We start from the raw sequence: 72089 nt of genomic DNA, 5'->3' as shown, positions 1-72089 counted from the left end.
AATAGATGTTTTTATGGACCTCTCTTGCTTTTTCCATGATCCAGCAGATGTTGGCAACCTGATCTCTGGTTCCTCTGCTTTTTCTAAAACCAGCTTGAACATCAGGAAGTTCACAGTTCACATATTGCTGAAGCCTGGCTTGGAGAATTTTTAGCATTACTTTACTAGCGTGTGAGATGAGTGCAATTGTGCAGTAGTTTGAGCATTCTTTGGCATTGCCTTTCTTTGGGATTGGAATGAAAACTGACCTTTTCCAGTCCTGTGGCCACTGCTGAGTTTTCCAAATTTGCTGGCATATTGAGTGCAGCACTTTCACAGTATCATCTTTCAGATTTGAAATAGCTCAACTGGAATTCCATCACCTCCACTAGCTATGTTCATAGTGATGTTTCCTAAGGTCCACTTGACTTCAGATTCCAGGATGTCTGGCTCTAGGTGAGTGATCACATCATCGTGATTATCCTGGTCGTGAAGATCTTTTTTGTACAGTTCTTCTGTGTATTCTTGCCACCTCTTTTTAAAATCTTCTGCTTCTGTTAGGTCCATACAATTTCTGTCCTTTATTGAGACCATCTTTGCATGAAATGTTCCCTTGGTGTCTCTAATTTTCTTGAAGAGATCTCTAGTCTTTCCCATTCTGTTTATTTTCCTCTATTTCTTTGCACTGATTGCTGAGGAAGGCTTTCTTATCTCTCCTTGCTATTCTTTGGAACTCTGCATTCAAATGGGAATACCTTTCCTTTTCTCCTTTGCTTTTCTGTTCTCTTTTCACAGCTACTTGTAAGACCTCTGCAGACAGCCATTTTGCTTTTTTGCATTTCTTTTCCTTGGGGATGGTCTTGATCCCTGTCTCCTGTACAATGTCATGAACATCTGTCCATAGTTCATCAGGCAACTCTATCTATCAGATCTAATCCCTTAAATCTATTTCTCACTTCCACTGTATAACCATAAGGGATTTGATTTAGGCAATGCCAAAAAATGCTCAAACTACCACACAATTGCACTCATCTCACATGCTAGTAAAGTAATGCTAAAAATTCTCCAAGCCAGGCTTCAGCAATACGTGAACCGTGAACTTCCTGATGTTCAAGCTGGTTTTAGAAAAGGTAGAGGAACCGGATATCAGATTGCCAACATCTGCTGGATCATGGAAAAAACAACAGAGTTCCATAAAAACATCTATTTCTGCTTTATTGACTATGCCAAAGCCTTTGACTGTGTGGATCACAATAAACTGTGGAAAATTCTGAAAGAGATGGGAATACCAGACCACCTGACCTGCCTCTTGAGAAACCTATATGCAGGTCAGGAAGCAACAGTTAGAACTGGACATGGAACAACAGACTGGTTCCAAATAGCAAAAGGAGTATGTCAAGGCTGTATATTATCACCCTGCTTATTTAACTTATATGCAGAGTACATCATGAGAAATACTGGACTGGAAGAAACACAAGCTGGAATCAAGATTGCCAGGAGAAATATCAATAACCTCAGCTATGCAGATGACACCACTCTTATGGCAGAAAGTGAAGAGGAACTAAAAAGCCTCTTGATGAAAGTGAAAGAGGAGAGTGAAAAAGTTGGCTTAAAGTTAAACGTTCAGAAAACGAAGATCATGGCATCCGGTCCCATCACTTCACGGGAAATAGATGGGGAAACAGTGGAAACAGTGCCAGACTTTATTTTGGGGGGTTCCAAAATCACTGCAGATGGTGACTGCAGCCATGAAATTAAAAGATGCTTACTCCTTGGAAGGAAAGTTATGACCAACTCAGATAGCATATTGAAAAGCAGAGACATTACTTTGCCAACAAAGGTCCATCTAGTCAAGGCTATAGTTTTTCCAGTGGTCATGTATGGATGTGAGAGTTGGACTGTGAAGAAGGCTGAGCACTGAAGAATTGATGCTTTTGAACTGTGGTGTTGGAGAAGACTCTTGAGAGTCCCTTGGACTGCAAGGAGATCCAACCAGTCCATTCTGAAGGAGATCAGCCCTGGGATTTCTTTGGAAGGAATGATGCGAAAGCTGAAACTCCAGTACTTTGGCCACCTCATGCGAAGAGTTGACTCATTGGAAAAGACTCTGATGCTGGGAGGGATTGGGGGCAAGAGGAGAAGGGGACAACATAGGATGAGATGGCTGGATGGCATCACTGACTCAATGGACATGAGTCTGAGTGAACTCCGGGACTTGGTGTTGGACAGGGAGGCCTGGTGTGCTGCGATTCATGGGGTCGCAAAGAGTCGGACACGACTGAGCGACTGAACTGAACTGATACTTGAATGGTCTAGTGGTTTTCCCTACTTTCTTCAATTTAAGTCTGAATTTGGCATAAGGAGTTCATGATCTGAGCCACAGTCAGCTCCTGGTCTTGTTTTTGCTGACTATATAGAGCTTCTCCATCTTTGGCTGCAAAGAATAAAATCAATCTGATTTTGGTGTTGACCATCTGGTGATGTCCATGTGTAGAGTCTTCCCTTGTGTTGTTGGAAGAGGGTATTTGCTATGACCAGTGCGTTCTCTTGGCAAAACTCTAATGGGGTTCCTTAGACCTCTTGAAAACCATGATTGACTCTGATCCAAAGGCTTGAGAGGGCACTCATTTATAACAAGATGCCTGCTTTGGCTCACTATTTACTTGTCTGCATTTTAATATACCTTAAAAATCTGGTGAGGGACTTTTGATTTTAAATATTCCCAACAGAGCTCTACTTGTTAATTTTAGGTATCTTGGATCTCCTAATGAGGTGTGAAGCCCCAGAAGTGGTGAAAAGGAAGGAGTAGAAGAAAATAACAAATGAAGGAAAGAAGAGATAAAGTTGATTTTCATTGTGTCCCTGTTTATTATAGCTGATAATAACTATGAAGCAAGTAACCTTTGTCTGCATAGATAAGATTAAAGCTCCTAAAGTCTGAGAATGGCAGTCTACTATCCTATCAAAATTCACCGGGAAGTAGACCAGGAACAATCAGACTTCAAACCTCAGTGATTATGAATTAGGTCTTTTAAATAAAACAAGAACAAACTCTTGTAGGACATGCAGACATTTCTACAGCAAACTAGAACCCTCAGTCCCTCCACTTAGTCATACAGTATGTCCCTCCCCCTGCCCCTGATTTCTAATGTACAAAAGACAGCAATGACCTAAATCATCACGGAAGAGCAGTATGAACTCGTGGTCACCACGTCCATTTCGTCCCAGTGACTCTCCTCACACTTTCACCCTCATGATTTAAGAGGGGAAAGGTCAAGACCCCACCTCCAGCTTTTGGAATCATATTCTACTACTACAGTGTTTCACACGATGGTGTACTCTTGTGTGAAAATTTTGCTTATACTGTTCTATGGAGTAAATAAGCCTATGAGTTTCTCAAAAAGAAGGTAAGACCTCTTCATTATAATAAAAGCTGCAGCAGCTTTTCTTTATTTTGCAGACATTACCAATTATGGTCGTTGATGGACTTATGCCCAATCATACTGCAACAGAGGGGGATTCAGGAGCCCTTCAAATTCTCTTTTGCTTTGTTATGTTTTTATAAATCATTAAAAAATAGTTTTTCACAGCAGCCAAGTGAGGAATATCCTTTGCCCACTGTGGTCTAGAGAAAAAATAGAAGCTTTCTAATTGAACTATGTGCTAATATGCTACTGACATTCAGCAAGGGCTATCTTTACATATATATGTGTGCTTGTGTGTATATAAATATATGTACACACAATGATATCTTTCTGTTTGTATATATATGCTTTAATTTTATTTTTTCCATTTCATTATGCAGCTTGGATTACTGTGATGTTGAAAGCTTTGCTAGTTCTCCACTCCTCCCCAGTAGTATATTGGACACATACCAACCTGGGGCGCTCATCTTTAAATGTCTTGTCATTTTGCCTATTCATACTGTTCATGGGGTTCTCAAGGCAAGAGTGCTGATGTGGTTTGCCGTTCCTTCTCCAGTGGGCCACATTGTCAGGCCCTAACTAGCAGGGATATGCCTTTCAGCAGCTCGGCATGGCTGGATGACGTGCCCAGTGTCCTGGCTGTCCCACTGCTGGTCCCTGATGAGCATTTAAACCTTCACCGTCATCGGGTGTTGGTCGACATGAAGCCAGGGTTTGAGGCAAAGGCCCTGCTGAAGTGGCTGGGAAGGAGGTCTTGGGGAGGCTGGAGCCAATGTTGGAAGGCGTCCAGGAGCAGAGGACACCCCGGCCTTACCATGGCCACTGGCCACTGCCCAGAAGTCACTGGCTATGCTGGAGCCAGTGATTTTGGTTAAATGAGGTTGAAAGGATGGAGCTCAGATCTGAAACAATTTGTGTCTCTGTAAGGAGACACCAGGGAGTTTTCTCTCTCTACCTTTTCATATACACAGAGGAAAGGCCTTATGGGCACATATCTAGATGGTGGCCATATGCAAGCTAGGAAGAGAGCTCTCACCAGAATCCAGCCATGCTGGCACCCTGATTTCTATCCTTCAGAACTGTGAGAAATAAAGGTTCATTGTTTAAGCTGCTCAGTATGTAGCATTTTGTTATGGCAGCCCAAGCTGACTAAAATCTTACCTTATGTGCATGCAAACCCTCTAGGCTCTAGTGCACAGTGCTTTCAAGATTACTTTGGATCAGTGATTTGAAGAGATTTTTATCTTCTGGAGAGTAGATTCAGCCTCCTCACCTATCAAATGATTTATAGGAGGATCATAAGGAAAATTTTCTTTCTTTATGAGACATATAAACAACTTAAAACTGGATTGAAAATACATTACATTAAATATGATATTTGCCCTATATTTTATCTTACATAAAATAAATTATAAACTATACAAAGAATACTTGCAGGTATGAAAGATATAAAGGTCATAAAATCACTAGTAAACTAATATAACCATTAATGTGCTGATACATATCCTTCTATCAAAATTTTCTTTATGATCCTCCTATAAATCATTTTCATTTTCTTGGGCTCCAAAATCATTTTCTTTGGCTCCAAAATCACTGCAGATGGTAACTTCAGCCATGAAATTAAAAGATGCTTGCTCCTTGGAAGAAAAGCTATGACAAACCTACACAGTGTATTAAAAAGCAGAGACATCATTTTGCCAACAATGGTTCATATAGTCAGAACTATGGTTTTTCCAGTAGTCACGCATGGATGTGTGAGCTGGATGATAAAGAAGGCTGAGTGCCAAATAATTGATGCTTTTGAACTGTGGTTCTGGAGAAGACTCTTGAAAGTCCCTTGGACAGCAAGGAGATCAAACCAGTCAATTCTAAAGGAAATCAACCCTGAATATTCATTGGAAGGACTTATGCTGAAGCTGCAATACTTTGGCCACCTGATGTGAAGAACTGACTCATTGGAAAAGCCCCTGGTGATGGGAAAAATTGAGGGCAGGAGGAGAAGGGGGTGATAGAGGATGGGATGGTTGGATGGCATCACTGGCTCAATGGACATGAGTTTGAGCAAACTCTGAGAGAGAGTGAAGGACAGGGAAGCCTGACGCTGCAGTTATGGGGCCGCAAAGAGTCAGACATGACCTAGTCACTGAAGAACAACAAGAACAATATAGTTTGGGGAAATAGTTTTATAAATAGCCATTTCAAACTTGTGTGGCAATTTATTTTAGCTTTTATTTTCTACACATCAGGCTAATTTGCAAATCTTAGGACTAAAATTATACCATAGTTATTTTGTTTTTATTCTGATAATCCTACTAGAAAAAATAAGCTATGATTCTAACATATTTCTCTTAGTACGTAGATGTCCAGTAGCACTCTGACAAAAAGAGGCAAAATAAGAACAAATAGGAATCAGTACTTAGAAGGGATATGTGTTCTCAGTGCAGTGCAAAGTGCAAGGCTCTCAGTCGCGTTCAGCTCTTTGCGACTCCATGGATTACACAGTCCATGGAATTCTCCAGGCCAGAACACTGGAGTGGGTAGCCTTTCCCTTCTCCAGGGGATCTTCCCAACTCAGGGATCGAACCCAGGTCTCTGGCATTGCAGGCGGATTCTTTTCCAGCTGAGCCACAGGGAAAGCCCAAGAACACTGGAGTGGGTAGCTATCCCTTCTCCAGCAGATCTTCCTGACCCAGGAATCAAACTGGGGTCTCATTCATTGCAGGCAGATTTTTTACCAACTGAGCCATCAGGGAAGCCCCCAAGAGTAATATAAAATACCCTATGGGTGTAAACATTTTTATTTATGCAGAAAATATTCTTTATGAAACATGGAGAAAGACACAAAAACAATTTAAAACTGGATTCAAAATACGTTAAATTACAATATTTTCCCTATATTTTATCATACATAAAATAAATTATAAAGTATACAAAAAATACTTGCAGTTATGAACAATATGAAGGTCAAACAATCACTAGTAAACTAATATAACTCTTAATATGCTGATACACTTCCTTCTATTGTGGTATTTCAATACCAAAACATTTGTTTATAAGGTTAAAAAATTGAGCTTATGTTGTGTGTATCAAGTTTCTATTTTTATGATCCCAAATTATTCTTCAAAAATCACCATTTTAATAGCTGCATAAATGTCTGTCACATAGATGTGTCACGATTATTTACCCATTATATTTCTTTTTGGCCATTTATGTTATTTGCAACTTTCACAATTATAACTCACATGACTAGAAACAAATATTTAGATAAATCTTTGCCTACGTTTCTTTGTTCAGTTACACAGTGCTCTTTGTGTTTTCTTTGTAGAAATTAATAAACTGTTTCTGACATCTGAAAGATTACAAGGTATTATTTCACGCTTTCAGTGGCACCGCAGTTTGAAAATATCTCTTACATAATTTCATGAATATTTCAATAGGAACATGAGGAGTACGAATTAGGAGCAGCTAGCCAAGACCTCCACTGGAAATCAGTCTTCGTAATATCAAACAACCTGTACTTACTGACTTTGTTCTAGTACAATATCATCTTTTTCTCAAAGCATATGCACAAATTTCTACACAGAGAAAGACATTCTTGTATATAACAACAGTTGCAGTTTCTCAGAGTTGGCAGTCTTTTGATTATAGTAACTTTGACAAATGTGACATTGGCAATATTAATGCATTAATGTCATTCATATCAATCATATCCAGCTTGAAGGGTCATTTCCAAAGTTAATCGCTTAAGGCAAAGTCACCAACTATTAAAGCTCCCAAATAGTTATCATTCAGGAAACTGTGGACTCAGCCATGTTTAATCATATTTCAAGTTGTTTTAGAAAATGTTTATACACCTGTTCCAAAATACTCCCAAAATGAATAAATATATTTGCATATGTACTTTATTTCCCAGACAAGAATACTACAGTGGGTGGCCGTCTCCTTCTCTAGGGAATCTTCCCAACCCAGGGATTGAACTTGTGTCTCCTATGTGTCCTGCATTGCAGGCAGATTCTTTACCAACTGAGCCACCATAGAAGCCATTATTACTATTCCAATTATTATTATTATTCCAATTCTGAATGTTAATTTGATTCTCTTTTTAAAAACATATCATTACTATGTCCAAATTTCCAAAGACACCCTTTTTATATGTAACCCAACAATGTAACCCACTATAATTTCTGAAAAAATTGTAAATTTGTAAATAGTAACTGGTAATTGAAACAATTGTATGTAACTTATAACCTAGTAGTGTGATGAAAACATGTTATATGAAAGATGCATTTTAAAAGAAGAACAGAAGGCACCAAAATAAATTATTTTTGGATACTATCTATCATTGCAACTTACATTCTGTGAAATTTAGTTTTAGATGTTATTGATAGGATTTTATAAACTGGTTTTTGCTAAAACTTTTAGATAAGAATTTAAAAGTTAGAAATGTGAATGACAGTTTAAAAAGGGAAGCATAAAAATATGGAAACCAAATTAAATCTACTTCAAAAAATGTTGAAATCCAAGTAATTTGGATCCCAAAAATAATCAGTGGTTCATATCCTGTTCCAAATGAGAAGTCATCTTCTCAGCCAATTGCTGCTGTAACATTCAGTGAGCTCAGTGTCAGACCAGCTCTGTGTATTTTTGCCACAACTTAAATAGGTTTAGCTTTCAAGTATGGATCGAGAGAAAAATTATATGGGGGAAAAAAAAACTTATGAACAACTTCAAAGCATTACAGCTCTTGTTTTATAGCTTAATGATAAAAGGTGCCTGAGGTGAGATCCTGCACTGCTACTTACTGGCTCAGGGACCTTGTGAAAATTACTTATATCCTCTGTGGCTCAGGCTTTTCATATGTAAAATGGTGATAACAATAATCATTCAGGGTTGTTAAGATAATTAAATGTCATAATACACAGGAAGTGTTTAGAAGAGTGGTGGCAGAGAGTGAGGGCTGTAATAGCGTTACATGCAGTCATTATCCTTGGATGGTTTCCCTTTATGTTCCACCTATAATCTATCACCGTGTTCCAATCACATCCAAGAAAACAGCAGAATAAATACATACACACACCTGAAGCTTATATTGTTAATGACAACAGTACAGTTGATGTCAAGTAGGAGACAAAACCGTTGTGAAAAACTCAAGAAATGCCTTAGCATGGAGGAGGAATTTACCATTTTTTATTCAGAATCTCGATTTTACTTCTATTTACCCCATTCAATCTTTTCACCAAGAACTGTCCAGATAATTGCTCATGGGCTTGCTTTCAGAAATATATATGCCAGGGTGCTCTGCTTTTATTTATTAATTAGTGTGGTGTTCATTTGTTCTTTTTTTAAGTTTCTCAAGGGAGAGGTTTACATGACTGTTAGGGGACCTCTCTTCTCTTCTTACAAAAGCGTTTAATAATACTACACATGTTACTCTTAGCAGCTCTTTGGCCGCCTTCCACAAATTTTGAAATGATTTCTTTTTTATTGAGTTTAAAATATTTTAAATTTTTTCCCTCAGACGTTTTATTTGACCTGTGGGATATTTTCAATTATGCTGTTTAATTTCCCAAAACTTAGGGGTTTTTTAAATATAATTTGGTCATTGGTTTCTAGTTTAACTCTGTTTTAATCTGAGAACATAATTTAAATGATTTATATTCTTTGAGGTTTATTTTGTAGGCTGGAAAGAATATATCTTTATGTGTATTTTAAAATGCCAGGTATTTGCTGCTCTTGAATAGAGTGTTCTAGAAACATCAATTAGGCTTACTTGGTAGATGTGTGTGCGCTTAGCCACTCAGTCATATCCAACTCTTTGCGACCCCATGTACTGCAGCCATGTACATGGCAGATAATGTTGGCCAGTTCTTCTATGATATAATTGATGTATATTTTCTGAGAGAGCAGGATTCGAGTCTCTAGCTATCACTTTAGTTTCTCTATTTTTCCTTTCAATTCTATCACGTTTTTCTTCATGTATTTTGAAGCTTTGCTGTTGGGACTGGTATGTCTTGGTGAACTGACCCTTGATGTCATTGTGTCATGATCCGATTATCAGTACTATCTTATAGTCTGAAATCTAGTTTGTCTGATATTAATATAGACACGCTTAACTATGAATTTTGTAGTTGATCCAGATTCTCATGGTTAACTTTGGAGCAATATATTATTGTGACCTTCTTTTATGTCCTATGTGGAAACAGAACCTCTGAGGCTGTTTTTTCTAAAGCAAAGTATCTGAAATTCCATCTTCTGGAGACCCTTCCCAGATTTGGAAAATTATTTGTCTGTAAAGCTTAGTTTCTTTCGATGCTGTGAAAAGTTGTCTTTTGTCCTGGGTGTCCACGGGTCTTTTAGTGGGTAAGGAGGATTTGATTTGGGAACCAGTTCATTTTACACCAGAAGCCTGACAATTAACTTTTAACTTGATTTTCGTTAGAACTTGATTTTGATGACATAGCGTGAAGCATATTGCCATTTCCCATAGGGAATAAATGAGTTACAGAAAACCTGAATGTATTAGAGTCATCTTGACTCTCAGTTGCATATGAGTACAGCCTTAAAAAAATAAAGGTGATCAAACGTGTCTGGCTTTAGATGCTTATAAATAAAATCATTGAAAAATCTATTTAAGTCACAAACAAGACAGCAGAGAACTAGAAATGATAAGATTTATATTTGAGATCTGCTTTCAGAAGTTATTGATAACCTCGGGGAAGACATTTAGTGGCAAAAAAGCCCAAGCTCCTTAGCAATACGAATGGATAACACAAGACGACCCAACTTTACTACTAAGAGACTTACTATGAGGCACAAATTAACACCGAGTGGAGAGCACTGTCAAGCGTTATACAATTATTCATTTTTATTATTAAGTTGATTTCGTTTCTTTGACAAATGCTCTAAAATATCAATTTTATCCAGTTAGGCACTAGATTTTTGAAATTGCAATCATGTATTGAGTTACCTACGGAGAAGGCAATGGCACCCCACTCCAGTACTCCTGCCTGGAAAAGCCCACGGATGGAGGAGCCTGGAAGGCTGCAGTCCATGGGGTCGCAGAGGGTCGGACACGACTGAGCGACTTCACTTTCACTTTTCACTTTCATGCATTGGAGAAGGAAATGGCAACCCACTCCAGTGTTCTTGCCTGGAGAATCCCAGGGACCGGGGAGCCTGGTAGGCTGCCATCTATGGGGTCGCACAGAGTCGGACACGACTGAAGTGACTTAGCAGTAGCAGCAGTAGCATTGAGTTACCTAATACTATCTTACTTACAGTAATGCAAAGTGTTGGCAAACTCTATTTCTGAACCTAGGAATTTAGAAACACATTACTTTTTTTTTTTTTTCTTATGGGGATAGTATCAAAATCTAGTGTTGATAGAGATTTTTCCCAATATCTTCATTTTAATATTTGGTAATCCTCCTGTCTCCCTTAGGATGTTCCTGCTTATAAACTGACACTGATGAGTAGTACTAAGATTGGGGAAAAGCATGGTTAGTTTTCTGGCAGCTTCATGCTGTCAATCCCATCAGTTAATCTCTTTTCTCACCTGCCAGCTTAATGCTGCACAATCCATTGAAAGCTCTGTGTAAGAGTCTCCCACCTACTTTTCTTGTTGTGAGGAAGCTCTCTGAGTTTCTCTGTCACCATACATTCATTAATCTGTTTGAAAGTAACATGACCCGCTGCATGGTTTCCCCCTTTATTAATGCAAATGTTCCAGACGGTATCTTTAAATGTCCAGAATTAAACATTTTCTGTCAGTATCAGAAGATGGAGCTCTGTTCAAAAAATGAGAATGCTACTACAACCCTCGCTTTAATTGCTGCATTATAATCTCCAGACCTGAAAAGCCCTGGAGACCCTGATACATAAAATGCCTTTTCAGCTACACAGATGTGGAATTCATTACAAGTGTGTTGTAAGTTGGGAATATATCTTGAAGTCACTGAAAGAATATCAATGCCCTTGGGATATTTGATAATTTGAACTACTATTATTTAAAGTATAACAATGGTGATACAGTAAGAGAGAGCAAAAAAGTAAGAAAAAAATGTAATCACAATCACGAGGACACACGTTCATAAACACACCTTTAAGAAGGAAAATATAAATGCTGTCTCATGATATAATCATATAAAATAAGTAAGTCATTTATATATCAAACCTTAAGACACCTTTCTCCTCAAAAAACTTTTATCACGAACATAAAATAAGAACTATTGTTTCAAGGTCTCTATTTCTTATATTCATAGCTAAAATCAACGGCAAGTGCACAGTTCAGTTCAGTTCAGTCGCTCAGTCGTGTCTGACTCTTTGCGACCCTGTGGGCTGCAGCACGCCAGGCCTCCCTGTCCATCACCAGCTCCCAGAGCTTGCTCAAACTCATGTCCATTGAGTCGGTGATGCCATCCAACCACCTCGTCCTCTGTCGTCCCTTTCTCCTCCTGCCTTCAATGTTTCCCAGCATCAGGGTCTTTTCCACTGAGTCAGGTCTTCGCATCAGGTGGCCAAAGTACTGGAGCTTCAGCTTCAGCATCAGTCCTTCCAATGAATATTCAGGACTGATTTATTCATTGGCAAGTGCACAACTCGCAACTATCAATAGATTATAGGAGAAAGTTCACACATTTCAACAGTAACAATAGTACAGCAAGTGGTATGGTTTTCTCATCCCACTGAACTACTCAGAAAATAATTTCTAAGGCCAATGCATAGGCACTCTGAATTAGAAGATTTTTTTTTTCTTTCTCTTTTTTTCCGTTAGTCACATGTCAAATACGTGTCCTCTAAATTAACTGCGTGGGTCAGGATTAAAGAAAGAAGAAGGAGCACAGTCCATTTCAGTGAGCATATTAATTGGCCTCCGTGCATTATTTTTTCTTTGATGACTTAATTTAAAACCATTTTTGCCGAGAAATCTTCTGAAAGGGAACATGCGATTTTCAAAGAAAAGTTGTGAGACAAGCTGATCAAAGTGCCCATCAGCTGGAATAACATTTAACTGTGGGTGACCTGAAAATCCTCATAATGGAGCTTAATCACATAAAACGGAAAAACAAAACGAACAGCAAGAATGAGCATGGGGAGACAGCCCTATGCTGCCAATCAAGCAGTGCTTCACCAGTTCAGAGAGAAGACACCGGTCAGTGTGCTGATGTGATATCCAACTCAGTCCTAGGATTGACCTCCTTATCTCCTGCAGAGAAGAAGTTTGAGAACAAAGTATCACCACTGAAACAAGAGTAGAAAAGGTATCATCAAGATTTCCTTCATACTTACGTTTGTGTTGATATTCAAGGGCACAAAAATAAAACACATTACACTGAGTACGATTTATAAGTAGCAAGTGCCAAAAACACACACCATCATTTAAAACGCACAAAACTGGTTATCACACTCATTTAGCTTCACACTACACTATTTCAAAGAGTTATTGTATGATATTCACAATTGCAAGACTTTATTCTAGGTGTTCTGCCCTTTGCTTTGTGTTTCTATACAAGCAGTTTAAAATTAAAGTCATTCTTTATAGAAAATTATTTTGTTTTCTTCTAAATAATACATCCAAGTGGAAATTCCCATCACAATCATGAAAAAAAAAAAAAAAATGCATCCACCAAGAGAGACCTCTACACTCAGCAAAAGAAAGAATATCTTAGTGTGTTCCCTTTGGTATGTCCTGTATCTACTTGGAAGGCATTAAATGGCTTCTTTGAAAAAAGTCTATTGGCTTTTCTGTGTCTCAGTTGCAGAATATTGATAGGAAAAACAGACACAATACATCTTCTTACTCAATATGTCCTACATAATGGATTAGGCAGAAATCACACAGATGCTGTCTGTATGTCCCTACTGCTTTACTCAGTCAGAACATCTTAAGTCTTTTTATAAACCAAACGTATATCTTACATACTATTTGATTTCTATACAAACAATATCATATGGGCAAGTTGACTTCTGTCTAAAAGTTATATTTAAAAAAATAAATAAATAAAAAGATTTTGAACCTTTTCCATAGACTCGAATCCATAGGAATCGAGTGGCTTGTTCAGCCTCCTGAGCAGTGACAGGTTTTCCATCAGGCATTGCTCTGAAAACTGAAGGAGATCATATTAGCACCCTGACTCAAGTGACATAGTCCAGCAGAGAGTCAGTCCCATCACTGATAGGAGATTCAGTGAGCATAGACTGTGATTAAATGTTTCTTACTGTATAACAACCATAATACAATAAAGTTTAAAAAGAGACATACACTTTTAAGTAGTGCTGTGGTGATTGAAAGTTTCAAATTAAAATAGATTTATGATAACTGGGTTGCTAATATAGGCAAAATGATCCTCTCAATATTGTTTAATAAACCTTGTTAAATCAAAAAGTGTTGTAGGATAGGACTTGTCTTAAATAAAGTTGAAGTAATAATTTGGGATTTCCATGCATTTGCAAAAACTATTTGATTTTTTAATAGAATCCAAGAAAATATGATCAAAAGATATAATGTTTAAATGCCCACTCATAACAAGGAAGCGTTATTCCTATTCTTAAAGGTAAAAAGAATAAAATCAAAGAAACACGTATTGATTTGAGGCATCCTTTGGGGGAAAAAAGTGGTCTTCTTGTATGTGGCTGTGAGGCAGAGAGGTGAAGTTTCCAAGCCATGGTGACTTTTTTTAAAGCTGATTTCCTCCTTTATGAAAGAGCCTGTTTCACATTTTATGCTCACAGACTAGAGAAAGCAGGCTTGTGGTAAAGCCATAGAGTGGGAAGTAGTTTACATTCTGTGCTTATGTGGGAATAACAAATCAAAACCAGACACATGTTTGGTTTCAAAAGTATGGTTTTGTTATAGAAGATTTACTTAACGTTTGAAATACTGAAGTGCTATTAGCCTGGGGTTTGGATAGGAATAGAGAAAAGTTAACAGGTTGTATTTTTGCCAAAGTATTGATTTACATTCCACTGAAAGCCTCTTACTTGTTTTATATATTTTTTTCTGTATTCATAGAAACAGAAATCTGTGCTCAGTATAAATATCAAGTTATAGGACAAATGATTAATATAGGGTGTTAAAAGTCTGAATTTCTAAAAGAAGTTGAATTTACTTCAGTTCTGAGATGAAGACACTTCTAAAATATAGGTTCATTCTAGTCATAATTAAAATTAGCTACATCTAGCTTAAAAGTTCATCCATATCCTTTAGACCAACTATTTGACTGTTTGGATCCACATAATCTCAGAACCAATGTTACTGGTTACAAAGTAAAGCCAAACTGAAGAATAACATTATTTGCTTTTGTTTAAAAATAGCAAAAAGTAGCAAGTAAGGCACAATTCATAGAAAATTTTCCCTTCTGTCCCCGATGCTAATACCTGCATTATAGATAAGAATTAGTAAACTGCTTCTCTCTTTTTGCTTAATATTTTATCTTAGTAAGAAACGATTTCCTAAACCAATTAAGTATAGCAATAATTTTTGGATTGATAAGACAAATTTACTATCTGTTCTTTTTGGTGTAAATCCTTCATTATGCCCAATTTTTCGCATATGATAAGCATTTAAGAATCACTTCTCCCTATACCAGTCACCGGATTGTGTAAGGTGAAATGTGTTGAATATGTTTGTTGTATCTTGATTCAGTGAGAAAGGTCACAGTCACATTTTCCCCCTTGTATGAACAATTCCCTGAGGTGCACCAGCTTGGGCCCATATCATTGAGTTGAAAATCTAATTTGGAAATGGTTCTTGTTGATCTCCCATTTACTGTGTTTCTCCAACACATTCATCCATCAGGACTGACTCCTTGTTATATAACTATTTCCCTTTATACGGATGTTTACAGGGAAGTCACCAGATCTGTTCTTTCAATGCTTTATCACCTAGTTTTGAATACCGATGTGACTCAAAGTCTTCTAATTTGCAATTCATCTTTTACTGTCATCGGGCAATACTAATACATTTGACCTAAAGATAACTGAAACATACTGAGTTTTCATTCAACAAATCTTTAAAAGCAAGAGCTATTTTAATCATGTCCTGAGAAACAGGCTTCCCTGGTGGCTCAGAGGTAAAGAATCCACCTGCCAATGCAGGAGACATGGGTTCCATCCCCATATGTCGCAGGACAACTCAGCCCATGGGACCACAACTCCTGAACCTGTGCTCTAGAACCCGGGAGCTGCAACCAGTGAATCCATGTGCCGCAGCTACTGAAGCCTGCATGCCCCAGAGCCTGTGCTCTGCAACCAAAGAACCATCACAATGAGAAGCTGGAGCACCGTGACTAGAGAGTAACTCCACTGGGCATAACTAGGGAAAAGCCATGCAGCAGCATAGACTGGAACTGCCAAAATTAAAATAAATTAAAAAAAAATGTTTTTGAAAAAAAAAGAAAAACAACAAAACACATTAAAAAATTAAAAGTCATAATGTACTAAGAAAGGAAAAGAGAACTAGTTAGACATCAAAGTTTTGTGGGAATCAAAATAGTTTAGAATATTAAAAACATTTGGAAATATAAAGTCTTTCTTGTATACACAGGTATAATGTAGCAGAAACTAAGACAATTCTTAGAGGGTCTTCTCATGCAAAAATCATACAGAGTGAGTTACAGTTAATGAGAGGGAAATATCCTGGGTTTGTTCTCTCAATTCCAAAAAATAGTGTTCTTATGAAAACTTTTAAGGAAATCATTGGCTAGTAAAACAGTTTGGGTAGTAAAACATCTGAAATAGTTAATCTTAATTCAAATATTTCATCAGAAAAAACACTCTTCAGTCATAGAAGTCTATATTTTATCTACTAATTTAAACTCTAAAATGCCCTCAAATGGGATATTGTTGGAATATAAAGAATCTTTTATAATATGTTTTCATTTTTCATTCCGTACGTCTCCTTACTCCTTTATGGTAGATTTTGTAATCTTGCTGCAAACTTAAAAAAAATAATAAAACTATTTCTTGTTTATGGAAAGTTTCAACAAAAATTTGAAAATGGTGATATAAGTTAGAGCCTCATCTGTTCTTTATAAAAATTTTGATGTGATGCTTGATAGAGCTGCTGCTATTAACTTTCTTAAGAATTTCCTGTGAAACTTCACATGAAGCACTATTTGTCTGGGTACAGTGTTGGCTTTGAACACATACTGTAATTTTAAAAAATAGATGCTACGGCCTGAATGTTTTCCTCCCCCTTCCCCCAAGTTCACATGTTGAAACCTAATGCCCAAGGTGGTGGTGTTAGGAGCTGGAACCTCCAGAGTATGATTAGGGCTGAGGGGCTGACCCTCAGAGATGAGATTAATGCTTTGAGGAAAGAGCCGCAAGACAATCCCTTGCCCCTTCTACAATGACAGCACGAATCAGCAGTCTGCAAGCCACAGGGCGCCTTCACCCAAACACTGGTCTCTAGATCTTAAATTCCAGCCACCAGAATGACGAAAAATAAATGTCTATTATTTATGAGCCACCTGGTCTGTGGCTTTTTCTGTTGTTGTCACTGTTATAGTGACTGAATGACAACAACACAGTATTCAAAACGTCCGAGGACAACGAACCAGATGTATATCATTTCAAAAGGTAAAAATGTAGTTTCGTGGAATTGAAGATTAACAAGTTGACTCATGCAAAGTGGACTTTATTAACTTCATGAACTATTTAGATATTTTATACAATGTATATCTAAGATGGTTACATACTTTTCCAAATGGTTTAAACCCAGAATGTATGTCTCAAATTATTTTACCGTTTCTTAAATACTTAACAAAACAGGTGGACTTTGAAATTCTTATATTTGTAGAGTGGATCTAGTCTAAGTGGATGTGTTAGTCACTCAGTTGTATCCCACTCTTTGTGACCCCAGGGACTTGGGCCTGCCAGACTCTTCTATCCACGGCATTTCCCAGGCAAGAATACTGGAGTGGGTTGCCAGTCCCTTCTCCAGGGAATCGAACCCAGTCTCCAGCATTGCAAGTAGATTCTTTACCATCTGAGCCACCAGGGAAGCCAGGGGTCTAGTCTAAACTTTTACTTAACAATCACTTGGTTTGTTGAATAGTTTGGCTTTCTGGAGATAGATGGCAGTCTCTTAAGAGTGGCAGTTTATGCCATCTAGGTTTATGTGAAAGGATAAATTTACAGTATGCTTTTTCAGATTTCATAGGAGATGGCACATATGATAGGAAAGATGGTGCAATTACTCTAAAAATATCAACTTTATTTAATTTTTCATGGAATACTTTTCAGTTCAGTTCAGTTCAATCTCTCAGTCGTGTTCAACCCTTTGCAACCCCATGGACTGCAGCACACCAGGCCTCCCTGTCCATCACCACCTCCCGGACTTTACTCAAACTCATGTCTGTTGAGTCGGTGATGCCATCCAACCATCTCATCCTCTGTCGTCCCCTTCTCCTCCCACCTTCAATCTTTCCCAGCATCAGGGTCTTTTCCAATGAGTCAGGTCTTCGCATCAGGTGGCCAAAGTATTGGAATTTCAGCTTCAAAATCAGTCCTTCCAATGAACATCCAGGACTGATTTCCTTTAGGATGGACTTGTTGAATCTCCTTGCAGTCCAAGGGACTCTCAAGAGTCTTCTCCAGCACCACAGTTCAAAAGCATCAATTCTTCAGCACTCAGTTTTCTTTGGGGAATACTTTTATTATCATGAATACCTAAATCTTGCTGCTATATCTACACAATACTGGATTTCTCTGTAGTTTTAAATGAGTGAAGTGACAGTTTGGTGTTTTGTTTGTTAGTTTTACAATAAGTACTAGAAAGGCAAAAGTAGCGGTAGCTTATTTTCTGATACAAAATTAAGAAGTACAAATAAATGTACATGTAAATCCTTAGGATAGTTTGTGCATTATAGTGATTGATATTGTACATATAATCAAGTTGACCTCTGGCTATAGGGGAAGCATCATTCAGATTTTAACTTATCCTTGTTTTTTCTAAACTCTGAATATTAAGCAATGCCAAGAAATAAGATAATAAACCTTATTATTATTTTAATATATATCTTTTAAGAAGACAAGGGTAAAAAGGCTTGAGAAATTAACAACAGAGGAGAAAGTTTCGTCAGCTATAACCCAAGTTTTAATTAAAACCATGATTGATGGCAAGTGCCATCTTGCAATGTGACCTCTAGAAAGATCTACAGCTGTTGACTCAATTGAGAAGACGGTCTCTACTCTTTTCAAAGTAAAACACAAAGTATATAAATCATGTTTAGAATTATTAATCACATGAATATTACGTTAATAATTTAGAAATCTGAAGACAGGCAAAAATGTAGTCCTGAAAAATGAAGGAGCTTTGGGGACGCCTTATTTGGTAAGCCACCATTTCCAGATTATTAAACTAATCATTTAAAAAGAACTTTTCACTGCATTAATCCCATTTAAATTTAAGACAAACACTGAATAGAGATGAAGCTCTATTAGTCGCACAATGTGAATCAAATGGGACTACCGACAGGGCTGGAGAGAAGATACTACAAGTTCAGAAGACATCATTAGCCAAGAAGCGTTTAGCTAGGAAGGTGTCTGAATTAGAGAATTCCTTACCCACCAAGAGTGGTTTTATATATACTCCCAGATGATTCAACCTTTAGAAGAAAGCAAGTGAATGGATGGGACTCACAAAAAGGAAGAAAAAATGTAAGATGTTCATTATGTTTTGACATCGTTGATGAAGACCACGGGGCAGCTGTGCAGCTTTTCATTTTTTTTTTTTTTTAAGGGATTTAAACAAGGGTCTAGAAAAGCCAGCAAAACCAAGGTCAAACACCCTCTGTCTAGAACTCCCTGATATGAGGCCATTAATGCAAAACGGAAAAGAACTCTAATTCCAAGAAGAAAATGAAAAGACCAAGAATGTTGTGGCAAAAATGTGTTTTCAATAAAAGCTAAAAGCATGTGCATTAAATAGTTTGAAGAAGAGACATTTTTAGTGTCCATCTTTAAGCAAAGGAAATTCTGCTATTTAGACATCACTATGTGTTTTCAGGAAGCGGAGCAAAAGGCAACAAGCTTAAAGAGCATTGAGTGGGATTTACTATAAAAAAGATGAGATTTCCTGCACTAGGAGTTGTTAAATCCAGGAATAAGAGACAGAAGGAAGCTGTACTTTCTTTTGAAGGGGTAGAGAATTAAGGTAGCTTCTCATCTGTCAGGAAAGTTTAAGACAGGGTGAATGGATTAGGTGACCTTTCAAAATTACTTCCATCCCAGGGTTTATGATGTCAGTATAAACCAGCAGCCCCAGCTGGAAACCTGGCCAGGGACCCCCCGGCTCCTGCACGCGTTCGTGCTTCCGCTGAAAGCTCAGCCAGGTAACGTGCTAGAGAAACTGACGGTCACTAGCGCAAGCTTGGAGTCAGAGAGCTTGGGTTCTAAAACTGCTGAGTTTCAGCGTCTTCAGTCACGAAAGGTGGGTAACTGTCGTACTTGCTTCATTAGCCTGTTGAAAGAGTGAGATGGTGAATGAACATAAAGCGGACAGTATGAAGTGGGAACAATAAATATCCATGTTCTCATTAGACCCTATTCTGCCACTGCAGCAACCATTGCGGTACAAAATCATGTGAACGTTCTGCCTTTCTTTCTTGTCTATTTTCCCTTATATCGTCTATTCCTCCCTGCTTCTCTCAAGAGGAAAGCTCTGTGTCTATCAAGAAAAAAATGAACAACGAAATTTCACCAGGCAATACAGACTGCTGCTACATGAGAGGTAGATAAAGTAAACAGCTAAATGAACACTAAAATATTCGAAAATTCCCAAATATTAGTAAGCTATGCTTTCTGGAGTGAAATTTGATGCATCTGTTAAAATACTTTGTAAAGGTTTCTATTATTAGAAAAAAAGTTTTTGTTTTGTTTTATAAAATACAGCTTTTATGCTTCCTCCTGTCTTTATAGTGTTCTCCAAAAGTTATCAGCTATTAGTCCCAATCATTCTTCTAGGAAGGAACTGGCCCTTACCCTTTATTTTTGACATGAATATAGACTTGGCTTGTAAGTATACATATTTAATAATTTTTAAATGTTTAGTATACACATTTAATAATTTTTAAATGTTTACAAGTGTATCTATTCATACATATATAAGTATCATTTGCAGTGGCTATGAAAGTTGTTAGTGGTGAAATAACCATAAATCTGAACTTACTTCTGTTGTATCAGGCTTTTACTATAGCTTAGTACAAAAACCAAACCTTCATTTTCTTCCTCATTTTTCTTTGGGATGAAATCTTTGTGAACCAGTAATATGTTATTAAACTAATCAACAAAATACATGAATATATACATAAAATTATGTATACAAATTATATCGGTACTGTTTTTAAAGTTGCATATATGATGGCTTAGATGGCAGAGAATCTACCTGCAATGCAAGAAACCTGGGTTTGATCCCTGAGTCAGGAAGATCCCCTGAAGAAGGGAATGAATTCCAAGGACAGAGGAGCCTGCTGGGCTACAGTCCATGGGATCGCAGGGTCAGACTCGACTGAGTGACTAACACTTAACAAATACGTTTGTATTTGGCAATTGTTCTGAATAAACTCATGCGATTCCTGTTTACATGTATATTTCTACCAAACAGGCAGCATTTATTTATTTATTGCTCAGTATATAATCTCATAAAGAATACTTTCTTCTTTGCATCTACTATTTTAAAAGTGAGTCAGTCATTTAAATATTTCTGTTTATTTTCGAATGATATTCAAATATCTCCAAAAATATTGTACTAATCATATTGATAAAATATGAATGATGATAAGGAAAAAAATCAGCAAGCAATACCCAAGGCCTGTCTTTTTTTTTTCAATTTGAATACAATACTATTGAATTTATTCATTGCTTCCTTCATTCTAGGCACCATGTTGGGGACACAAAGCCAAATATGATATATGCATTTTCACAGCATGCTGTACTGTTTTCCACATTTGATTATAGATAATTACATCTCTCCCCCCAAACTGTAAGCTGCTGCTGCTGCTGCTGCTAAGTCACTTCAGTAATGTCCGACTCTGTGCGACCCCATAGATGACAGCCCACCAGGATCCCCCGTCCCTGGGATTCTGCAGGCAAGAATACTGGAATGGAGTGCCATTGCCTTCTCCGAAACTGTAAGCTACTGGATGGCAAATGCTCTATTAGCTTTTTGTCTTTGTATTTCTAGTGCCTGACAAACATTCAGCTTTTTGAGTGATGGAGTCAATGAATGGAACTAAGGGACTGAACTAAGAGTTTATCTCCAAGAGAACTGTTCTCTATTTTCATATTAGACACCAAAATAATGGGATAAAAATATTAAATTTCTTATTCGCTACGGGAGTATCAGGCACCTCATTTTCTTCCAGTCACTGACTCTAACCTTTAAAACTAAGGTGAACATATGAGAGGAGGGCAGTTACCACTTGCTTAATATTCACTGACCAGCTAACTCTGTGTCTTTTGGTATTAAGCGACTTTGGAACAATGATCACATCATGCAAGTTGCCCCTGAATTACTTTGCCCTTTCTAGGGTTTTGTGTGTTTCTTTGTTTATTGTATATAAACCCCAAGTAAACACTGATCAACCGCACACACACATCACCCTTGTTCTTTAATAGAGACAGAGATAATTCATCAAGTAAATCTTATAATGTCTCGCTTCTTGTTTATAAGTCCCCTGATTAACCATATCATTATTGCTGTTTTCATAAGGAGACCTAACATGGTGGAGAAAAGAAGACACATGAATACAGCTAACTGATAATAAAAGAACTGATGGAAAAAAAAAAAACACCACACAATTCTGTCAGTCACCTTAAGAAATGTCACCCCCAGGAAAATAAAATTGAGCGTATAGCATGAACCGCATATATCTGCTTACATCCCTTGGGCCAAAAAAAAAAAAGTCTTATTTATGTCTTTCACGGCTCTGGCTTACTGATCTTCTCTGGACCTCTTGACTGTCAATATTTTTGTTTGGGGGGAATACTTTTTCTCTTTCCAAGCTGAAAGAAAAATACAAGCTTGTTTTCTCCTTCCCTCCAGGATGGAAAAGAAGAAAAACTGCACTTAAAAAGAAACTATTTTAAAAAGCGACTGCCATAAAAAAATGGAAGCAGATACATGCCGTGGGAAGAATTCAAATGTGTGCTTATTTCATAAAAAAGTTAGCACTGACTGCCCTCACCAAACTGATCTTGCTATATTCATCATAAAAAAATGAATTCTCTCCAATTAAAAAGATACAGAGAACCCCAATATCTTAACAGATTGTGTTAAATAGAACTATCTCATATATATGTGAGGACCTGAGCCTGATCTTCACAAAGAGATGATAGTGATTTTGATGAGGGCCGCCCTAAGGATACCTGTTGACTGGCTAGGTATTATTTCTCTTCTCTCCATTCCAATCCAAATCAATTAAGGTTATGGAACTGCCAATATGACATCTTCAGCAGTTGTAAATGTAGCACTGTATTACAGATTCAGATTCCACATACCAATTCACTTCTAGTTCACACACACACAAAATGTTGTTTTAAAGTCTCTATTTATTCTAGATTAACATCTTATTTGACTACTGATTGAATGTTTTAATGCTTGCGATCCTATATAATAATAAAAAAAAATATTGAGCGCATTTACTTCACTGCCTACAATTCAACCAGCCAACTCATAAAAATATCATTTTGGATCAAGTTTTTACCTGATTCCAGGTATCAAAAAGTTGGGAAAAATTCCAAATAAATATACATGAATCTGCCATGCAAAATAATAGGTGCATCCATGCTTTCTCTGTTTGAAGGTGGCATGCTCTGCTAATCAACCAGAATTCCCTGTGTTACAAACTCATATAATATCCTTTAGACACCACCAGATTCAAAATGTGTTTTTTCCCACTAGTCTCAAAATGTCACAAAGATAGAAGCTCTGTGATTTGAAACAGAAAAGGTTTTTGAGTGTGCCTCCTTCCTTTATCCACCCTATTATATGGAATAATATATACACATTTACACATTATTACTTATTCTTACAATTAGCTAAAATGTACAGGTAAAGTCAGGGTGTTTGAGCACAATTCCATTTTATGCACCTGTGTATTACTCTGAATTAAAAACAAGTCATACAGTTAAAATTTGAAAACCTGCTATACTAGGAAAGTTTTTTTTTTAATTCTATATGTTTTGTTTTGCTTATATATATATTTTTTAATCTCACAGTGTACTTGCTAACAAAAGTCAAAGCGTTAGTCACTCAGTCATGTCTGACTCTTTGTAATTCCATGGACTGCAGCCCTCCAGGCTCCTTTGTCTACGGAATTCTCCAGGCAAGAATACTGGAGTGGGTTGCTATTCCCTTCTCCAGGGGATCCTCCTTACCCAGGGATCAAACTTGGGTTTCCTTCGCAGGTGGATTCTTTACCACCTGAGCCACTAACAAATGTTAGAGTCTAATTCTCACATTAGAAAACATGTATGAAGAAGAAAACAAAGAAATTACAGTAGCACTTTATTTAATATTTGGTTTTAATGAAGCAAAGACAAATACTCTACACTTAGCTCTCCACATCTATTCAAATATTGATTTAGATATTTTACAAAAAAGTTCAAATCACAGAGGGAAAATTACAGCTGAATAAAGTGGGCAGAAGCTGGTGCCCTATACTTGTCAAAATTATTGTTAGGGTTTAATGGACTGGCAAGATGAATAGCTTTCATGGCAAAAAAAGAACGAACATTTTGGTCAGGAGTTTAATGAGCTCAATGAGATGCTTACATGTCCAAAAAAGCACACAGAACATCTGGCACTGGTGGTTAAAATGATAATCCAAGGGTTGTTCTGAATGCTATGTAAAAAAAAGCCAGCAACCTGCTAACATCTACTTAAAGTGATAATTTCGGAGATATTAGAAGTGGGAAATCAATATTGTCCCCCAATTTGCAGTCCAGATAATACTCATGCTTTCATTTTCTGAAAAATAAAAATTTTATTTCTCCTAAAATTCCCCAGATCAGAAAATCTATTACACACACCCAGAGAGACACACACAAAGTAGACAAAGCAATCTGATATCTCTTAGCCTCTGGTAGCTTACATTTAAATAGCCATTGAAATAATCATCTATTTTAAAAATATCATTAAGCATGAACTTATAAAACAAGAGAACAAAGAGGAAAACAGATGCCATGAATTTACTGGAAATTAGAAAATTCGTTTATAGCACAATTGTAAAATCAACTTGGAAAGTATTCTACATTTTGAGCGCTTAGTTGGAAAACTGAATAAGTTAAGAAGAAATAATGTTTCCTCTTGCCATTAGTACTATCGTTTTTGACTCTCTGAATTGGAAGCTGGGTTTGCATCTCATTAATATGTGCGTGACTGCAAGGAGATCCAATCAGTCCATTCTAAAGGAGATCAGCCCTGGGTGTTCTTTGGAAGGAATGATGCTAAAGCTGAAACTCCAGTACTTTGGCCACCTCATGCGAAGAGTTGACTCATTGGAAAAGACTCTGATGCTGGGAGGAATTGGGGGAAAGAGGAGAAGGGGACGACAGAGGATGAGATGGCTGGATGGCATCACCAACTTGATGGACGTGAGTCTGAGTGAACTCCGGGAGTTGGTGATGGACAGGGAGACCTGGTGTGCTGTAATTCATGGGGTCGCAAAGAGTCGTACACAACTGAGTGACTGAACTGAGCTGAACTGAATCTGTGCGTGTGTGCTCAGTTGCTTCCATCGTGTCGGCTCTTTGTGACCCCAAGGACAGCAGCCCGCACGTCTCCGGTGTCCATGGCATTTCCCCGGAAAGGATAGTGGGGTGGGTTGTCATTTCCTCCTCCAGGGGATCTTCCCGACCCAGGGATGGACCTGCATCTCCTGAGGCTCCTGTTTGGGCAGGTGGAGTCCCCGATTAACCTCCCCATGCAGAATCACTAGGACAGAAGGGTTAATAGATGCTCCTCTGTCTCACTAGACCTATTAGAGCAGTCAACATATCTTTAACGTCGTGTAACTTTCGACTACTTTTTTAATGTCAGTCTTTTCACGTTGCAGTAAGCAGTTGTACTGTTCATCAGCTTGTGAGTATGTGTCCAGAAGACCTGTGTTCTCAGCTTTGGGAGTGGGTTACAGAGGCCATGGTTGAACGTTCCATTGTTTTTCAGAAAAAACATTTTAAAATATTTTACAATAATAATATATCATATACAGCACTATTATAAATATATATCAATATAATGCATTTTTTCTATACAGTGTCTCCATTTTTATAGCCTTAAAAATTGAAGAGCAACTCTGTACTATTGATTTTGTATAGTAAATTATTTAACTTTTAGAAAAATTAAAAGAAAAGTTACTATTGTTTCAGACAGCTTTCTTCATAGAATGTATGGTATATATTAGTAGATAAGGTATATTGATGAGGCAAAATTTTGCTGATGCTGATATCTCGTATTGTACATGCTGGACAATTCAAGGTGAGTAACTTAAAAGACACCATTCTTAGTTGCCAATGTTTGCAAATACAGTGTCAAAATATTTCTAATTCCTTGAAAAATATATTTAGAAATCAATCACAATAAATGCATGACATAAAATACAAAATAATGAACAATATTTACACAGTAACATGTTTTCAAAAAGTTTGTGGGTATGAACACCCATATAGAAAACAATATCAAAAGTCAAAATACATAATAAGATTCTGAAATACCATTGATGATCTTATGGTGAGCAGTTATTTATCTTATTTACATGAAAAATAACTAAAATTTTCTCATAAGAATATGTCTTGTGCTAAATGTTTGTGATAATAAGCCATAACCAAGGTATTACCTTATGTATGTATTTTTATAAATATTTCCCATAGCAACACTCAGTAAAATTGTTTATACATTGGTGTTCATCATATATCCACTGTATATTTCTGGCAAAAGTTGGAATTCTCCTTGTGAAAGTCATACTACTTTTGTCAGGCATAGGGACTTCTTATAACATTGTTTTAAAAATCTTGGCTAAGGTATTTAGTGAAAGTGAAGTCACTCAGGCGTGTCTGACTCTTTGCAACCCTGTGGACTGTAGCCCACCAGGCTCCTCCATCCATGGGATTCTCCAGGCAAGAGTACTGGAGTGGGCTGCCATGCCCTCCTCCAGGGGATCTTCCTGACCCAGGGATTGAACCCAGGTCTCCCTCATTGCGGGCAGACGCTTTAACCTCTGAGCCACAAGGTAGTTAGTAGATAATGTCAAAAATAAAATTATCAAAATTTTATAGAAAACTTGGAAAATTTTACTTTTGTCTTAAATGTGCAAAAAGTGAATGTGGTATACTGTAATACCAATAATCTATGCTCTTTGCTATTAAGCATTTACAAATCTCAGGACTGCATCATTATAATTAAAATAAATTGCCCTAATAAATCCCTAAAGCAATTATCAAACCGTACATCTAAATGCTATTTATGTAGAAAGAACAATAAAGTTTGCATAGCTTGAATGAATAGGAAAATCAAGATATGTTACTACAATAAATAGGAAACTAAACATTCCAGATGTACGCAAGGTAAGCAAATCCACTTTGTATTTCAGAAGTACAGATGAAACAGTCTTTTTACTCATTGCATGAAAATGATTCTGTGTTAAAAGGAACCCCCTCTTTGGTCAAAATTACATTTTGTATATAAAGTAGTGATTAAAATAATTTGAAAGTTCCAGGTTTTCTAGGCTTGGAGGAAATGGTGACTAAAACCAAACAAACCTGCTTTAACTTAAACACTGGTTCTGATTCATGATGATCAAATGTTAATACCACCCCTCACTTCTCAAAAACAAAACAATATTTATAACAATGTCATGGAATGTATGTAATTCCATAGTATCCTCAGGGAGCCAGAAATCAAGAAGCATCCCTGAAAGGTCAAGAGAAGATAGAAGTAGATTATAGAAGGAAGGCTCAGTTCAAACATAAGCAAGGGGACAGTTCTAAAATATGGCAGAGAATGCATATTCTTCTCTGTTTGATCCATGTAGCCAAAGCCCACTATGAGTATATCAATCTACAAAAGTATTTATGTTAAAATGCATCAGTAAAAAAATCTTCATCAGACATACTTGATGGGTAGCAGTAGGAGAAAAGGGAGAGAAAATGGAAATGAATGAAATTCGGCTTTATTAGGGGGGTGCAAATGTTCACTGACACTAACCTTGACTGAAAAAGTAAACATTGAAAAATATAACACTTAATGTGTATTAAAATAGAATAATGAGATTCAACTTTCTGCAAAGCTGAAGTAGTGGGTTAGCAGTTTAGAATCATCATTCTTTAAACATAAATAAGCTATCCTTACATCATATATATCTAACACATATATATTGTATATATATGTGTGTGTGAAAGCAATGGGCATCTCCAGGGCAGTACAAATTTGTGAGGCAAAGACCTATGAGAGTAAGGATGCACACATGTGTACCCAGGATTTGGTACTCTTTTTTTTTTTTTTCCCCCAACAGATATTTAACTATGCATAGCAGGTAGCTGGCAGGTTAATAAGCTGAAAATAATTTTGAACAGACCATATGGCATTAAGTAGATGGTGAGAACTGAACAAAGGCTTATTCAGTCCTTGGGCTTTGGCTGGCAAGCTGAAGTGGTAAATCCTAAGAGTAAGGTCCAACAAGAAATAAACCAGTCATCCCCAAAATAAAAATCCAGCTTCAATTCACCTCAGTCTTTTATCGGATTAAGGTGACCAGGGATTTCTAGTGGTCAATCTCAGCCATGTTCAGAGGAGGATAATTGAGAATCTCAAATAACCTTAAAATTCCAACACACAAGGAAACTAAACTGCGACTGTAAATTGCAAAACAAATCGGAACATATAAAGAAACTACATGGGCATTGGTAATGTATAATTCAGTTATCGACTTTAAAATAACTACACTTTTCTAAAAAAGGTCTGTATAGACAAAGTTGTGGTGTTTTCAGTAGTCATGTATGGATGTGAGTGCTGGACCATAAAGAAGGTTGAGTGTCAACGAATTGAAGCTTTCAAACTGTGGTGTTGGAGAAGACTTTTGAAAATCCCTTGGACTGCAAGGACATCAAACCAGTCAATCCTAAAGGAAGTCAATTCTGAATACACATTGGAAGGACTGATGCTGAAGCTGTAGCTGAAATACTTTAGCCAACCCACTGGAAAAGATCCTGATGATAGGAAAGACTGAAGACAAAAGGAGAAGGGATGGCAAAAGATGAGATGGGTAGATAGCATCATCCACTTAATGGGCATGAGTTTGAGAAAACTCTGGGAGATAGTGAAGTGCAGGGAAGCCTGGCATGCTGTAGTCCACAGGGTCGCAAAGAGTTGGGCATGATTTCGTGACTGAACACCAACAACAGTACAGGTACTTCCCTGGCATTCCAGTGGTTAAGATTCAAAGCTTCCACTGTAAGGGGCGTGAGTTTGACCCCTTCTCAAGGAACTAAGATTCCACATTCTGCAAGTTGAGGCAAAAAAAAAAAAACCTTAAAAATAAACAAATAACTAAACTACATATATTTAAGAAATTAAAAGATTACATTAATCATCAGAATACTACAAAAATAAGGAAAAAGAACAAATGAAAATCTGACAAGTGAAAATATAATTGATGTTAAGAATAATATGCAATTGCTTATAGAATATTAGATGCAGGTAAAAAGAGAATGAGTATCAAAAGGCAAATCAGGAAAAAATAGCCAGAATAAAACATAGAGATTAATGAAGTAAATAATATAACAAATGAAGAGGAACTAAAAAAACCTCTTGATGAAAGTGAAAGAGGAGAGTGAAAAAGTTGGCTTAAATCTCATCATTCAGAAAACTACGATCATGGCATCTGGTCCTATCACTTCATGGGAAATAGATGGGAAAACAGTGGAAACAGTGTCAGACTTTATTTAGGGGGACTCCAAAATCACTGCAGATGGTGATTGCAGCCATGAAATTAAAAGACGCTTACTCCTTAGATCCAACCAGTCCATCCTAAAGGAGATCAGTCCTGGGTGTTCATTGGAAGGACTGATGCTAAAGCTGAAACTCCAGTACTTTGGCCACCTCATGCGAAGAGTTGACTCATTGGAAAAGACCCTGATGCTGGGAGGAATTGGGAGCAGGAGGAGAAGGGGACGACAGAGGATGAGATGGCTGGATGGCATCACTGACTCGATGCAGTTGAGTTTGGGTGAACTCCGGGAGTTGGTGATGGACAGGGAGGCCTGGTGTGCTGCAATTCATGGGATCACAAAGAGTTGGACACGACTGAGCGACTGAACTGAACTGAATATAACAAAAACAGGATACATAAGAGGTGTAAACAGTGTTCCAAAAGATAAGAAAGAAAATGATGCAGAAGCAATGCTTGAAGATAAAATGGAAGGGAAAGTGGCAAAATTTATGGAAGACATCAACACATATATTCAAAATACAAAAATCACAAGAAGAAAACCATACAAACAAAACCATAACTAGGAACTTCACAGTATAACAACTGAAAACCAAAGGCAAAGAAAAGATCATAAAAGTATGCAGAGAGAAAAGAAGTCTTGTCAAAAGAGCAACAAGATTGAACCTGAATTATCAACAGAAATAATAGAAAGCAGAGGATAAGAGAATGGCATGCTTCATGTGCTGAAAGAAAATAATTTCCAATTTGAAATTCCATACCCAATACATTGCCAACTTAGAATTCTATATGCAACAAAAATATCATTCATTTAAAAAATTTTCAGGAGAGTAAAAGCTAAGATACTTTATTAGTAGCATAAGAACACTAAATACATCATTAAAGAACTTTTCTCAAACATAATATGAATGATCTCAGATGGAAATTTGTAAATAGGGAAAGAAATAAAGGGCAACATAAGGTGTCCACCCTCATCACTTTATTTAGCAGAGGTTTGGAAGTCCTAGCCATGGCAATCAGAGAGGAAAGGGAAAGGAATCCATATTGAAAATGAAGTCAAACTGTCACTGTCTTCAGATAACATGGTACAACACATAGAAAATCCTAGAGGCCACCAGAAAACTACTAAAGGTCATCAATGAATTTTTTTTTAAGTTGTAGGGTATGAAATGAATATACAGAAATCTCCTGCATTCCTGTACATTAACAACAAAAGATCAGAAATAGAAATTAAGGAAACAATCTCATTTACCATCACATAAAAAAGAATAAGATATCTAGGAACAAACTTACCTACGGAGGTATACAAACTGTACCCCAAAAATGATAAACACTGAAGAAAGACATCAAAGATGACACAAAGGGGAAGATACACCGTGTTCTTGAATTGGAAGAATCAGTGTTGTCAAAATGACTATATCAGCAAAGGCAAGCTACAGATTCAGTGCAATCTTTATCAAACTACAAATCGCATTTTTCACAGAACTAGAAGAAAAAATATTAAAACCTGTTTTCCAGGAGGCACAGTGGTAAAGGCTCTGCCTGGCAATGCAGGAGACGCAGGAGACGAGGGTTCCATATCTGGGTCAGGAAGATCCCCTGGAGGGGGAAATGGCATCCCACTCCAGTACTCTTGCCAGGGAAATTCCATGGACAATGGAGCCTGGTGAGTTAGACACAACTGAGCGACTGAACATGCACTCAGGCATGGGAACACAAAAGACCACAAAAAAGCTAAATCACTTCTGAGAAGAAAAATGGAGCTGGAGAAATCAGGCTCCCTAACTTCAGATTATACTACAAAGCTACAGTAATAAAAAAAGTATGATGCTGGCACAAAAGCAAAAAAAACATGTCAATAGAGTAGGATAGAAAGCCCAGAAATAAATCCATGAACTGACGGTCAGTTCATGTAAAAAAAAAAATTCAATTATAACTTTCTATAACATCATACATGAAAATAAACTCAAGTGGATTAAAGACCTGAGTGTAAGGCTGAATATTATAAAACTCTTAGATATAAACATAAGCAAAACACTCCTTGACACAAATCACAGCAATATTTCTTTGGATTTATCTCCAGGAATAATGAAAATTAAGACAAAAATAAGCAATGGGACTTAATTAAGCATAACAGCTTATATAAGCAAACATAACAGCTTATATACAGCAAACATAACAGCTTATATATAGTCCCATAAGCAAATGGGACTTAATTAAACATAACAACTTATATGCAGCAAAGGAAACCATAAAAAAATGAATAGACAACCCACAGAATGGAAGAAAATATTTGCAAACAATGTGACTAACAAGCAGTTAATCTCCAAAATTTATAAACAACTCATGCAACTCTATGCCAAAAAATCCAAAAAAAACTCAATCAAAAAATGGATAGAAGATCTAAATAGACATATCTCCATAGAAGACATACAGATGACCAAGAGGCACATGAAGAGGCATTCAGTATTGCTAATTATCAGATAAATGCAAATCAAAACTACAGTAAGGTTTCACCTCACATCAGTGAGAACATCCCTCACTAAAAAGTCTACAAAAAATAAATGCTGGAAAGGGTGTTGAAAAAAATGGAACACTTTCTGACTGTTGGTGGGATTGTTAATTGGTACAAACACTATGGAGAGCAGATGGAGGTGCCTCAAGAAACTAAAAAGGAAGCATCATATGATCCAGCAATCTCACTCCTGGGCATACCTCCAGATGAAAACATCGTTTGAAAGGATACGTGCACCCCAATGCTCACTGCAGCCTTGTTTATAATAGCCAGGCCATGGAAGCAACCTAAATGTCCACTGACAAAAGAACAGATAAAGAAGATGTGGAACAAATATACAACGGGATATAACTAAGCCATGCTGCTGCTGCTAAGTCGCTTCAGTCGTGTCCGACTCTGTGCGACCCCATAGACGGAAGCCCACCAGGCTCCCCCGTCCCTGGGATTCTCCAGGCAAGAACACTGGAGTGGGTTGCCATTTCCCCTCCAATGCATGAAAGTGAAAAGTGAAAGTGAAGTCACCCAGTCGTGTCTGACTCTTAGCGACCCCATGGACTGCAGCCTACCAGGCTCCTCTATCCATGGGATTTTCCAGGCAAGAGTACTGGAGTGGGGTGCCTTTGCCTTCTCCAGTAACTAAGCCATAGAAAGGATGAAATACCTTTTGCACCACATGGATGGACCTGGAATAATCATACTAAGTGAAGTAAGTCAGACAGACAAAGACACATATTATGTATCACTTAATACATGTATATGTAATATGTATTATACATTATGTATCACTTATATGTGGAATCTAAAAAAAAATGATACAAATGAATCAATTTACAAAACAGAAAGACTCACAGACTTCAAAAATAAACTTATGGTTACCAAAGGAGAAAAGTGACAGGAAGGAATAAATTAGAAGGTTGAGATTAACATATACACACTACCATATATAGAATAGATAATCAACCAGGAACCACTATATAGCACAGGGAACCCAACTCAATATTAATTAATAACATATATGAAAAAAAAATCTGAAGAAGAATGAGTTCAGTTCAGTCCCTCAGTTGTGTCTGACTCTTTGGGACCCCATGAACTGCAGCACGCCAGGCCTCCCTGTCCATCATCAACTCCTGGAGTTTACCCAAACCCATGTCCATTGAGTCAGTGATGCCATCCAACCATCTCATCCTCTGCCATCCCCTTCTCCTCCCACCTTCAATCTTTCCCAGCATCAGGGTCTTTTCAAATGAGTCAGTTATTCACATCAGGTGGCCAGAGTATTAGAGTTTCAGCTTCAACGTCAGTCTTTCCAATGAACACTCAGGACTGATTTCCTTTAGGATGGACTGGTTGGATCTCCTTGCAGTCTAAGGGACTCTCAAGAGTCTTCTCCAACACCACAGTTCAAAAGCATCAATTCTTTGGTGCTCAGCTTTCTTCACAGTCCAACTCTCACACCCACACATGACCACAGGAAAATCCATAGCCTTGACTACACCTTTGTTGCCAAATAATGTCTCTGTTTTATAATACGCTCTCTAGGTTGGTCATAACTTTCCTTCCAAGGAGTAAGTGTCTTTTAATTTCATGGCTGCAGTCACCATCTGCAGTGATTTTGGAGCCCAAATAAATAAAGTGAACCACTGTTTCCCCATCTATTTGCTATGAAGTGATGGAACCAGATGCCATGATCTTAGTTTTCTGAATGTTGAGTTTTAAGCCAAATTTTTCACTCTCCTCTTTCACTTTCATCAAGAGGCTCTTTAGTTCTTCTTCACTTCCTGCCAGCAGGGTGGTGTCGTCTGCATGTCTGAGGAGAATGGATGTATGGATATCTGATTCACTTTGCTGTACAGCAGAAACTAACGCAACATTGTGAATCAACTATTCTCCAATGAAAATTAAAAAAAAATTTAAACAGAGAAGCGATATGCTACTAAGAAAAAATATATAAGACTAAGGACTTCATCATAGATGCTGGCAACCCAGTTAAAATGCGTTAAGTTTCTAAGCTATTTGGAAAGAACTTATGATGTGTTCAAAGTCCATGCCATCAATTCTTAAGTCAAATTTTCATAAGGTATCCCATTAAATATTCCATAGTTTTCTTTTTAAAGTTTGAGTGTTTTTTCTTTATTTTCTTTTTTTTTAATTAGAGGCTAATTACTTTACAATATTGTATTGGTTTTGCCATACACCAACATGAATCCGCCACGGGTGTACACGTGTTCCCCATCTGGAACCCCCCTCCCACCTCCCTCCAGTAGAAGGGTTCAAGCAAAACATCTTTATTATTTTTATTTTTATATTTGATTATATTAAGCCTGTAAATTCATTTTGATATTCACCTAGAATATACGTATGCACAGAGTGGCAATATATTTTATATCTATAATCTTTAGCTAGGACTATGAGGCTGGTGTTAAAAACCTGTAGCTTCATAGGTGCAAAGTATGTATATTAATATAAATAAAATAATTTGTGGGTATTCAGTAAGATAGCTAATTCTAGGGGAAATGTAATTGTTTTCAAAAATATTCTCAATCTGTGCTGTGCTTAGTTGCTCAATCGTGTCTGACTCTTTCTGACCCCATGGACTGCAGTCCGCTAAGCTCCTCTGTCCATGGGAATACTCCAGGCAAGAATACTAGAGTGGGTTACCATGCCCTCCTCCAGGGGATCTTCCCAACCCAGGGATCAAACCCAAGTCTCCCACATTGCAGGCAGATTCTTTACCCACTGAGCCACCAGAGAAGCCCAAGAATACTGGAGTGGGTAGCCTATCCCTTCTCCAGGGGACCTTCCCGACCCAGGAATTGAACCAGGGTTTACTGCATTGCAGGCGAATTGTTTACTAGCTGAGCTACCAGGGAAGTCCATTCTTAGTCTACCAGAATAGAGATAATGTTTATCATGAAAAAGCAAAATTTGACTAGCATCTTCAGAAGAATAAAAGCTAATTGATGTATTTTCCTTCCTTTCAAAGTATTTTAGAATAAAGAGTTAAGTCATTTTAATTATAAGAACATTTTAAGAGAAATTTGTTTTTGAATAATTTTCCAGACATTATTATAGGGAAAAATATCTAGCTGCTTTTGACACTTGCTATGACAATCTCAGCCTAAGTACACTAAGAACCAAAATAGTTTTAAATTGGTCACTGCAGATGATAAATTTCCACTGAGTGTGCTTAACAAATAGAAATATAAGAATTGGAATAATATGTTTCGATTGGGACTTACACTAAGCAAAGTCTAATAATGTATGATCATTTCTGGAAAAAAGAATCAATAATGTTTACAAATTAACTACCAGGCCTAGGATACCCTGTTGTCAGATATTCATTTGTCAACTAGAGGAGGACTATTCATGTAATGTCATGGAATGAACAAGAATTCTTTCATATTTATCTCATGGATTTTTTTCTCCTTTTGAAAGCATAAAATGCAAAAAATTCTTGCAACATAAGGGAGCATGCAGTAACTCTCTGAAGGGTTGGTCACGGTGTATAAATGTGGGTTGAAAATGTTTTCCTTCTTCATATATTGTTTTATACAATGAGCAATTCACTATCTTAAAGAAAAAACTTAGAGAAAGAAGTTGGCAAACACAAATATACAAAATGATTATTAGATATTAAGAATGTGTCATCTTTCTACCACAGAAAAAATCTAAGTAGAGTTTTAAGTCATCTGCAAAAGAGCAAACAAAAAATCTAGACTTCCTTCCTGAAGTCAGCATAGAGGCCGTCTAGGTATCTAGGGGTAAAAGGTAGAAGAACAGAAATCTCTCTCTTCCACTTCCCTATGAAAATCGTTCCTGTCTCTGAGGGGAGCCGGTGCAGAAGCCTTCCGCCGCTATTGTGAGTTCCTCCATTGTGCTTCTCTTTTCCATTTTTTTCCTCCAACCCAACAGAATTGAAGTTTACTTACAAACTGCCCCCCCGCCCCCGCCCATATATCTGAGCTTTGACTGACAGCAAGTTTATTCCGTAACTGAACTTGAATGGCACTGAACGCTTCAGATACTCTTTCCTCTTGCCAGGTCTCTTCTTGCAAGAAGACACGAATCTCTGACTTGATTCTGAGGGAAGTGCTTTCTATCCACATGTGACTTTTCAGTCACTGAAATGCATGACAAGTGTTGAATAAATAACACCTACAGATACATTGTGCGCATTTGTTCAATGTATACAAGGCTCTAAAACTTCTAATATCATTATGGTTCTTGAGCATGTTTATGTACAAATGAAGCACACTCAGTCCATCTCAGAGAACTGTTTATTTAACCTCAAAAGCTTGACTGCAGCCAATACAAGCAAGATAATTCACAATACATAGCGAATCTCCATTCTGACACTTCTATTCATTCAATGGTATTCAACTTTCCTTTTTCATTTTACTTTTTGAAGTAGAGTTATAGAAAGGTTTGCACATTTAAAATTACCCACAGACAATAGCTCTAAAATAGTCACAATACAATCAACAGCCAGGAAGTTGAAGCACACTTCCCTATAGTGCAGGTAGGTCAGCAAGTAGAAGATTAACATTTAATGCGACAGATCCGTATCTGTTTACTGTGCTTTAGAGCGATGGTACTTTAAGTTAGGATTTATTTTCTTCAGTACACTTTATGCAGAAATGTCTCTGAAATTTTCGTATTTTAACAAGAAGTGAAAACAGTAACCTGGATTAATGTGAAACTTTCTGCCAACTTTGTGCGTTTCTTAGAGCACACAGCGTTGCAAATATTCACAAAGAACATTTTGTATGCAGCATTTACCAAACTCAAGTGCAGAAGAAATACCTTTTTAAAGGAGAGAGAATACCTTTTCCATTTCAGTAACAACTTTTACCTAAACCATTCTGATAAATTTTGCATAATTACTTCACTCAGTTCTTGGTAAAGATAGTGAATGATGTCTCATTAAACTACGTTAAGTTAAACAGCTCTCACCAGAGGAAACATTTCTACAAATGCAAAGCACTGTAACTCCTCCTGTACACTTCTGTTTGGAGAAGGGAATGGCAACCCGCTCCAGTATTTTTGCCTGGAGAACCTCATGGGCAGAGAAGCCTGGTAGGCTACAGTCCCTGGGGTCACAAAGAGTCAGACATGACTGAGTGACTAAGACAGACACACACACACACACACACACACACACTTCTGTTACATCTAGTAATGGCCTTGGCCATGGAGGGTGGAGAAGAGACTCCAATTCAATTTGAATTCTTTTCAGAGTTAGATGTATCAGCTTTGTATTGATAATTAAGCACTGACCATACATTAAGTTTCTTTAGTAGTATTATATCACAGCTATTATTTTCTTATGTTTTTAATTTTAGCTATTTAAAATTAGTATATATGTATTAAAAATTAGATGTACAAAGGATCTGGGTATGTATTAGTGAATAAAGGTTATGTAGTCCCTGTCACGGAGAAGGCAATGGCACCCCACTCCAGTACTCTTGCCTGGAAAATCCCATGGACGGAGGAGCCTGGAGGGCTGCAGTCCATGGGGTTGCTGAGGGTCGGACACGACTGAGCGACTTCTTTCACTTTTCACTTTGATGCATTGGAGAAGGAGATGGTAACTCACTCCAGTGTTCTTGCCTGGAGAATCCCAGGGACGAGGGAGCCTGGTGGGCTGCTGTCTATGGGGTTGCACAGAGTCGGACATGACTGAAGTGACTTGGAAGCAGCAGCAGCAGTCCCTATCATTCTGGATATAGTGAGGAAGATCAACAATAATTTAACAGAAGATAAATAGATGACTAGCATAAATCAAGGAAGGAGGTTTCAGTGCGAGCATCAGAGATGGGGTGGGAGTGGCCTTCCTGATATTTAAGGAGAAATCAACAAGAAGGAGCCAGCCAGCTGACGAGACATGAGAATGGAGGGAAAGCTGAGGCTTTGTGCTTGAAAACCCTAACACGGGGGACGACCGGCCCCATCTGATGAGCAGGAAAGACGACCTCAGACCCGCGCAGCAGTGGACAAGGGGAAAAGGACTCAAGACCGGTATGAGTGACGAGAAAGGTCTTGGCATGTGGTTCAAAGGCCGTAAAAAGAGCCTGGATTAATGACAGGACGAGCAGGACACGCATCAGTGTTGAGCGGTAGAGAACAGGAATGTTTTCTCTCAATGTAATAGCGATGTGATGAAATATTGACATTGTTTTCAATAAAAGAAAGCTAAATAAAGAAATGCTACTACTGTGAGATCTTCTAATATTTTTAGTAACACTGTACCGACAATAGACTTATTGCCCCATGTCAACTGTCCACACGATAGAGGAGGAGGAAGACAAGAAGAAAGGGAAATAAATAAAACATTATTTTGTTTCTTAAGTCGATCTATTACAGAGCACTAAAGGCAGAGATGATGCCACACTTGGTATGGATCTCATGCTAGTCAAAACAGCTTCTTGCTCCACAGCTTCTATACTGTAAAGGAGCTCTCTAAAATAAATTGCAACTTTCCTAGGAGAGAAAAAAAAGAAAAGTTCTAATGCATGTGCACTGTAGCTTAACATAAAGCACACCATCTGGTGCTTGCTTTTTTATTTGGCAATGATCTATAATGACATATTATAACAGATTTTATCTGTTAATTACTAAGTAGCAAAAGTGATTCTGCTCTGAAATTCAACAGAGCAAAATAAAACAGTTGCAGTGGGGGAAAAACTGTTTCTTAAGAATTGAAAAATTACTTCAGAATTCAAAAGTCTGTTTTGTAAAATATCACTACTACTCACTGGTGTACAAATTTATAGTAGAGGTTTAGAACATTTCTTATTGCCTGCATTTCCATTGTCTACTTCATAGATGTTTTCATGGTGGTGAAGTCCTTACTGTATGTTATGGATAAAAACAGCAAAATATGTATATAGCAAAAAAAATAAATAAATAAAATTTCCTTATGTTTTTAAACTGATGTAAATCCAGTGGCTTAATCAGGGTGCATCTCTATACTTAGGAAATGGACAAAAATTTATTTGACAGTTTATTTTCACCAAAATGTGAAAGAATGTGAAAAATGAAATTAGAAATGAATAACAAGTAACATCAAGATAGATGATCCAAATGGTCACTCCTCACAAACAGCTTTAAAGAATTATCTTGATCAACAAAACCTCCCAGAGCCCTGAAGGTTTGCTGCTGCTTTGGAAATAAAATACAGTTGGAAATATATTTTTCTCACATGAAGCTAGATGGCTGGAAGCACATTTATAGGAACACTAGTCAACATTTTCACTCTTTTAAAAGACATCAGTGACACTGATGGGCACTCTTTCTGCTAGAAGGCGTCATTTGCAGGTTCAAGGCAAAGTAATTTTGTTCCCTTAAACCTTTAAGTTTAAAGGATTGAAAGAGAAATCATAAAGTTATATAGACAAGTGGAAGGAGTTTTCAAAGATTATATGTCCAACCAAGCTTAATTTGACAGTGGATCTAACTTGTATTACAATAGTGGAGTGTAGAACACAATTTTAAAATCTTCTAGAGCTGAAAGAGATAACCACTTTCACTGAATTTTGAATCGAACAGCAGTTTCGGTATAAGATTTTATACCTTGTTCTAGGATTACACAGATACACTTTTAACCTATTTTTAACCTAATTTCACCATAGGCAGTCAGATAGCACTTCTTTTTAATTTATTTGGATCTATTAGCTATTTTCTTCTTAGTCAATAAACTCCCAAATCTCAGCTTAGCCCAAAAGTGCTTAGAATATAAAGAACATTGACTATCCTCTCTGGGAGCTAGGCTTAGTAGCCATGACACAAAGTTTTATTTGGTGCAAAGTAAACCAGGCATCTCAGTTACAGAATAAATGAACAGTTTACTCACATTCAGAATATGACTTATGATAATAAACTAAATAAAGAGTACATTAAGGCTGTATATTGTCACCTGCTTATTCAACTTACATGCAGAGTACATCACAAGAAATGCAGGGCTGGATGAATCACAAGCTGGAATCAAGGTTGCTAGAGAAAATATTAACAGCTTCAGATATGCAGATGATACTAATTAAATGGCAGAAAGTAAAGAGGAACTAAAGAGCCTCTTGATGAGGATGACAGAGGCAAGTGAAAAAGCTCGTTTAAAATTCAACATCGAAAATACTAAGATCATGGCATCTGATCCCATCATTTTAGGGCAAACAGATGGAGAAAAAGTGAAACCAGTGGCAGATTTTATTTTCTTGGGCTCCAAAATCACTGCAGACAGTGACTGCAGCCACAAAATTAAAAGACACTTTCTCCTTGGAAGAAAAGTTATGACAAACCTAGAGAGTATAATAAAAACCAGAGACATCCCTTTGCTGACAAAGGTCCATTGTAGTCAAAGCTGTGGTTTTTCCAGTAGTCATGTATGGATGTGAGAGTGGGAACGTAAAAGAGGCTAAGCACCAAAGAGTTGATGCTTTCAAATTGTTCTGGAGAAGACTCTTGAGAGTCGCTTGGAAAGCAAGAACAAACCAGTCAATCCTAAAGGAAAGTAACCCTGAGTGTTCATTGGAAGGACTGAAGCTGAAACTGAGCTCCTACTTTGGTCACCTGATGCAAAAAGCTGACTCATTGGAAAAAGACCCTGAGGTTGAGAAGGACTGAGGGCAGAAGTAGAAGGGGCTGACAGGGAATGAAATGGTTGGATGGCATCACAACTTGATGCATGACTTTGAGCAAATTCCAGGAGATAGTGAAGGACAGTGAAGCCTGGCATGCTGCAGTCCATGCAGTCTGAAGAACTAGATAGGACTTAGCAACTGAACACCAATAATGAACCAATATAGCACTGTGAATAACTTTTTTCTATAGTGAAATCAGTTGTCAAGATGTAGAGAAACCATCATTGCTTTGGCATCAACTATATAATAAATATAAGACATTAAAAAAATCTGTTGGGTTTCCCTAATTATAAACAGGATCAAGCTATGTCTGGAATTGGTGTACTGGTTCATTTTCATTTCACAATGAGCAATCAATTGTTAAATATTTTAATGACAGGAAACAGACAGTTTATCCTTTCAAAAGATGCTTCCTGACACACATCCCAATATCAATTCTCACATACCCCTTTCAGAAATACAACTACTCTTTCAACTCTGTGTGACCATGACACTAGGCTCCAAGATGTAAGTAGAAACAATAGGTTGACTTTCCTAAACAAATTTGTCTTTCCTTCCGTATCCACCTGCCTCTTCTTGCTGCCTGAAAAACAATGACCACAGAAGCACCGTGATGGAGCCTACATGGAAGCCACACATTAAACTTGGCAGAACGGCTTCACCAAACCCTTATTTTCAGCCAGTGGCCAGGCTGAACATAAACCACATTTTTTTTTCAAGTCGTTGCATTTGTTATACCAATTTCTCTACATTCTTAAAAAAAGAAAAAGAAAATAGAAAAAGTAATTTGCAAAGTCAAATAATCGCAATAATAATTTCTTTAATTTTAAGCTTTCAGTTTTCTAGTAACTCTGAATGAAGGCATTCAAGTTGACTTTCCAGTTAATGTCCAGGACTTCTCCAAACTCCCAGAGTCTATTTTTATACCTGTTCTCCACTGCAAAATTCTTAACTAAACTGTATAAGTAATCATCTGCTAACCTTTAACACTAAATAATAATATATATCAATCAATATGTGAATTATAGCATAATGTGTTAATCATTTATAAAGGTGACATCTTACTGAAATATATTTTATATTTAATAAATCTATTTGGATCCAATAAAATTATTGCATATTGAATTATTCTGATTTTTTACTGCCTTTATATCACAGATGAAAGCAAACAGAATACAAAATTTAATTTGCAAGCCACATGTGTTAAGCCATATAAATGTAAATAAAGCAAAAACAAGTAAAACAATCTGCATATACATTCAATTAATACTGCTTATTATCAACAATCAGTATTAATTATTCCTAACACTAAGTATTAAAAGTAAATTTAAATATGTCTTAGGTGTAAGATGCCATATCCAGAAAATGCATAGCTCTCTTAATAACATGCCTTTGCAAATAAAGCATTTGAAAAATTTTGGTAACATATATTAACATTTTCATTAGGTACTGATATGATCATATTCTTTGCTATTTTTCCTTCTTTTTCCATGCTTATTTTCTCCTTATTACTCAATTTTGTATATGTGTGCTTTTTTGCATGTTGGGCTTTATTAACTTACCAGTTAGTTTAACTTTTTTAAAACAAATAATATCTGATATACAAACTTATTAAACTTTATATTAATAATCTATCACAAATTTGTGTTTATATCATTTCTTAATATTGTTGTTTCCATTTAATTTTTGATATTTATCTTTTTGAACTGAGACAAAATTTATTTTTAATTTAAAAATTTTTTACTGATAAAAGGTCTTAGTATTAGGTATATAGCATAATGATTCAATATTTTATAGAGTATACTTCCATTTAAAGTTATTATAAAATGACAGTTATATTTTCCTGTGCTGTACACTGTATCCTTATTCTCATTTATTTTACAAAAGCTTAATTTGTATCTCTTAATCATATTCCATTACCGTACCCTTCCCCATTTCTCTTCCCTCACTCCTAACCACTACTTCGTTCTCCTTATCAGTGGGTCTATTTTTGTTCTGTCATATATTCATATTTGTTCTTGTTATTTTGTTGCTCAGTCATATCTGAGTCTTTGCAACCTCATGGACTGTAGCTCATCAGACTCCTCTGTTCATGGGATTTCCTAGGCAAGAATACTGGAATGGGTTGTCATTTCCTTCTCCAGGGGATCTTCCCAACTCAGGGATCAAACCCAGATCTCCTGCTTGGCAGGCAGATTCTTTATCACTGAGCCACCTGTATATATTCATATACATTCACATTATTTTTTCAGATTCCACATGTAAGTGATAACAGAGGATTTGTCTTTCTTTGTCTAATTTACTCCACTAAAGCCTAATACACTCAAGATCTAGCCACATGGTTGAAATGACAGAATTTCATTCTTTTTTATGGCTGAGCAATAATCTGAACATCTGCTTTATTAATTACACCAAACCCTTTGACTGTGGATCACAAAAAACTGTGGAAAATTCTTTAAGAGATGGGAATATCAGACCACCTTACCTAACCCCTGAGAAATCTGTATGCAGGTCAAGAAGTAACAGTTAGAACCAGATATGGAACAATGGAATGGATTCCAAATTAGGAAAGGAGTATGTCAAGGCTGTACATTGTCACCTTGATTATTTAAGTCACATGCAGAGTGTGTGTGTGAAAGTTGCTCAGTCATGTCCAACTCTTTGTGACCCCATGGACTATAGAGTCCATGGAATTCTCCAGGCCAGAATATTGGAGTGGGTAGCCTTTCCCTTCTCCAGGGGATCTTCCTAACCCAGGGATTGAACCCAAGTCTCCTGCATTATAGGCGGATTCCTTACCAGCTGAGCCACTAGGGAACTCCTATATGCAGAGTACATCATGCGAAATACCAGGCTAGATGAAGCACAAGCTGGAATCAAGATTGCCAGGAGAAATATCAATAACCTCAGATATGCAGATGACACCACCCTATGGCAGAAAATGAAGACGAACTGAAGAGCCTCTTGATGAAAGTGACAGAGGAGAGTGAAAAATCTGGCTTAAAACTCAAAATTCAAAAAATGAAGACCATGGTATCAAGTCCCATCACTTAATGGCAAACAGGAGGAGAAACATTGGAAACAGTGACAGATTTATTTTCTTGGGCTCCAAAATCACTGTAGATGGTGACTGCAACCATGAAACTAAAAGAGCCTAACTCCTTGGAAGAAAAGCTATGACCAACATAGACAGCATGTTAAAAAGCAGAGATGTTACTATACTGACAAAGATCCATCTAGTCAAAGCTATGGTTTTTCCAATAGTCATGGATGTGAGAACTGGACCATAAAGAAAGCTGAGCATCAGAGAATTGATGCTTTTCAACTGTGGTGTTGGAGAAGACTCTTGAGAGTCCCTTGGACTGCAAGGAGATCCAACCAGTCCATCCTAAAGGAAATCAATCCTGAATATTCATTGGAAGGACTGATGCTGGAGCTGAAGCTCTGATACTTTGGGCACCTGATACGAAGAACTGACTCATTGGAAAAGACCCTGATGCTGGGAAAGATTGAAGGCAGGAGGAGAAGGAGATGACAGAGGATGAGATGGTTGGATGGCATCACCAACTTGATGAACATGAGTTTGAGTAAGCTCTGGACGTTAATGATGGACAGGGAGGCTTGGCGGGCTGCGGTCCATGGGGTCACAGAGTCGGACACAGCTGAGTGACTGAACTGAACTGCATAGGTATACATACCACCTCTTCTTTATGCATTTATCTGTGGTGGGCACTTGGGTTGTCTCCATACCTTGATTATTATAAAGCCTCTTCTTTATGCATTTATCTGTGCTGGGCACTTGGGTTGTCTCCATACCTTGATTATTATAAAGCCTCTTCTTTATGCATTTATCTGTGGTGGGCACTTGGGTTGTCTCCATATCTTGATTATTATAAAGAATGCTGCTATTCACGATGTTTCAAGTTTTCTTTTGTTTGTTTCTGCATTTATAACCAAGAGTGGAATTTCTAGAGGATACGGTAGTTTTAGTTGATTTTTGGTTTTTTAAGGACCCCACATACTGTTTTCCACAGTGGCTGCACTATCTTTGGGATTGCCTTAGTTTGGGATTTATTTTAGAATCTATCTTAGTTTCCTTCTCTCTTCCATGCAGTTTTTTCTTCCGTTTTCCTCTTGCATTTCACAAAGGTTCACACCAATGAGTTTATTTGCTTAGTTCTTTGAAAGTTTTTTCAACTTGTGGGCAATCAGAAATTTAGATCATATTAGGTATGATGAGGGTGTAGGTTTTATGTACTTGTCTTTCTTCTTTTTAAACTATTGTGTTCTAATAAAAAATTAAATTTTGGGGGTGTTGAGATTAATAGCTATCATTGCCTAAGCTACTCCTACTATTTACTAGATTTTGTAGCTGTGTAGGAAAAAAAAAATCTGAAAGCTAGACTTAGAAGCAGGAAGTGTAAAGACAGATTTAATTTCTCTTCTTTGTTAAATTTTTTTCCTCATATCATGAATTCTTTTTTAATAAAGCTCTTACTGTTAAGGAGATGGATATTCTCAAATAGACAGTGGATTGGCTGTACTTTGGTTCTAGATAGGGTTTCATAGTCCAAAAAGATGAAAGAAAAAATAAAAATAAAATGAAAATATCTTAATTGGTATTGTTATAGAAATCAAGTTTCACAAATACACACACACACATATGTGTGTATACATGAAATACATGTCACTATAGCTGTCCAAGTACGCCCCCCATAATTAATTGATTTTTTTGGTATATCTTCCAAAGAACAAAAACAACATTTTTCAGAACTCATTTCTTAGATTAAGTATCAAAACGGCTCATAGTAAGTACCCTACTCATGGTTCCAGTTGTAAACAGCTCCGTTTAGAAGTACATCTATCATCCTCCTCCTTGTATAAATCAGGTACCAGGCAAGAAATATCAGATCAGATCAGATCAGTCGCTCAGTTGTGTCCGACTCTGCGACCCCATGAATTGCAGCACGCCAGGCCTCCCTGTCCATCACCATCTCCCGGAGTTCACTCAGACTCACGTCCATCGAGTCAGTGATGCTATCCAGCCATCTCATCCTCTGTCGTCCCCTTCTCCTCTTGCCCCCAATCCCTCCCAACATCAGAGTCTTTTCCAATGAGTCAACTCTTCGCATGAGGTGGCCAAAGTACTGGAGTTTCAGCTTTAGCATCATTCCTTCCAAAGAAATCCAGGGCTGATCTCCTTCAGAATGGACTGGTTGGATCTCCTTGCAGTCCAAGGGACTCTCAAGGGTCTTCTCCAACACCACAGTTCAAAAGCATCAATTCTTCGGCGCTCAGCCTTCTTCACAGTCCAACTCTCACATCCATACATGACCACAGGAAAAACCATAGCCTTGACTAGACGGACCTTTATATGGTGCATTGAAACTGGGTGTTTGGAAGAGCACTTTAAAGAAAGCATTACTGATTCATAGGGAGGCATTAAAGCGACCTACAGAGGATAGTATGTTACTCTAGGGATAAAAAGAACAATAAGTCTTCACAGTATCTAGCAAATGAGATGGCTTTATAGCATAAACTACCTGGCACAAACCAAGGCTGTCTATTCAGAGAAAGAGCAATAGCGAAACAAAGCAAAACAAAGCAAAACAAGTATCAACTGCCAGGCAGAGTAACAGGAAAATAATCATCCAAAATCCAGTCATCTACCTTTCTTCTCTGTCTCCCATCTCCTGCTGGCTCTTCTGATTAGTCAAACTGAACAGAAAATTGGAAAGAAAATCACCAGAATGATGAAGTTCAGACAATCCACACCCTAGGGATCAGTAGATCTAGAGAGGGGAAGAGATACTGTATATCCATACAAGCTTGTATTATGGAAAAGCTCACTGTGAAGATCATAACAACAAACAAAGTAGAAGCTCTGAGCAGAAGACAGTTTTGCAATAAAAATAAGCAGTGTTTCCCCATGCTGCACCAATGAATATTGCCATCAGATATGTTTTACATCCTCATTCTTTTTCTGTTTTGCACTTCCATCCAGTATTCCTTTAAATTTATGACTGAAGACAGCATACTCATTTGCAAGCTAATAGGACTGGTGATAGGCGATATGTGATTAGAACTGGAAATGAAATGCAATAATAGTATAGCAAAACCGGTTCAAAATCTCCCACTTTATTTTGAACAGACTAACTTCTAAGGCAAAAAAATATACTTTGAATTTTGGTTTGCTAATCATTCAGTGGGGGAAAAAAAAAAACAACTCTCATGCTCTCTCAACAATGGAAAAGTAACCAACCTTCCAGGATAAAAAAAATGTGTTCACTGTCTAACATTTTTACACTGAAGATGATGAGAAGAAGGCATTTTGTGGCATATAATAGCCATATAAATTCTATGTGACCCATTACCATGTGATTTTCAGTTAGAGTTATTTTCAATCCATCAATGATTAAGAGCAGAAGAAAGAAAAATGATATTAAGATTTGGGAAGCTGGTGACAGAAAAAAATTGTTGTTATAACCTAGATTTGGGATACTGTACTCTCGTCATGTGTTCTCAGTCCTAATAATTAGTGTATTTACTATATAGTTATCTTGTTTTACTACCTCTTAATTTATTTTATTTTCATCTCTCAAACATCTTTTTTTATATAAAATTGATTTGGGTCAGAAAAGTATGGACAGTCTGCACTCAGCAAAACATTACAAGCTGATAAGCAGATGTTTGCCACAGCGAGAAGAATCTGACGAACTGTGATGAGAACGTGCTAACTCAGATGACAAGTAAGGCAGAATGCTTTCCATGAAGTGGGATATGGAATATACCTAACAATGCTTATAGAGAAAACGAGAGACAAAGCTGGGACATTTAAAGTAATGTCCCATCTTCAATCTTTCTTTTATTGATAAGATAATTTCCCCTCCATTTCTGTGTTTTTGTGGACAATGCAGCGTGGTCAGAGAGTAATTCTGCTGTGAGCATGATTGCTTCCCTTTCAGATGCTGTTCTATATTACATTCCATTCAGGAAAGAATATGTTCCTCTTCTATATCACTAAATGAACTTTTCATCTGAAGGAAAAATACAGAAGTCATGGATTAGAATAAAGAAGAGAAGTTTAGACTATTATTTGTCTAGTGAATCCATTCCAACAGCATCATGTCATAAATAGTTGTTACATTTTATCAAACAATTGATAAAAGAATTATCCAAGGATAAAAATCTCAGATGTTATTCCATTTAAATAGTACTTCAAATACACAAATGTTCCAAGGCTTTTTTTTTTTTTTTTACTAACAACAGTGTACATTCTTTGTGGTTTGTGTGGGTGAGTGTATGTGTGTATGTGAAGTGCACTACTCATAAAGAATTATGAGTACTTCAACTTTCCTTGGAGATGTTTAGGTGCAAAAAAGCTATTCACCATTTTACCTTTTGCATTTCACTGGAGATTTTTATATTTTTATTGGTTATATAGGGATGCATCTTGACACAACAAAGTTTCTCTAAAATTGTTTTCATGTATCAATAAGTTGGGTAGATAACTAAAGAGGAGAAACTATATTTTATTATATAAAGACAATTTAAATATGTGTGTATGTATATATTTTTTTTCTTTCTCTCTCTCTCTCTCACACACACACATATAGAGAGACATGAGACAGGAGACTGAGCTAATTCATTTTTACTGCTGCTGCTGCTAAGTCGCTTCAGTCGTGTCCAACTCTGTGCGACCCCACAGACAGCAGCCCACCAGGCTCCCCCGTCCCTGGGATTCTCCAGGCAAGAACACTGGAGTGGGTTGCCATTTCCTTCTCCAATGCGTGAAAGTGAAAAGTGAAAGTGAAGTCGCTCAGTCGTGTCCGACTTTTAGCGACCCCATGGACTGCAGCCTGCAGAGGAAAATGAACTTAGGTTTTACTCAAAGCAAAACCAACTATAGCGACATGATAGACGTAGCCCCCGAGAAGCCACTGTGTCTCACAATATATTTAAATTAAACACTGCATCAGAAGCTCCCTGCAGATAGTTTAGACACTAACATCTAATTAAGTGGGGCTTCCCCCGTGGCACAGTAGTAAAGAATCCGTCTGCCCATCCAGGAGACAAAGGAGACACAAGAGATGTGTGTTTCATCCTAGGGAGGAGAAGATCACCAGAAGTAAGAAATGGCAGCCCACTCCAGAATTCTTGCCTGGAGAATCCCATGGACAGAGGAGCATGGCGGGCTACAGTCCACGGGGTCACAGAGTCGGACACGACTGAGCACACAGCATGCATGCACATCTAATAAAGCAAAAATAAATTACTAAAAAATTAAATGAGTTAAATAATTAGTGCTGCAACATATTAGAAGGGTATCTTATTAATGAGATGAACAGTATTCTATTTATTTCAAAATAAAAATTGAGATATGGATAACTGAATAGCAAGGGAAGTTAAAAGTTGTCATAAAATATGAACCTGCATTGCATATTTCTTTTTCTGAAAATGAATTAGACAATATTAATAGTAGATCATGAAAAGAAATAGAAAATGAAAGAATTGTGCTGACTTAAAAAACCAACACTCCAGCAACAAATTCTATCATGAGATTATCACCTTTCAAATGTAAAACAAAGAATGAATTCAGGTACTGGGAATGACATACTTAGCCTTCAAGCAAGGTTTCCATGCCAGTTCTAGTTTAATCCAAGTCATTGCAGCAGCTAAATGTCAAGGGCATGTGACAGCTATTCCAGGATTGATGTGCCATGAGCTGGCTACCTCACTTCACCAGCTCTTTGCAGACAGGTGTTTAACTCATAAAAATCATATTTAAAATGCTGGGCCAAGATCACTTAGATGTAGGATATTCCCTTCTTAGCAACCAAATAATAGCATGCATTTAAATTAAAGAAAATGTAATTGATTAAGGGTTTGTACAGCCTGTATAAATGAAGGGAAAAAAAAAATACAACCAAACTATCTGAACTATGCCCTGAACTATCTGAACTATTTTAATTTTTATTGAAAATAAAATCAAGAATAACATTGCAATTCTGTTCAGGGGCTTCAGCTTATCTCACTTTTACAAACATTCCCCCCCCCCCCAACTACTAACTCAGATTATCTAAACATGGGTGAACTGTGACTTCTGTAAAACATATTGTCTGACTGGATGTTGGATGTTAGAGTTTAAGACTTTGCCAGAATATATGAAATGTATCAGTTACTGGTCCTAATGAGGAATAAGAGCAGAGAAATGTTAGATAATGGTCAAGAGATTTTCTTGACCAAACTGAGATTTTCTAAAGTAGAAATTTCTACTGGATATCTAGAGTAGAATTTCCCTGTGATGTTGGCAGATTAGTATACAACAATGACTTCCAAATGATTTCCAAAAGAAGATAGTTTTACATGGCCTGTCTAAAACAAGCACTTCATCAAATATGGTCCACACATTTTCACTGATTATTTTCTGCATTACCAGTAAGGTCACATTTATTGGACCTATTTTTGGATTAATATGACTAAACATTTTTTCTCATCTCTTGATAGTAATTGCATAAAAAATTATCTATCTTCAGTTTATTGCCATAATGCTACTTGCAGAAGAAACAGTTCACACTGTGTGAATTCTAATATTCTGCAAATGAACTGGAACTTAAAAATTCAGAGGGAGAATCTGAAATTCAGTGGTCTCCTAACCCAGCTTCTGGTAATTACCATTATATTCAGGAAAGAATTCAGAATGTAAAGTTAGGTCAAAGCTATTCTCTGTAACAGTAGCAATGAAATATAATAGAAAGTTGCAAGCATACTACCTTCACATACATGCCGAAGTGTGGAATCCAATATATATTTGCCCTACAGAGACACTGTTCAAATGATGCATTCACCCGCTTGTACTCATCACTGCCATGTGGACCTTCAAACCTTCTCCTGGGCTATATACCACTCCTGAAATTGTGCCTTCTCACCTATTTTTATCTCAACCCCCTTACACAACCTATAATCATAGGTTAATGATCCAGTGGATGGATATCCTAAAACCTGTACTTTAACCCTGGATCTGCTGAGGTGCAATAGGTCAGGTAAAATCTAGAAAACTCAAAGGTTAAATTATTATCAGCATGCAAAAAGTTCCAGTCACAATCTCTATTTTTTTGTTGTTGTTGTTTTTGATTTAGACACAGAAGATGAAAATCAAAAGTAGTTTTTGGAAAGGAAAACTTACACATACAAGCACACTATGAAACTAGAAAAAGAAAACCAATTTTCACCCAAACATTGTGCACTAAAGGGAGAAATCTCAAACGACCCAGGAAAAAGATGAAATTCAGTCCAGTAGAGACTGGTTTTCTATTCTGCAGTAAGTTAGCAAGGCATTCATGTGACTTACACTCCACAGTGTTGGAGATGGCAAGAGCTAAAAGATTTTAGTTAATGAATTTATATGAATTTGGATATTTTATTGAATACTTCAAAAACAAAACAATTAGATACTAAATTAAAATTTAACATTGTAATATGATTATACAATATATTTAGAAAGTATCAGGATGCTTAACCAGAAAACTGTGTTTGTCCCAACAGTTACGTGTATATTCAAATGTAATTTGGATAAAAAATTAGCAGCAGAAGGGTCTATTTTTGGAACATCGTGAAAAAATAAACTAAGAAATATAGTGTTCTAGAAATTCCAGGTGAAGATTTAGCTTTCCTATTTGTGCTGAAACTTATTTTACTTTAGTACTGGACAAATTAAAAAAGAAACAAACAAAAAATCACTTTGGATTAACTTTAAAGAAATTTGACTCCAATCTGTGTAAGAAGTCCTCTGCTTCATTGTGTTTCTCTACTCTCATTCAGAATTACACCAATTAGAAAATTCTGTTAGATGTAGTGAAATTAAATTCAATCTTATTTATTTTTTAGCTATCTAAAGATACATGTTATTTATCTCAATTGCTTGTAAATGACTACACTGATTTCAAGAAGCAAACTTCAGCATCTCCTCGTTTAAGAGAAAAAGCTGAGAATCTTAGACCACATGGATGCTGTTTATCCAACTAACTACAAATATTTATTAAAAACCTATTGTTTGCCAAATAATGTAAGAGCTCTTAACAAATGAAAATTAAAAGGACACTCCACCAACAAACTGTTCAAAGGAGTGGAAATATAAACACACGAAATTGTCATTATAATGTACTAAAATTCATAACACCAGAAAATTATGGGAGAAATTATATTGCTTGGTTGGGAGGTGTTTTTCAACAGGAATGCAACTAGTATTTTGGGTGGAATGATTTACCTGTACTCTTTAGACACTGTTCCTTAAACACTGTAAAATTTAGGCTTCCAGTAGAACTCTGCAATCATTATGACATACATGGTAATAACTCATAAAGCCCCCATTCATGTTTCCAAGCACCTCCCAGTAACAATGGGGAGAACCACTGTTACTAGGTATATCTATGGATGCTGTCAAAGCAATCAATATCAATTCTATGAAAGGCAAGAACCTAGGAACCCATTTAGGTTTATCCAGATTGCCATGTGTTCATGTAAGGCTATACTGCTCATGAACAGCTTACTTAAAAGGCAAATTACTTGTTAAGATACCTGTAATTCACTGTGAAACATTTCAGCAGAGGCAGCATGGTATAATATATATTAATGTTAATGATTTGCACTTAAATCCTAGGTGCAGTCATTTGAATTAATCAAGAATTCACACAACAAATATTTTTAGGTATCCTTCTTATCAGAAAGTCAGTTATCTTTAGTTCCTATCAACACAAGAGGCTTTGCTGAATTACTGGAAGCCTAAACAAATGGATGGTCAGTCATGGAACTAATGGTGGTCAACACAGTGGACAGGCTGAAATATTTTAGAGACCCTTCCCATCCTTGCAAAATAGGAATGATTTCTATGGCAAACTGCTAATCAAGTCATGGCTCGTGCAGACACTGGAGAACTTTGAAAAGGGCAAGATTCCGCTATTTTACTATAAGTTCCCAACTATGCTGTAATGAAAGCTGCCTCAAAGCAAATTCTGTCACACATACCAACACTTATTAAACAATCACTCCTCAGCAAGGAGACACAAACAGTTTATATTCTGTCAGCTATATTACTTTTCAGTCTCTTTTTTTTTTTTATGTTCTCTGATCAACTCTTTTCATGAAAGATTCTCTAGAGTCAAATCAGACAGTATTCCAGAGGAGGAACTCCATTGCATTGCATGGCAAACATCAGGGAGCCAGAAATTCTTCTAAACAGATAGAGGCACAGGCACACACAGGACTCAAGCTTCGGGTACCAGATGTTTCAGGACGCTTACCACCTGGTCCTACGGGGCGGGGGAGTATCCGACGCACATATCTTGAATATCACTAATTATTCCAAGATGCTGTGTTAACAGTTCCACACTCAACATGAGCAGTAATAGGCTACTAAACTTGGACACGACTGAGCGACTGAACGACAAAAAATTTGCAACAATGACAATTTCTAGGATTTTATTTTATTTTAAAAGTCAAAAAATGTTGATATAGATAACAGAGGCTCTGGAAATTCCCTTATAAAAAAATAGTAGCTGATCACTCATGGAATATGGCTCAGGAAAACTGTATCTAGAGATGAAATGGAGACTAAATTTTATAAATATGTATATACACACATGTATATGAATATTATACTTGTATATGTTGAATTATGTTAAAATAAATTATTGAGAACATAGAAACACTTTAGAGTTAATCCCTAATATTCCTGTATCCAGTCATACAGGTGAGCAATTTAGTTGTCTAATGCAAAATAAAAGAATGCTGATTTTAGACTATATTTATCTATGTCTTCAGTGAAACTTTCTTATACATTGGAATCAAACATCTTAAAAAACATAAAACTGAAAATTCACCAAAGTTGCTAAATAGCTTGAATGACTTTTTTGAGTATGCTACCTAATAAATAAATGTGCAGTAGAATGTGGCCTTGGTCTTAATAACATGGAAGTAAGACTGTAGAGAAATAGCCTGCACTTATCTATCTTTAACTAGAAACTAAAAGAACTCTAGATATGCAAAACAAATTCCTTTAATATTAGCTTTCCTATTTTGTTGGTGTAGACTTCCTCAGATTTCCATATCAAAAAAAAAAAATTTTTTTTTTCCCATGTTCTTGGGCTCTACCTCCCTACTCCTTCTCCTAATCCTATAAACAAAACTGAATCTTACTACTGACAAAATACTCTCTAAATCCTGTCCCTATTAAATAATTTGTATTATTCATTTTACCTCCTAACTTTGAAAGAGAATTTTCTATCAGTTGATCTGTATTCTTTGCCTTCTCACAGTCCTTCCTAGGTGTCTTAAACAAACAATTCTACTGAAATTTCTCCCCAGGTTATCCTAGTTATTAGCTTTGATGACCTCCTCTGTGTCTTTATCTAAAAATTTCTCCTCAACTTCCCACACTGTTTACCACTGTAGTCTTGCAATGTTTGTCTTTTTCCCAGTCTTAAACCTTATATAATCTTGCTAACCTCTTCTACAATTCAGGCTAGTGCTTTTCAGTTTATTTTTTAACTTTGGAATGTAAGAACCCAAAACTTATCCTGCCTAATTATTTATTTATGTATTTGTATTGTGGTAACATTGGTTTACAACATCATGTAAGTTTCCTGTGTATAACGTTACATTTCTACTTCTATATACATAATAGCATACTTAACACCAAAAATTTAATTTCCATTTCTCACGTGTTTTTCAATTTTATTTCCCAATTGCTCTTCCATTTCCATCCCTGAAATCTTAGTATCCCCAAGTCTTTTAATCTTATAATAATTTTCTATATTTTATCTTATCTTACCAACAACAAATCGGGCTTTCCTGATAGCTCAATTGGTAAAGAATCCACATGCAATTCAGGAAACCTGAGTTTGATCCCCGGGTTGGGAAGATCCCCTGGAGAAGGGAAAGTCTACCCACTCCAGTGTTCTGGCCTGGAGAATTCCATGGACTGTATAATCCATGGGGTCACGAGGAGTTGGAATGATTGAAGGACTTTCATTTCACTTCACTTCACCAACACATCAGCAAAAATGGTTTTAACTCTCAACACCATGAAAGCTTTTACATTATCTCCTACTTCTTTATTTCCAGACTGGCCATCTCCATTGCCAAGCCTTTAAAACTTAAAACAAACAAACACACACACACAACCACCAGAGTATATGATTTCTTACCTATGTCTGTTTTAAATGTCCAGCCTGCCCAGCAGTTTCCAGGAGTCCCTTGTAGTCTATAGGGGATAAGAAACATCTCTGTAAATATAATACCTTGGGTAACTATGTCTAGAATTCTATGATTGGACGTGATAACTGAATAAAACATTTGAGAATTGAGGCAAGATTGCTAATGAAGATGCATTTTTAGTAGTAACTGATATCTCTTAAATGCCTCCTGAGGTGGATATGTCCTGCTAACTACAAAATTCATTCTATTAAGTAGGCAGTAAAAGGTAAGGTAGTATCAGAAGGAGCCTTCCCTTTTCACTCCATCCCAAGGCAACACTCAAGGTCTTCTCTAATTAAAAGCTGAAAAAAAAATGTATTTAAAGGACATATGCCTGAAAGGCTACCAAATTAGAATTTTCAGTGTTTTCAGATCTTGCTCTGCTCTTTCTTCTGCCACAAACCTTCTCCCCTTTAATTTTCTTTGTCAGAGAATGTCATTACCACTCATCACATCCACCAATACAGAAAACTGCTTTGCCTTCTGCTCTCGTTTTCATCATTCCAGATATAATTGTTCACCAATTTTGTTAACTTTACTTTTTAAAAAATTCTAATTCCTCTGCAATTTAAGGGGTAATTTCTTAATGTAGATACTCATTACTGTAATAAGTTTGAATAATAATAATCACAATGAATAAGAGGGTATAATTCATTGCTCCTCCTTTATATACCATCCCCTGACCATGGAGACTTGTCATATTTTCAGAAATATTATCTTATTTAAAAAGTATGTGGAATACCTCCAGTTAAAATGTGCCAATAGTTAAAAAGTTATTTAACAAATTAAGTTCAAATTTCTTGTTTGTTCTCTGTAGCTCCTAACTCTTTGTGTGCAAATCTCACTCTGATGTCATGTCTCAGCTTAAGTACTTCCTCCAAACTGACATTTTCCCCCATATTAGGAAACAATCTCTCCCTCTTCTTAATGCCTTAGAATTTATTTTTATTTTTCTCATCATGCTTTTCACTTTCAATCTTATGCTATAACTGTTTATGTGCACATCCTATGTACAATATGCAAGTCAAATACGTAAGTCAAAATGGTAAGCGTCTTCAATTTTCTTTGTTGTTCAGCCTCTCAGTCGTGTCCGACTCTTTGCCACCCTATGGACTGCAGCATGCTAGGCTCCCCTCTCCTTCACCATCTCCCAGAATTTGCTCAAATTCATGTCTATTGAGTCCGTGATGCTAATTGTCTTAATGTACTAATAATCTGATGAATTAATAAATCAATGTTTAATTCTATATTTGGAACATACATATATAGGCTTAGAATTATTACAGTGAGAGCAGATTGGTATTGCTCAGAGATACAGAGCAGGTGCATAAGTAGAAAACTGTAGACAGAGACCAGTCGGGAGGCTACTAAAATACTTCTGGCAAAAGGTCATGAACAAATACATGAAAAAGTACGACTCTTATCTCATTGTATTTTACTATTCAGCTGCTTAAAGAGAAATATCCTTATCATAAATTGCCTCATAAATTTAAAGAACTGAAATCATTAAGCGTGGAAAGTTGACTCTAGTAAATTACACAGGTCCTGGCTGTCATTCTAAGATGGGAAGTTCTGAGGAAATGCCATATTTTCTGAAGTTATATATCTTAGTAACTAAATGAAGACTGCAGTGGGAAATCATCACTCTGTCTCAAACTCTGTAACTCTGTATAGCCTGGCTCATCTTTTTTTTTTTTTTTTTTTTGCATTTCACAGTAAGTAAAAAAACTGAAAGACTGGGTTGATGACTGTTATATCACAACCATTAAGAGAAAATAAGGCAAACTGTCCATCAAAGGAGTGACAACAACAAAAAAGAAATTATCGAGTTTCAAAACGTCCAAAACTGATAGCCTTAGTAGCACAGTCATTTTCCAGTGGTCTCCCCTTCAAATTTCATGTTCTAATAAGTAAAAAGGCCAAGCAGATGGCCACTGGTCTGGAAAAAAAAAATCACCCTGGAAGTTTCATAAGTGTGATGTTTCTGAGTTGTATATATTATCTACCCACATTTTTCATATGGATAGTGTAAGATCAAGCCACTCAAGATGGCTGTTCTCTTGCTCTCTATATAACCCAGTGCCTCATCTATATCCTACTCACCTAACTAATCTTGTACATACTTGCTCCAGGCCCCAACTAATGACCGGTCTAATTTCAGCCACTGTGATAGATTGTGTCCCCCTTCTGGTTTCCCAAGAAAATGATGAGCTAACCTGACATCGATTCACATATAATTGTTTACCTTCCCTGCTCCCTGCCCCTGAGCGAAGGCTGCCCCCATGCCCTGCCCACCTTCTGCAGCACGCAGTGGAGGATTGCTCCAAGACCTTGCTTTAGACATGCAGGCTTCCTCAGCCGTTAAACCACTGATGGCTCTGCTGTTGACCCCTAGCCCTCTTCTTGGGCTTGAGGGCCACCTGCATGGTGCAGCCCAACTGATAGGATGTGCATTAAATATTTCTGCTATAATACTGAAGGCAGCTGGCTCTATTGAACTAGATACAGCATACTCAAAATGTTACACAAGAGCATAGAAGCAAATAAAAGCTGCATGAGTATTCAAATAAAATAGTAAACTAGAATTGTAAATTTGCATGGAAATGCTTCCTTCCATGGGCTTCCCAGGTGACTCTGTGGGTAAAGAATTTGTCTACAACGCAGGAGATACGAGAGATGCAGTTACAGTCCCTGGGTCAGGAAGATCCCCCTGTCGGAGGGCATGGCAACCCACTCTAGTATTTGTGCCTGGAGAAATACATGGACAGAGGAGCCAGGAGGGCTACAGTCCATAGTGTCAGAAAGAGTCAGACATGACTGAACCACATAAACACACTTCCTACCATATATAATATATCACTGATCCAGAGCCAAATTTAAAATTCAAGTATCAAAAAAAAAAAAATTCAAGTATCCATTTTTTAAATTATACTGCATTATAGAGTAGCTAATACTAAGAGATATATCAGTTACCTATGCCCACTCTGTATTTCTACTGTTTCACTGGAATCAGGGAAAGAGCAGAACTATAACCAGAATAGAGTGATATCTCTAATTCCTTCTACAAAAACAAAAACAAAACAAAACTCTTATCTTCTGGTTTCAAAGACAGTGCCAGGCTTCCACTAAATGCTAAAACAGTGCTATATCATTATCATATATCTCACTTAAAGATGTTTCTTTTCCATCATCTTAATGTTCATGGTGGTTTCAACCACCATCTCCCAAGAGAGAATCTACCATTTGAACCATTCCCCCACTTTTCCTATTAAAATATAGCTGCAAATGTTTTGCTTTCTTACCTACAGGAGAAATCTCTTAAACAGACGAGAAGCTTAATAAAGTCCTCTCAAAGGCATCAGGTTTCAATCCCTGCTGCTGCTGCTAAGTCGCTTCAGTCACGTCAGACTCTGTGTAACCCCATAGGCTCCTCCGTCCCTGGGATTCTCCAGGCAAGAACACTGGAGTGGCTTGCCATTTCCTTCTCCAATGCGTGAAAGTGAAAAGTGAAAGTGAAGTCGCTCAATCATGTCCGACTCCTAGCCACCCCATGGACTGCAGCCTACCAGGCTCCTCCATCCATGGAATTTGCCAGGCAAGAGTACTGGAGTGGGTTGCCATTGCCTTCAATCCCCGGGATCTGTAAATATTATTTTAAAGAAAAATGTCATTGCAGATATGATTCAATTAAAACTCTGGATATAGGAAGTTATCCTAGTTTACCTGAGTGGGCCTTAAAGACCATAGCAAGTATCCTTATAAGAGAGAAACAGACGGAGGTTCAACACTATGTACAAATGAAGGCAGAGGTCCATGCAGTCAAAGCTATGGTTTTTCCAGTAGTCATGTATGGATGTGAGAGTTGGACTGTAAAGAAAGCTGAACACTGAAGAATTGATGCTTTTGAACTGTGGTGTTGGAGAAGACTTTTGAGAGTCCCTTGGACTGCAAGGAGATCCAACCAGTCCATCCTAAAGAAATCAGTCCTGAATATTCTTTGGAAGAACTGATGCTGAAGCTGAAACTCCAATACTTTGGACACCTGATGGGAAGAACCGACTCATTGGAAAAGACCCTGATGCTGGGAAAGATTGAAGGCAGGAAGAGAAGGGGACAATAGAGGATGAGATGGTTGGATGGTATGACAGCCTGAATTTGAGCAATTTGTACATGAATTTGAGCGATTCTGGGAGTTAGGGATGGACAGGGAAGCCTGGCATGTGGTAGTCCATGATGTCTCAAAGAGTCAGACACGACTGAGCAACCAAACTGAACTGAACAAACGAAGGCAAAATTTAAAGTGACTCAGTTCAGAGAAAGGAACAGCAGTAGTAACCAAAGCTGCAAGAGGCAAGGAATGGAATCTGTTAGAGAGCCTCAAATGGATGCAACCCTTTCTACATCTTAATTTTAAACCTCTGAACTCCAGATATGGAAAATAATAAATTCTTTCTGTTATACACCACCAGGTTGGGATAATTTGTTACAACAGCCCCAGGAAATGAATATAATAATTTAATTAATAAATCCCAGCTAACTGGGTCAGGATATCTTGCCCCTGAAAGAAATGTATCAAAATGATGTACTCCTAGAGAAAAATCTCTAACTTAATGGACTATATTTCATATTGTTGGGAATTTAGCTATGTTACTCACAAGTGTAAGAGAGTTTCTGAGTTGGAAGACAGTGTGAAGTCAGTAGGTATCACCTAAACCTCTTCATACAATCAAGTTTGGAAATAGTCAATCTTATAATAGTATCTTAAAGTATCTTTAACTCTTCAAACAGTTTATCTTTTTTCCCCTGTTATTTTTTTCTTTCAAACTCAAAATAGTGAAAGCACTAAGTTAATAGCCAACTATTGGAGTAAAGATCCTGAAGAGTTTAAGGCACAAGATCACTCCAGCAGCATTTGAACATTACACACCAGCTAAATCCTGCCAGATATTAACTCAGAATACAGGCTGCGTTCTCCAATTAGAAGAGTGATCTATCTTGCAGAATGAAATCTAGTGAATCAGAACTACCTGGATATCATAAGAGCCAAGGTTCACTTTAAACAATTAGATCTAAGGAAGATAAAATGAGAAGACAGAAAACATACTTTGAGAGTATTTTTTTACAGAAAGCATAATTTTTGAAGGCGTAAGATACTTTCTGTGTGTATATTTTGTAAATAAGAGAGAAACCTTTGTTAACTCTTCTTTCTTTCCCTTCTATTCATTCTTCTACCTCCTATGCCTTGAATATGTAGCCTTTTATTCATAATTTTGTGGACCTGTATACTCTCTGAGCAACTTTATTTTTTCCCCTCTTCATTTTCATGAAGATAATAGACCAGAGAGGCAGCAGTCATTTTATGTGTGCTATTACCAGATTAATAATTTAGTAAGAAGAAAATTAGAAACGTTATGTCATAATTTTGGTTGCTATTTTATTAACACTTTTTGGAGTATAGTGTTTACTCAGAAAGGAGGACTGAAATAAGAATATAGCCCATTTATGACCACAAAGAATCTGTGTAGCTACCATCTAAGTCAATGGGAATCTGGGGTTATTATACAGGTTATATCATGACTTTCCTGTGCATGTATTTTGAAATACTGCTTGAGATTTTGCTGGTTGTATGTATACCTTGATAACTTGGGATGGAATTGGTGGGTCATAGAGTACACATATCAATTTTAATAGATAATAACAAATGACTATGCCAATGTGTTTTAAAATTTATACTCCCACACTGTCTTATTTTTTTTTTATTTTACCTATAATGACAAGCACTATTTGCTTATAATGTGCATTTTCATCTGATGGAAAAGTTAAGAAATTTATCATACATTTAATAGCCATTTGGGTATCTTCTTTTATGATGTCACTGTTCAAAATGCAAGGCAGTAACTCTCTCAGGTTGCCTACATTTTCCTATTAAAGGAATTGTTTGTATAGTCTTTGTATAAAATCTCTTGGTGGCATGTATTGAAAATAATCAATCGTTGGTTAGCTATTCCCTTTTACTACTGTCTTTAGATAAACATAATTCTTATATTCAATGTGGCATAATATTAAGCTTTTCCTTTATACTTAGTATTTCTGTGTCACACTTAAGAAAACATTGCTTACCTAAAAATCATGAAGATACTCAGATTATTTTCTAGAAACATTCTTACCTTCTACACTACTCTTTGCTTGGTTTTCGTTTTTATATGATGTAGACAACGCAATGTAACTGCATTCTGCGTGGCGATTGTCTGGGGAATGGCATAAGGAAGGCACTGTTTCTTTGTCTTAGTTGCCATTCAGTTCAGTTTGGTTCAGTCGCTCAGTCCTGTCTGACTCTTTTGACCCCATGGACCGCACATGCCAAGACTTCAGACTATGCTACAAAGTTACAATAATCAAAAGAATATGGTACTGGCACAAAAAATACAAATATAGATCAGTGGAACAGGGCAGAAAGTCCAGTAATAAATCCACCTATTGTCAATTCATCTACAACAAGGGAAACAAGATTATACAATAGAGAAAAGACAGGCTTTTCAATAAATAAACTGGGAACCCTGGAGAGCTGCATTTAAAAAAAAAATGAAATTAGGACACTCTCTAACACCATACACAAAAGTAAACTCAAAATGCATTAAAAACCTAAAAGTAAGGCTAGAAACTATAAAACACTTAGCAGAAAAGATAGGTAGAACACTCTAACATAAATCCCAGCAGTATCTTTTTGGATCCAACTTCTAGAGTAACAGAGATAAAAACAAAAATAAAGAAATGGGACCTATTTAAACTCAAAAGCTTTTTCATAGCACAGGAATCCACAAACAAAATGAAAAGACAACACACAGACTGGGAGAAAATATTTGCAAACAATGAAACCAACAAGGCATTAATCACCCAAATTTACAAACAGCTCATGTGGCTCAAATTTAAAAAAAAATAATAATAAACACCCCAATAAACAAATGGGCAAAATATCTAAATAGACATTTCTCCAAAGATGACATACAGATGGCCAAGGAGCACATGAAAGGATGTTTAACATTGCTAACTACCAGAGAAGTGCAAATCAAAAGTGCAGTGAGCTATCCCTTCACACAGTCAAAATGGTCATCAAAAAGTCTACAGACAGTAAATGCTGGAGAGGGCGTGGAGAAAACAGAACCCTCCTAGACCTGGTGGGAATGGAAATTGGTACAGCCACTATGGAGAACAGCATAAAGATTTTTAAGAAACTAAAACTGGAGCTACCATATGATCCAGCAGCACCCCTTCTGGGCATGTATCCAGAGAAAAACAGTTAGAAAGGACACGTGTGCCCCAGTGTCTTTGAAGCACTATTTACAGTAGCCAGGACACGGAAGCCACCTAAATATCCATCGGCAGAGAAATGGGTAAAGTAGATGCAATGTGTATGTACAATGGAATATCACTCGAGTCATTAAAAAGAATGAAATAATGCCATTTGCTGCAACCCGGATGGACCTGTAGATTATCACACTAAGTGAAGCAAGTCAGACAAATATATGATATCACTTATATGAGGGATCGAAAAAAAAATGATACAAATGAACTTATTTACAAAACAGACACAGACCACACACTTTGAAAACTAATTCATGGTTACCAGGGAAGAAGGGTGGGGGAGACAGATTGAGTCTGGGATTGACACATACACACTGCGAGGTGGTGCAGCGGTAAAGAGTCCACCTGCCAATGCAGGGGATGCGGGAGATGCAGGTTGGATCTCTGGGTTGGGAAGATCCCCTGGAGAAGGAAATGGCAACCCCCTCCAGTATTCTTGCCTTGGAAATTCCATGAACAGAGGAGCCTGGTGAGCTACAGTCCATGGGGGTCACAAAACTTTGGACACAGCTGAGCGACTGAGCATGCATATTGAAAATAGATTACCAACAGGGATCTACTTCAAAGGACAGGGAACTCTGCTCACTGCTCTGTGATAACCTAAATGGGAAAAGAATCTGAGAAGGAGTAGATATATGTATAACTAAATCACTTTGCTATGCACCTGAAACTAAGACAACATTGTTAATCAACTATATCTCAATATAAAATAAAACTTTAAAAAAGGCATTTCCCATTAAAGTCTATGATAATGAAAGCCCTGTATGAGTTGGCTCCAATTGTTGTTGTTTTTTTTTTTTTTTTCCTACTTCAGTTTCACTGGGGGCTTCCCTTTGGCTCAGCAGATGGTAAAGAGTCTGCCTGCAATGCGGGAGGCCCAGGTTCGATCCCTGGGTAGGGAAGATCCCCTGGAGAAGGGAATGGCAACCCGCTCCAGTACTCTTGCCTGGAGAATCCCATGGACAGAGGAGCCTGGTGGGCTACAGTCCATGGGGTCGCAAAGAGTCGGATACGACTGAGCGACTTCACTTTCACTTTTCACTTTCACGCATTGGAGAAGGAAATGACAACCCACTCCAGTGTTCTTGCCTGGAGAATCCCAGGGACGGGGAGCCCGGTGGGCTGCTGTCTATGGGGTCACACAGAGTTGGACACGACTGAAGCGATTTAGCAGCAGCAGCAGCAGCAGTAGACTTTATTTGGTAAGTGGTCTTTAAAAAAGATTTTTAGGACTTTCCTGGTGATGCAGGGGACATGGGTTTGACCCCTGGTCCGGGAAGATCCCACATGCCATAGAGCAACTAAACCTGCGCACCGCAACCAACGAGCCAGCTCACAGCAGGTGTAGCTCTGAAGCCTACACACTGAGCCTGTGCTGCACAATAAGAGGAGCTACCGCAATGGGAAGCCCACACACCGCCACCAAGAGGAGCTTCCGCTCACCTGCTCACCACGACCAGAAAGCTGTGCAAAGCATGGATGAAAATAAATAAATGCATAAATTTTAAAATAAATAAAAAAGATTTTCAAAACTTCATTACCTCAGATCTTTTATCAAGTTGTAATGTATGCTAATCCGTGAGCATGTTTTCTAATTTTGTCCTCCATTATTATCATTATGTAATTTTACTTTCATTGTCCCTCTTCATGATGCCTAACTTTTAATACTTCCCATAAGGGGCATTTTAGATACTGCTTCTTCCTTGAAAAATTGACAGTTTTTTCCTTCTACAAAGTAATGAGCAATTAGTAATTTTTATTGTTCCTTAGTGTGTTGCTTTATAGTAACACACTACATTTATTTATATACATTTTTTTCCCTCTAAAACAACTTACACATTCCTCTAGAGAGATAATTTAATTGTATGTGTATCTAACTTTGATAAATTGTATGATATATACAGAACTGATATTCAATAGGTTACATTTACTTGAAGGATTCAAAGTAAGTTATCACACTAGTGTTCCCTGGGACTTCAATTCAGAACTACCCATGCCAGAGTCCCTTCCTTTATATGTGACCTGTTTTGAAAAGTTATTACGAAATTTTTAAGTTCAATGTGGGTAACTTTAAGGACAATTAGTAAAATTGACGAAAGTTACAAAATAAATACATCATAAAATGTACTTTCTGGCTTCATTATTTAACACAAATATTATTTTTCCTTTTATCTATTTTCAGAGGAGACAGTGAATGCTTGATTATTCAAGAACTGATTATACAGTTTGCAAATTATCCAGGCCATTGACTTCTCCTCCCTTCCGCTGAGTGACTTTTGTCCATTTTCCCTTCATTAGCATTGGGAAATTCAGAGGAACTAAAAAATGTGCAATTCAAGCCATTCAATTTTGCTTCTTGCAGGGGAATAAATAATGAAGGACAAATTTCAATTATTTGTCAAAATAATGCTGGGAATTTTTAATGTTCTATGCCTGCCATTAATACAGTTAATTGACAACTGGCTCTATATTTGGTATTTGAAAATAAATTAGCATTCTTTATTGCCCCTTCAGCAAAATATTGTTCATTATGATGAGTGGCCTGGTGGCTCAGACAGTAAAGTGTCTACCTGCAATGCAGGAGACCTGGGTTCTATCTCTGGGTCTGGAAGATTCCCTGGAGAAGGAAATGTCAACCCACTCCAGTACTCTTGCCTGGAAAATTCCATGGACAGAGGACCCTGGTGGGCTGTAGTTCATGGGATCGCAAAGAGTTGGACACGACTGAGTGACTTCACTTCACTTCATGATGAGTGGCTAGATTTCAAGATTAATCAACATGCGTGTGCCACAAGCTCTATAAATTACTCCCTGACATTCCTAACTAAGTAGAAACTCTACAAGTGAAAGTTGTGTCCAACCACAATACTCCTCCCCAGTTACAGGGTTTTACCTTAACAGGTGAAGAGGCTGTCTTCTCAGGCACAACTCCTAGTAACATAAATATCACTGAAGGCAACATCTCATGTATATGCAAGTTTCATTAAGTATATGATGTGAGTTACATCTTGAATATCCCAAAGAATATGAAGTGAGCACTGGTAGAGAATGAGAAAGTTAATTAGGGCCGATTCAAAGGGCCCCTTAGGTAAGTATTTTAACGTTCAGCCTGTAACACTTTCAATAATATTAATACCTATTGCCAATACCGGAGAAGGCAATGGCACCCCACTTCAGTACTCTTGCCTGCAAAGTCCCATGGATGGAGGAGCCTGGTGGGCTGCAGTCCATGGGGTCGCTAAGAGTCAGGCATGACTGAGCGACTTCACTTTCACTTTTCACTTTCCTGCATTGGAGAAGGAAATGGCAACCCACTCCAGTGTTCTTGCCTGGAGAGTCCTAGGGACGGGGAGCCTCGTGGGCTGCCGTCTATGGGGTCGCACAGAGTCGGACACGACTGAAGTGACTTAGCAGCAGCAGCAGCAGCATTGCCAATACACAATTCACTAGATTAAAAAAATGAAAGAAAAGAGAAAAAATGAAGCTAAAGGGTCTGACACCTAGTGTACAGAGAGACAACTTCAAAGAACTGTTAGTGGCTAAATCAACGGCATAAAAAAATTTGATTGATAGACATTCTATCCACTATCTCTAGGACCCTTCTGATTTTAATAAAAGTAGTTAACCCACAAAAAGTGGCAATTCTAACCAATGTTAATATCAGACATAGTGATTTTACTGAAATGAAGGTGACTAATCAACATGCAAAGACAGAAGTAAGTATGAAGAAATGAGCCATTTTCCAAAATGTAAATACAAAAAAAAAAAAAACTGCAGAAAGAGCCTATCAGCAAATACATTTTAAAATAATGTAAACTATTTAGAAACACTATGGTATAAGTTAGAGGAAAGAGCAAAAATAAATAAATAAAATTTAAAAACCACAAGGATTTTAACCAGAAATAAACCTGGGGTAAAACTTAGAACATTCATACACAGAATACGACTGTGGCATTTTTGCTTGAATGTCTGCTAACACTGCCATGTTATTGTTGGGACCTACACCTGCCTCGGGCAGGAGTGTCTGTCAAGGCTTGTCTTTTTCTGCCAGACAGGTGGCACTTGACTCACTCTGGTGAATCAGAGGACTCTACTTGTGTGACCTAACAGAACCAATCAAAATCCTTTACCTGGAATTGAAAATGCATACATTTTCCCTCTAGGTTTACTGAGAAGTAATCACCATGAAATACTGCAGAAGTCTACAAAGTACAACATGTTGATTTAATATACATATATCACAAAATAATTACCGCCATAACTTAGGTGACACCTCCCTCACGTCTTATAATTTCCACTTCTTTTTGTGGTGAGAATATTTGAGATCTACTCTCTTAGCATCTTTCCGATATATAATACACTATTATTTAGTCACCATGCTGCAGTTTTAGATCTCCAAGCTTATTCATTTTATAACTGGAAGTTTGTGTTCGGACCAGCACATCCCCATTTCCACTATTGCCACCACCACCATCAACCCTGGTAACTAGCATTCTACTCTCTCACTGTTTAGCTTTTTTAGGTTTCACATGTAAGTGATACCGCACAGTATTTGTCTCTCTCTGTCTGACGTGTTATTCAGCATGATGCCCTCCCAGTCTGTGCATGTTGCCATGGGATTTCCTTCTTTCTCATGGCTGAGTAACACTCCATTGTACCATATCCTTAAGCCTGTTGACAGATGGACACTTAGGTTGTCCCCATAATTCACACCTTGGCTATTGTGAATACCATTTCAATGGACACAGGGGTACAGGTAACTCTTTGAGATCCTGTTTTCAATTCCTGTGGGTATATAGCCAGAAATAGGGTTGCTGGATTATATGGCAATTCTATTTTTAAATTGTTGAGAAGCCTCCATACTGTTTTCCTTATTGGTTGCACCAATTTACATTATGATCAATGAATAGAAAGCATTCCCTTTTCTCCATATCCTCACCATTTGTTATCTATTTTTTAGTGTGATAGTCATCCTAACACGTGTGAGATGATATCTCACTGCGACTTTGATTCCTATTTCCCTGATGACTCGTGACGTTGCACACCTTTTCATGTAATCTGCAGGTGTTTGAATATCTGCTCTGGATAGATAGTCTATGCAGTACCTCTGCTGAATGTTAATTGAACTGTTTGCTTGTTTTATGTACTGAGTTGCATGAGTTCTGTATATATGTTGTGTATGAACCCCTTTGCAGACATATTAGTACAACTGGCACATATTTCTCCCGTTCCTTAGGTTGCCTCTTAATTTTCTTGATTGTCTCTCTGCTGTGCCATTTTTTAGATTGACGTCGTCCCACTAATTTTTGCTTTTCTTGCTTTTGCTTTTGGTGTCATATGCAAAAAAATCATTGCCAAGAACAACATTAAGGAGCTTTTTCTCTATATTTTCATCCAGGACTCTACAGTTTCAGGTCTTGTGTTTAAGTCTTTAATCCATTTTAAGTTGACTTTTGTGAGGTCCAGATTCATTCTTCTGCTTATAGTTACCTAGCTTTCTCAACGTCATTTACTGAAGAGAGTATCCTTTCTCCACTGAGTTTTCTTAGCTCTCTTGTGAAAATATTAGAAGACTGTATATTTGTGAGAATTTATTTCTGGGATCTCTTTTCCATTCTGTTGGTCTACTTGTGTTTTTATGGCAGTATCAGTATATACCTGGTAGTATAGCTTGAAATCAGGAAATGTAAAGTCTCCAGATTTATTCTTTCTCAGTATTGCTTCAGATGTTTGGGGTCTTTTTTGGCTCCATTTAAACCTTAGGATTTCATTTTTTTCTATTTCTGTGAAAAGTGCCATTGGAATTTTGATAGAGATTGCATTGAATGTATAGATGGATTTGGGTAATATGAACATTTCAACAATATTAATTATTGCTCATAATCTTAGAGGAAGATCTTTCAATATTTCACCTTTTGAGTATGATGTTAGTTGTAGGCTTGCTATATTGACCTTTTTTCTGTTGCCATGTCTTACTTTGATACCCAATTTTTTCAGTGTTTTTATCATGAAAAAATGTTATGCTTTATCAAATGCTTTTTCTATATCTATTGTGATTATCATATTATAATATTTTATTCTGCTAATATGGTATATCATTTTCATTGACTTGCACATGATGAACCATTTTGCAGCCACTTATGGGACAAGTTTTTGATTACGATGTAAGCTGTTTGTAGCAAGCTAGTGAATTTGGTTTGTTATACTTTGTTGAGAACTTTTAAACATAATTTCATTAAGAATATTGGTCTGCAGTTTTCTTTTTGTGTAGTGTTCATACCTGGCTTTGGTGCCAGGGTAATGTTTGCCTTGCAAAATTAATTATTTTGCAAGTGTTCCTTCCCTTCAAATTCTTAGGAAGAATGTGAGAAAGACTGGCATTAATTCTTAAAAAAAAATAAATAAATAAGTTTGGCAGAATTCACCAGTGAAGCCAGGAGGACAAGGGGAGAGGAAAAGGAACAGAACGCTGCTTCAGGAGTAATTCAGTTGGTGTATGTGCGCTCAGTCGCGTCCGGCTCTTTGCTGCCCCATGGACTGTAGCCCTCCAGGCTCCTCTGACCATGGGACTCTCCAGGCAAGAATACTGGAATGGGTTGCAATTTTCTCCTTCAGGGGATCTTCCCAACCCAGGGACTGAACCCGTGTGTCTGGTGTCTCCTGTATTGGCAGAAGGATTCTTTACCACTGTGTCTCCTGGAAGCCCACAGTTCAGTTATATTCTCTTATTTGTTACTGCCTCTCCACATGTAAAAAAGCAGTCATATTTACTTCAAAATAGTCATGAACCCCACCTACTGCTTTATTTTTTTATCTCTCTCTTTCTTCAATTACTTGCCACTGCCTGTGGCAATACCCAATGTCCAAAGCTTACTTGACATTATTTCAGGTCATTTTTCTCTTCCTTTTCTCAAGAATTACAGGATCTTTATTCCTCTATACAAATCCCTTTAGTGGTTCAAATCCATTGTTTCATTTTTATCTTTATAGCCCTGAGTTTTACTCACATACTCTAACAAGTCAAAAATTAAAATTCTTCTTTGTAAAAGCTAATTGTAAATAAAAAAGCAAAGGAAACCTTACTGAAAATATTGCGTCATATATAAATAGATGAAGAGACCCTCATATTTTAAGACATGTGCTGTTCCTTTTCCCTCTCCCCTGGTCCTCCTTCCTTCGTTCCCTTCTCTGCCTCCTCATCCCCCGATTTCTTCCGTCCTCCCCTCCCTCCTCCTGCTCGTCACGTCCACCCCTCCTCCCCCTCCCCGAAAGGGCTCAGCATGGTGTAACGTGTATTCCCTTAGTTCTGAGAGTGGACATGTCTGTGCTAAGTGATCAGTCACTCACTCATTCTTTCTTAGGTGCACTTAATTCTTAATTCCTAAATGAGTATTTTTATTCTTCCACAACAGAGATTACTTCCTAGAATATTACATATAAGGAGTACTCTTTTTCTGTTTTTCTAAATATTGGGTTAATAACATTTTTGCCACTACTATCTAACAATTGTTCAGAGTATAATTGATTTTACTGTCCAAACTGTGTCCGATTCTTTGCTATCCTATGGACTGTGTGCCCCCCAGGATCCTGTGTCCATGGGTATTCTCCAGGCAAGAACACTGGAGTGGGTTGTCCTGCCCTCCTCCAGGGGATCTTCTTGACCCAGGGACAGAACCACCTCTCTTACCACTAGCACCATGTGGAAAGCCCAGTTCTGAGAATAGGTACTGTTTATTAAGATTCTATAGATATATTTGCTTTATGGTCCATTATCTATGTATCTTTTATCTGAACTCTTATGAAATTTAAGAAAATAAGAACTGAAAAAAACCCATTTTCTTATGAAGGTAGATCAATACCCTTGGAAAGTTTTCTCTTAATTCATTGCTCCTATTGCACACTTGGCTGCTGATACACAAATATTCTCTTCATTCTATTCCAATACTCATTCTTATTCTCTAATTGTCCCTAATGTAAATTTTGGCACAAGACACCTTACTAGAAACTTTAACAATTTATATATTTATAGAAGTTCATTCTTCTAAAGCCATTTCTATAAAGAAAAATTCATTTAAAGACAAAATAGCTAATTTGATTCTGACATGATTTTAGATGTTGCTCACAGGAGGTGAAAGCTTTGGTATGGTTCCAAAGTAAATGTATTATATTGCTCCCTGAAAATGTACATTTCCTGCTTTTACACATTTCAATTCATGTCATTTAGAATTCCTCTATATATTTCATTAGGGATGTGAATTGACTTCAACATATTATTTATAGAAAACACCTTTAGCCTACAAATTTCCATTGTAATTACTTATTAAGATGTTACTTGCATTGTTAATCTGAGCTGAAACAAATTAAATGAGATACCTAATTTACTTTTCCTTAAATCTTTTCTTAGGTGCACTTAATTCCTAAATGAATATTTTTATTCTTCCACAACAGAGATTACTTCCTAGAATATTATATATACGGAGTTCTCTTTTTCTGTTTTTGTAAATATTGGGTTAATAACATTTCTGTCACTACTATCTAACAATTGTTCAGAGTAAAATTGATTTTACTGTCCAAACTGTGCATTTATACCAACTGACATAAATGACTCAGGGTCAAAAGAATGATATACGCTTTCAAAAATCAGAAGGATTCAGCTCTAATCATAAAGACATTTATATGTAAGTTGTCTGATTCATGATGTGACTAAAGAACTTATTTAGTTCTCAGTTTTCAGGCCAATAAAAATGTGAGAGGTGAAGAATAAGATGATATTCATTAGGAGGAGCAACATTGATAATCCTAAGAACCCATAGACATTGGAATCAAGTTTGCATACAGCTCTGCTACTTAATGGTTGTGTGACTGATAAATTCATTTTGTGATCTAGGCTTAATGTTTTATAAAACAGGAATAGTGCCTTGCATGTCTTAAAGGGATGTGTTGAATGCTAAGTGAATAATATCCATAAAGAACCTAGCACAATGTCTGGCATATTGTAAATTTATAGTAAGTAATAACTATATTATTTTTGTTCTATATCCTTTCACCTATAAAATAAATGTGGAAAAATACAGCTATATATCACTGACTACTTGTGTCTATAGCCCTTTAAAAATCCATTTATTAATGGATAATTGTTATATAATCCAAATTGTGAATACATCTTTAAGAGCTGTTTAACATAAATTCTAAGTTGGCAAAACTAGATTATATTCTAGTATCCTGCTTTTCAAGTTCCATGTCACCAAACTAGTAAACAATTGCTTCAGCTGATTATTTGAAATGTTCTTCTTTATACTGATGTGATTTTATTATCCTGACTTAGGGATAGAGTTAAGCAGCTGATAAAACTTGTTGAGTATAAGAACAGTTTAGAGATGCCCTCCAACATTTAAAACAAAACAAATAAAAAAATCTAGCTATATCCTACAGGGAAATTCATTCAAACACAGAACTCAAGAGGACATTTAAAGCACACATTTCATTGGGGTTTTTAGGTTGTACCAATCTTAAAAATCAGATATGTCTCAGCTAACTATTAAATTTCTCTAAACCTGGGTTGACTGCCTGTCAATACTCATCTCATGAAATCAACTAGTCTCTTTTGTATTAGACAATGCAATTCATTGGGATTTCAGCTTTCCAAATTCCTAAGCTCTTATGAAGTCAGTATCGGAAGAAAATGTTAACTTTGGGTGATCTTAAGGTCACCTGTCTAAAAGGAAAAAAAAAAATGACTTGTCATGGAGGAAAGATAGAAACTGGATTCCTGAACTCACACAACAAATATCAAGTGGGCCTTTTAGTGCATATATAATATAACCTGCTTAATCAGCAACATGTTGACTAATATCAGCACACTGGTACCATTAATTGAAGTAGTCTCACAATCCTGAGCTGTTTGCTTACAACATTTGGCTCATAGATAGAGCCACAAACATGTGAACTATTTATTTTTCCTTTTTCACTA

At 37.0% G+C, this 72089-nt stretch overlaps 1 long non-coding RNA gene across 1 annotated transcript; it reads right to left on the bottom strand.

The window, feature by feature from the left end:
• Window positions 1–17601: 17601 nt before the first annotated feature.
• LOC133251732 (uncharacterized) lies at window positions 17602–57632 on the bottom strand. The gene is made up of 2 exons (XR_009737762.1): window positions 54709–57632; window positions 17602–19869 (listed from the first exon to the last, which is right to left on the bottom strand). It is a non-coding gene; the product is annotated as an uncharacterized LOC133251732 (long non-coding RNA).
• Window positions 57633–72089: the final 14457 nt, after the last annotated feature.

This window comes from Bos javanicus, chromosome 7 (genome assembly GCF_032452875.1).
Source record: "Bos javanicus breed banteng chromosome 7, ARS-OSU_banteng_1.0, whole genome shotgun sequence".
In the NCBI taxonomy this organism is placed as follows: Eukaryota; Metazoa; Chordata; class Mammalia; order Artiodactyla; family Bovidae; genus Bos; species Bos javanicus.
This window is presented reverse-complemented; position numbering and strand designations above follow the sequence as displayed.